This window comes from Oncorhynchus gorbuscha, linkage group LG26, assembly GCF_021184085.1.
Source record: "Oncorhynchus gorbuscha isolate QuinsamMale2020 ecotype Even-year linkage group LG26, OgorEven_v1.0, whole genome shotgun sequence".
Lineage (NCBI taxonomy): Eukaryota > Metazoa > Chordata > Actinopteri > Salmoniformes > Salmonidae > Oncorhynchus > Oncorhynchus gorbuscha.
In genome coordinates this window covers 30,200,510-30,272,598 of record NC_060198.1, presented here as the reverse complement: position 1 = coordinate 30,272,598, position 72,089 = coordinate 30,200,510, and the positions used below count along the sequence as shown (strand labels likewise).

General features: G+C 41.8%; 1 protein-coding gene and 1 non-coding gene across 6 annotated transcripts; one reads left to right on the top strand and one right to left on the bottom strand.

The window, feature by feature from the left end:
- Positions 1-19,449: 19,449 nt before the first annotated feature.
- trnat-cgu lies at positions 19,450-19,521 on the bottom strand. Its single transcript has one exon. It is a non-coding gene; the product is annotated as a tRNA-Thr (tRNA).
- Positions 19,522-33,408: 13,887 nt separating this feature from the next.
- On the top strand, positions 33,409-66,395 carry LOC124015509 (axin-1-like). 5 transcript variants are annotated; one of them, XM_046330761.1, is made up of 11 exons: positions 33,409-33,547; positions 33,925-34,122; positions 43,999-44,973; positions 52,202-52,348; positions 53,658-53,754; positions 57,406-57,543; positions 60,004-60,560; positions 60,725-60,883; positions 61,028-61,279; positions 63,202-63,351; positions 63,611-66,395. In XM_046330761.1, exons 3-11 carry the CDS (start codon positions 44,078-44,080, stop codon positions 63,729-63,731), a joined length of 2,517 nt encoding a protein of 838 aa, XP_046186717.1. In that variant the 5' UTR covers positions 33,409-33,547; positions 33,925-34,122; positions 43,999-44,077; the 3' UTR covers positions 63,732-66,395. The 5 variants fall into 5 exon arrangements, with proteins under 5 accessions (XP_046186717.1, XP_046186718.1, XP_046186714.1 ...); XM_046330762.1 differs by lacking the exons at positions 33,409-33,547; positions 33,925-34,122 and adding an exon at positions 40,736-40,912 and having other exon boundaries at positions 60,728-60,883; XM_046330758.1 differs by lacking the exons at positions 33,409-33,547; positions 33,925-34,122 and adding an exon at positions 40,736-40,912.
- The last annotated feature ends 5,694 nt before the right edge of the window (positions 66,396-72,089 follow it).

Below are 72,089 nucleotides of genomic sequence, written 5' to 3'. Positions count from 1 at the left end.
GAGGAACTTACTATATATTTTTGGGGGAGAGATAGGAAAATATGTTTTTTTATGAAGTTGAACATGTGCTTTGTATTAAATAATTTTAATTCAGTGAAATCCTACATTTTTTTACACACCATCACAATTTAAATGATATCACTGCCAAAGTTTTGGCTTGGTGGCCCATTAAAAAATCAGGAACCACTTTGGCCATCCTTATGACTAGATGTCATAGCCATGCATTTCTGGAATATTGTCAGGCATTACATGCATTTGAGCAAAGATGCAAATGTATCTATATGTATTTGAAATACATGCATTTTGCATGACATTAAATATATTAAAATGTATTTGTTTCCTGGGTATGGGTCATCATGTAAAGCCCCTTGCAGCCTGCAGACAGTGTGTCCAGTGGCGAATTGGCCTGAAATGGTAGTGGATGCTTCTCCACAGTGGCCAGATAGAGCTGAGGACTGGGAGAACCAAGTATCTAGGGCATGACCCAAACAACACTCACTCAATTGTGTCCAGCCCTTCACTGGGTAATGAGCGATGAAGTTATGGAAGTCATATGCTGTGGTCGTCACATGGCAAGGCAGGATGAGAGGGTGCTTTTAATTCCTAATTTTCATGTTGGCCTTACTTACTGACTTTATTGTCCCCGTGGGGAAATTTTGTTGCAGTGTCATTTACACATTTAAAGTGGCATTTAAATACAAAACAAAATTGACAATACAACTTTCATAAAGTTACGCACCAATAAAAATAATAATAGTAAAGAAATAAGAAATAAAACAGTAAATCAAAAAGAAGAAAAGACTAGCCTGCTGGCCTTATGGAGTCAATGGGAACAGTCGCACAGAGTTATTTAGGAGAGATATCACACCTGGCACAAATTATTGTCTCGTTCTGTTTTTCCTGCTGAGGGGTGCCCTATACCTGTGCCCAGAGGTGAGTAATTCAAAGTCCAGGTACAGGGGCCTGTTAACTTCCTTTTAGAAGCTACTCACTTTAATTTGACTAAGAGGACATAATCTGGTGCATCATTTAACTCTATCTTTTTGCTTTGCAACCCAAATGTTGAGTTTACTGCTACAATTTCTCCATTACATTATACAATATGTATATTCATATTACTGTCACAACCGTTGACAGAGGACCAAGGCGCAGCGTGGTTAGTGTACATTCTTTTTACTAGGAAAAAGACACCGAACAAAACAATAAACACTACCAAACAAACCGTGAAACTAAAAGCTATGTGCCATAAACAAAGTCACCTTCCCACAAAGACAGATGGGAAAAAGGGCTACTTAAGTATGGTTCTCAATCAGAGACAACGATAGACAGCTGTACCTGATTGAGAACCCTACCAAAACATAGAAATACAAATAATAGAACATAGAATACCCACACCAAATCACACCCTGACTAAACCAAATAGAGACATAGAAAGGATCTCTAAGGTCAGGGCGTGACAATTACATACAATATGTCAAATAACATTATTAGCTATAAAATCTCTCTTACCTGTAATTCAAGGTGGCACTGGTTCGTAAGACATTTTAACAAGACAAGAGCAAGTATGAGGAACCACAAGAAGTTAAAATCTACTAGATTTTCAAAGAGTCGGCTGCTGCCTTGTGGGCCTCCTGTTCTACCATTTCCCACCTCACAGGCCAAGCCAAGAAAAGAGCCTCGGACTGCCAAGGAGTTCATTTCTTGGAGCGGAGCAGCCCTTTGTGGGAAATGTGGTGTTGCATCACAACACCTATTGTCACATGACCAAAGACAGGCTGAACTGGAAAACATTTCTCATGTGCTTCCATGTTTTGAATATTACTGTAGCTGTTTGGCAGGCTCTGCTGTTTCTCATAAAAGTGAACACAACAATGTTTCACTGTCTTGAAAAGCTGTTTACATCTGACATTTTTTTAAACGAACGCTTACCTTGACTTGGAAGAGTTCCAGTGTTGGATAGCCAGCTAGCTAACATAGCATTCCTCTCTGTCAATGTACCCAGAGGAAGACGGAAACTCAATATCCTCAGGCTACACCATGATGCTGCCCTACAGAGTGCTGTTGGGATTACTGTAGACCTTCATTGCAAAACAGTGTGTTTTAATCAATTATTTGGTGACATGAATATATTTAGTGTAGGTTTATCTAAAAACAATAACTTTTTTAATGTTTAACTATTTTTCATTTTTAAGGATGGTCCTCCCCTTTCTCCTTTGAGTAGACTCAACTGATGAGGAGGAGCAGCTGTGATCATTAATGCTACCATCACCCAACAAACCTACCACTCAGGTCCACTCAGCCTGCTGAGTCACCATGTTGACCATCATTCACATGGCAACTTACACCTGTAATCAACCGATGACTGGAGTGTGTGTAATCTGATAATGAAATTAGAGGGATCCGTCTCCTCTCTGTCATGACTTGGAGAGGAAGTAGCTCTCTTGTAGATACCTATACAATGATTATGAAAATCATTCAGTAAACTGTATTTCTAATCACCAGCGGGTCAAACCGAATGAGGGATATGAAGGACTTTTATCTTCACTTCTTTTCTGAGAAAAGACAAAGGAGAATGTGTGATGATTCACAAGGAAATGTCCTGACTTGCAGCAGAAGAAGGTGAAAACGCTTTGCAGCAACTGAGGGTTTTTCTATGTGCAGTGAAACATGTATTAACCTGTCTTGTGGGATATGACTTTAGCTAAATAGGAGCGAAATGTAAGTTCTTCTGATTAATTGAGGTTGGGTTAGAAGAGTATTTCTCATTAAAATACAGAGGGATGGAGCCATGCAATTCAGCTCAGTATAACCTGTATGTGGATACAGGGGCGTCGTGCACCCATTATTTTAGAGGGTTCACAAAGTACGTGATGATGGAGGGGGAGGGCATTGGGACCCTATCTAGTTGGCTAGTTAAAGCAGAGCTGTAGCTAAACTCAGCAAAAACAGAAACATCGCTTTTTCAGGACCCTGTCTTTCAAAGATAATTCGGGCAAAATCCAAATAACTTCACAGATCTTCATTGTAAAGGGTTTAAACGCTGTTTCCCATGCTTGTTCAATGAACCATAAACAATTAATGAACATGCAGCTGTGGAACTGTCGTTAAGACAGCTTACAGATGGTAGGCAATTAAGGTCACAGTTATGAAAACGTAGGACACTAAAGAGGCCTTTCTACTGACTCTGAAAAACACCAAAAGAAAGATGCCCAGGGTCCCTGTTCATCTGTGTAAACGTGCCTTAGGCATTCTGCAAGGAGACATGAGGACTGCAGAAGTGGCCAGGGCGCCTAAGACAGCGCTACAGGGAGACAGGACGGACAGCTCATCATTCTCACAGTGGCAGACCACGCGTAACAACACCTGCACAGGATCGGTACATCCGAACATCACACCTACGGAACAGGTACAGGATAGCAACAACAACTGCCCGAGTTACACCAGGAATGCACAATCATTCCATCAGTGCTCAGACTGTCCGAAATAGGCTGAGAGAGGCTGGACTGAGGGCTTGTAGGCCTGTTGTAAGGCAGGTCCTCACCAGACATCACCGGCAGCAACGTCGCCGGACCAGACAGGGCTGGCATAAAGTGCTCTTCACTGATGAATCGCGGTTTCGTCTCACCAGGGGTGATGGTCAAATTCACATTTATCGTCGAAGGAATGAGCGTTACACCGAGGCCTGTACTCTGTAGCGGGATCAATTTGGAGGTGGAGGGTCCGTCATGGTCTGGGGTGGTGTGTCACAGCATCATCGGACTTGGCTTGTTGTCATCAGCCCAGATCTCAATCCCATTGAGCATGTCTTGGACCTGTTGGATCGGAAGGTGAGGGCTAGGGCCATTCCCCCAGAAATGTTTGGGAACTTGCAGGTGCCTTGGTGGAAGAGTGGGGTAGCATCTCACAGCAAGAACTGGATAATCTGGTGCAGTCCATGAGGAGGAGATGCACTGCAGTACTTAATGCAGCTGGTGGCCACACCAGATGCTGACTGTTACTTTTCATTTTGACAGGGACACAGTATTCCATTTCTGTTAGTCACATGTCTGTGGAACTTGTTCAGTTTATGTCTCAGTTGTTGAATCATATGTTCATAGAAATATTTACATATGTTACGTTTGCTGTAAATAAATGCAGTTGACAGTGAGAGGACATTTCTTTTTTGCTTGAGTTTAGTATTACAGAGAGAGAAAAAAAGTGTCTCATGTATTCATCAAGAAGGAATCAAAAGGCTACAAAGCTTGTTCAATTTAATTTACAAACATACTAGCAAGTTCTGCTCATCACTAGCAGCGAAAATCGAATCAAATGCTGTGTGTCAATCAACACACTCTCTCCTCCTTCACTGGCGATACTGTCTGCACACACTAGAGTATCTAACGTCCTGCCTAGCATATCTTTGTTCATGATGCACCTTGGAAGGAATCACTTACTTGGGAGGATGTAGGAGTACTCTTTGCCTGGTCCAATCAGTGTGCCCGCTCTGCAAAATACTGCTGACAGGCCTTTTTAGAAATAATTCATGCATAATAATAATTATTTATTTGAACAAAAACAGGAAAAATATGAGGTCCCCTTGTGGCACCTATGGCCATGACACCCCTAAGTGGATATAGCATCCTTTTTTATCATGTGTTCACCATGAGAATGCATTTTGGCTCTATTTTATTGCACTTTAATTAGAGACACTATAGATGCAAACATAGACGGCCCAAACAGATTCTGCCAAACAAGAGGCCATGCAACAAAGTTGTTTGTCAAAAACATTTTATCTGTTCTGTCCCTGTCCTCTACTTGTCTCATAATAGACATTCATTCATTTGGTTTGGCTGCAAAAGGCCTGCATGTGCTTCTGGTTAGAGGCTGTGCGCACTGCATTAATCAGCAGAGGAGGTGTGGTTCAGCTCAGCCTATCTCCCCATCCCTCTTCCTTGACCCCATGACTCATGAAAATTAGGAGCATGGTTCTGTGTGGACTAGCAATGGTCTTCTCTCAGTCAGGCAATACTAAAACAAAGAATGCAGACGACTAGGTCGCCACGCAATTATCCTATAACAGAAAAAGAGGGAGCAAGAGAAAAAAAACACTTGGCTATGGTTCATGAAATGTCCCACTGGGCACAGATATCAATTCAAATCAAATGAAATTATATTTGTCACATACACATATTTAGCAGATGTTATTGCGGGTGTAATGAAATTCATGTGTTTCTAGAAAAAACAGTGCAGTAATATCTAACAATTCACAACAATACACACAAATCTAAATGAAAAGAATTGAGTTAAGAAATGTATAAATATTAGGATGAGCAATGTGTTACGGATACAGGTATCCTGTGTGTGTGTGTGTGTGTGTGTATGTATCCTGTGTCCTTTTCTCTCCTTCTCCCCTCACAGGTGAAAATCATCACTCCCCAATCAGTCACCAATCAATCATCAATCAGAAGACACACCTCCTCCTGTTTCCTACCCAATCACAGTTCCTTTCCCTTGGTTTAAAAACCCTGTCAGTTGTTTGCTCTAGAGCTCAATCTCTCTCTAAATGACATATGTCTGTAGATATCGCTGGTTCACTCGCTCCTACTATGTCTCTCTTTATGTATTGAGCTCTCTTTTGTTTGAGCACCTCCATGTCACTTTGTCCTCACCTGTGAGTATTGTTTTTGGTTATGGTGTTCACGCTTCTACCATCCAGATGGTGAGGTCAGTAGAGGTGCGTCAAAACTGGGACTGAGAGACCGAAGCTGTTTTTCAATCTCAAGGCCATCAGACTACTAAACAGCCATCACTAACTCAGAGGCTGCTGCCTACATTGAGACCAATCACTGGCCACTTATTACTCATATATGTATATACTGTATTTTATAACATTATTGCACTTTGCCTGTGCTGCTCATCCATATATTTGTATGTACATATTCTCATTCTCCCCTCTAGATGTGTGTGTATACGGTAGTTGTTGGGGAATTGTTAGATATTACTGCATTGTCAGAACTGGAAGCACAAGCATTTCGCTACACTCGCATTAACTCTCATAAACATGGCGGTGTTAGCCTTAGCAATCTCACTAGGATAAAGACCACCTCAATTCCTGCCATTATGGAAAGAGTTTGTGATACCTCACATCTCAAAGTAGGGCTACTTAATGTTGGATCCCTTACTTCAAAGGCAGTTAGTCAATGAACTGATCATAATCTTGATGTGATTGGCCTAACTGAAACACTGCTTAAGCCTGATGAATTTACTGTGTGAGGCCTCACCTCCTGGTTACACTAGTGACTATATCCCCTGTGCATCCCGCAAAGACTGGTTTAGATCTTATCTGTTGGAAAGATATCAGTTTGTCTCTGTGAATGGTTTGTCCTCTGACAAATCAACTGTATATTTCGGTGTTCCTCAAGGTTCTGTTTTAGGACCACTATTGTTTTCACTATATATTTCACCTCTTGGGGATGTCATTAAAAAACATAATGTTAACTTTCACTGCTATGCGGATGACACACAGCTGTACATTTCAATGAAACATGGTGAAGCCCCAAAATTGTCCTCACTAGAAGTCTGTGTTTCAGACATAAGGAAGTGGATGGGTGCAAACTTTCTACTTTTAAACTCGTACAAAACAGAGATGCTTGTTCTAGGTCCCAAGAAACAAAGAAATTCTGTTGAATCTGACAATCTTTGTGGTTGTACAGTCGTCTCAAATAAAACTTTGAAGGACCTCTGCTTTACTCTGGACCCTGATCTCTCTTTTGACGAACATATTAAGACTGTTTCAAGGACAGTTTTTTTTTCTTCCATCTACGTAACATTGCAATGCTCTATTTTCCGGCTACCCGGATAAAACACTAAATAAACTTCAGTTAGTGCTAAATACGGCTGCTAGAATCCTGACTAGAACCAATAAATAGGATCATATTACTCCAGTGCTAGCCTCCCTACACTGGCTTCCTGTTAAGGCAAGAGCTGAGATCAAGGTTTTACTGCTAACCTACAAAGCATTACATGTGCTTGCTCATACCTATCTCTCTGATTTGGTCCTGCCGTACATACCTACACGTACGCTATGGTCACAAGACGCAGGCCTCCTAATTGTCCCTAGAATTTCTAAGCAAACAGCTGGAGGCAGGGCTTTCTCCTATAGAGCTCAAATTTTATGGAATGGTCTGCCTACCCATGTGAGAGACGCAGACTCTGTGCCTCTAACCCTATTACAGGGGCTGAGTCACTGGCTTACTGGTGCTATTTCATGCCGTCCCTGGGAGGGGTGCGTCACTTGAGTGGGTTGAGTCACTGATGTGATCTTGTCTGGGTTGTGCTGTGGTGGAGATCTTTGTGGGCTATACTCAGCCTTGTCTCAGGATGGTAAGTTGGTGGTTGAAGATATCCCTCTAGTGGTGTGGGGGCTGTGCTTTGGCAAAGTGGGTGGGGTTATATCCTTCCTGTTTGGCCCTGCCCGGGGGTATCATCGGATGGGGCCACAGTGTCTCCTGACCCCTCCTCTCTCAGCCTCCATTATTTATGCTGCAGTAGTTTGTGTTGGGGGGGATAGGGTCAGTTTGTTATATCTGGAGTACTTCTCCGGTCTTATCCGGTGTCCTGTGTGAATTTAAGTATGCTCTCTCTTTCTTTCTCTCGGAGGACCTGAGGCCCAAGGACCATGCCTCAGGACTACCTGGCATGATGACTCCTTGCTGTCCCCAGTCCACCTGGCTGTGCTGCTGCTCCTGTTTCAACTGTTCAGCACCTGAGGTGCTGACTTGCTGCACCCTCGACAACTACTGTGATTATTATTATTTGACCATGCTGGTCATTTATGAACATTTGAACATCTTGGCCATGTTCTGTTATAATCTCCACCCGGCAAAGCCAGAAGAGGACTGGCCACCCCTCATAGCCTGGTTCCTCTCTAGGTCTCTTCCTAGGTTTTGGCCTTTCTAGGGAGTTTTTCCGAGCCACCGTGCTTCTACACCTGCATTGCTTGCTGTTTGGGTTTTTAGGCTGGGTTTCTGTACAGCACTTTGAGATATCAGCTGATGTACGAAGGGCTATATAAATCGATTTGATTTGAATTTGAAGCTTTCAATTGAACGTCTGTGCCACGTTGATTCAAAATAATTTAATTGAAATTATGTGGAAACAACGTTGATTCAACCAGTGTGTGCCCGCCCAGTGGAGTAGGTCTTGTACGATATTCTGTGTAAGTTGTGCCAGTCAGCATTTTAAATGCGATTTGATCTTTTCAACTGGGAGGAGAGAATGCACTCCATATGGTTTTATATTCAACTTACAGTAACATTTCCATTAGACAAAAGGTCTCACAAAGGTAAGAAACATGATCATTTGCAATGATGGATTTAACAAAGGGAGTTTGTCACCATTTGATGTAAGAAAAAAGTCAAATAAGCACCATTGTGCCGAGTTGGGGCTAGACGACAAAGCATAGATCCTGGTGAAAATGGAGCATGTCTGTCATGTGAATAGTCGTCCTTTTTCAGAACCCTGTCAATACAGCATCCTTGAAACACTGTTAAGGGGTTTGTTGACATTCTGCCAGAGGCCCGAATCATAGAGACCTATTACCTGCCTCTTTTCCACAATGTTGAGACTATGGTGGACTCATAATAGCTGGCAGTGCAGCTTGTCATTGACCCACAACCCCATGGCTACAACCCAAATTCATAACCCAACCAGCCAAAATATCTGAGTCATTTCTTAACCACTGAATCAACAGCAGGATCTTATTTTGCCTGTGTTTTTACCTGCCTATTTAAAGACAATAACACCACTACCTGCATTTATTTTCTGGCAGCTTTGCCTAATGTAGTTTTATCTTTAGGTACTGTACATGTCTATTGTGGTTGTTAATTAAGATGTTACTCCTGGGTCTGCATGCTAGAGAGCACTGGGCCAGAATGCAGTCAGCAGGGCCTGATACTGATTAATTTGGGTGCTTCTCTCCAAGGCCTGGCAGTCATATGAGGAAGCTGAGCTCTACTGCACAGAGCTGGTCTCCAGGGATGCCTGTCAAGAATTCTGGATTTAACAAGAATCATAGATTCAGTTCATGTAAATCCTACTTATTGCTCAGTGAGGAAAATGTGCTATGCTGTGAATTGGAACTTTTAAACCGCCCCCAGTTTTGTTTGGGAATTGTACATGCACTTAGATTTTTAATAACAATTGTCCAATTGTGTGGTTTGTCCATGCACTTGTGTGGTTAAAAACCGTGCTTAGCAGCATGACAGTGAAATAAAGCAGTCCACATCCCCATATGTCTAGTAATTGGTCCACTTTTGATGTGTTCACATCAGTCACAGGACAACGTTCAAGTATGGTTTATAGATGTGATTAGTACAATGAATGTAGTCCAAATCTGCTCAATGCTAAACACATTTTGCCTTCACAAAGCAGTCTTAGAAAACGAGACATGTGAGATGAGTCATATGATCCGCACTCCCCAAAGGCATATTCAGTGGTGTAAAGAACTTAAGTAAAGTTGTTTTTTGGGGGGTATCTGTACTTCACTTTACTATTTATATTTTTGACAACTTTTACACAGCCTTCACTACATTCCTGAGGAAAATGATGTACTTCTTACCCCATACAGTTTCCCTGACACCCAGACGTACTCGTTACATTTTGAATGTTTAGCAGGACAGAAAATGGTCCAATTCGCAGACTTATCAAGAGAACATCCCTGGTCATCCCCCTGGTCATCTCTACTGCATCTGATCTGGCGGACTCAATAAACACAAATGCTTTGTTTGTAAATTATCTCTAAGTATTGGAGTGTGACCCTGGCTATCTGTAAATAAATAAAAAATTGTGCTATCTGGTTTGCTTTATTTAAGTAATTTTCTATTATTCGTACTTTTACTTTTGATTCTTAAGTGTATTTGAAAACCAAATACTTGTAGACTTTTAATCAAGTATAATTTTACTGGGTGACTTTCACTTTTACTTGAGTCATTTTATATTAAGGTATCTTTATTTTTACTCAAGTATGAGAATTGAGTACTTTTTCTAACACTGGACATATTATAATATCTCATGATTCAAATGGGACCTTGGCACAGTAGTTACACAAATGTATATTGTTACAAACCCAATAACTAGCCTACTGAAGCTACTTGTTAGATATTACTGCATGGTTGGAACTAGAAGCACAAGCATTTCACTACACTCGCATTAACATCTGCTAACCATGTGTATGTGACCAATAACATTTGATTTGACTAATATTGTTTCACTTGCTTTATCTATGGGTTCTAGGCTTAGTTACATGGTCTGTAACCTGAATCAATGTGTGCATTTATGTGAGAAATCAGCGTTTGATGACCGTGTTGGATGCACATGTGCCCAGGAGACAGCTACTGACCGAGTTAAGGGCCAGCTCCATCTTGACATATTGGATGGCCATATATGAATTTTGTTTAAGTGAGAGCGACAACTTGGTCATATTTGGCTGGACACATTTCTATTGTCATTACAGCCTACATTCATTAATCTTACTGTGTTAATCATGTTTGGTGTCTGATTCGGGCATAAGAATCAAGAGAATCATCTAAATTCCTTCCCATTTAGCTTCAAATGCATCATGATGTCCTCTGTTCGCCATTTCTACTGAAGCTCTAAATATAACTGCTGAGGCAGAAAGGGTAAATGTATCCCCCTCGCTGTGTGAGGGTGGCTTGTCATGTGAGATTTTTCAATATACTTTACCCTGCAGAGTTCCCCTGCAAGGTCTCTGTGTGTCCCTCTCTGTCGAAGTAGTCCTGCTTCAAAATGGGACTTCAACAGTGTGTGCAGCTCAGTGTGAATGTCAAAGGAATCTGACATCAGCAACTGTAGAGCACTCAATATATCCATATCTACAATAGGATTAGATATGGGTGGGAGTCTTGGCTGTAAGGGTTTCATATCGTGCCTATTGCTTCACACATGTCTCGATTTTTTTGGACAAGGAAATATATATTTTTCCTCACTAACATTGTTATAATTCATTCCCAAATGGAACAATTTCAAACTTTTTTTTGTCATCAGACACTTAACATTGTAACAAGTGTTGGTATGACATTGTTCTTTCGCTGTATTTAGGGTCAGGATTACTGTAATTACAATACTGGTTGTATTACTTACACGTAAGATCAGCATCTGATGAATGCTGAAGGACTGAAACTAAATGTGTCATCCCATCTTGTGGTCCTGTCCAATGTATTATGTGCATTGACAAGAAAAGACACATTTCATCTTGTTATGCCACCTGGTATTCTGTTTAAAAGCTGTGTGTGTGTGTGTGTGTGTGTGTGTGTGTGTGTGTGTGTGTGTGTGTGTGTGTGTGTGTGTGTGTGTGTGTGTGTGTGTGTGTGTGTGTGTGTGTGTGTGTGTGTGTGTGTGTGTGTGTGCTCTTGGCCTGCTAACTCCCACACCCTCAGCTTGTTGTATCTGGCAGGCTGTCAGTGTGGAGACCTGCGAGCAGAGATTATTAAACAGTAAACTGGGGTTGTGTGTCCTGCTCTGCCTTGTCTGAAGACCACTAAATAACACTAGGAAGACTCATTGCCACCATCTTCTATTCACTCATACATACAGATCCATTCATCCCATGATGAGTAGAGGGAAGGTTCTTGACGACAGACACATACACTGAGTGTACAAAACATTAAGAACACCCTCTGAATGGCACACATACACAACCATGTCTCAAGGCTTAAAAATCTGTCTTTAACCTGTCTCCCCCCCCTTCATCTACACTGATTGAAGTGGCATCAATAAGGTATCATAGCTTTCACTTAGATTCACCTGGTCAGTCTATGTATGGAAAGAGCTGGCATTCTTAATGTTTTGTATACTCAGTGTAGTAGAGTACTATACGTTGATGTAGAAGAAGCCTCTAATAGAGGAAGGTTATACAATCAGAAACACAACAGTCTAAGGACTGCAAGGACCAGGAAATATTGGCCACATCTGGAATCTTAAAGGTGGTTGTGACAATCCAAACCATTTTGTAGGTCATTGTGAATGTACAAAAAAAAATGATGTTCTCCAGTGCATTCCTCTCCTCTGACATCAGCTTGTCATAGCAAGAGGCTTTTGGGGATTCATTTTTGCAAAGTTTCCTAGTTTATCACAGAATCTAATCAACATAGTTTTGGTTTATGCACAGCAATGCGTCAGAAAACATTCTCCGTTGTTAGGATTTGATGGATCATTTAATAGAGATTACTCAAAGGATTGCATCCATTGGAAAAAGTCAAACACGCTTATGCTATGATCTCATAATATTGAACATCAAATGTCTCAGATGAATATATTGCAGTCCCTTTTAAAGATATCTCTATTAGAGGTCTACCGATTAATCGGAATGGCCGATTAATTAGGGCCGGTTTCAAGTTTTCATAACAATCGGAAATCTGTATTATTGGGCGCCGATTTTGCAGATGCCACCCGTTAGATAAAATACCGAATGATTCCGTATTCGAAATTATAGTTTCTGGATTCGACCATATTAATGATCAAAGGCTCGTATTTCTGTGTATTATTATGTTATAATTAAGTCTATGATTTGATAGAGCAGTCTGACTGAGCAATGGTAGGTAGCAGCAGGCTCGTAAGCATTAATTCAAACAGCACTTTCGTGCGTTTTGCCAGCAGCTCTTCGCAAGCACAGCGCTGTTTATGACTTCAAGCCTACCAGCCTAATGGCTGGTGTAACCGATGTGAAATGGCTAGCTAGTTATAGCGTTTCAAACGTCACTCGCTCTGAGACTTGGAGTAGTTGTTCCCCTTGCTCTGCATGGGTAACGCTGCTTCGAGGGTGGCTGTTGTCGATGTGCTCCTGGTTCGAGCCCAGGTAGGGGCGAGGAGAGGGACGGAAGCTATACTGTTACACTGGCAATACTATAGTGCCTATAAGAAAATCCAATAGTCAAAGGTATATGAAATACAAATGGTATAGAGAGAAATAGTCATATAAATACTATATTAACTACAACCTAAAACCTCTTACCTTGGAATATTGAAGTCTCATGTTAAAAGGAACCACCAACTTTCATATGTTCTCATGTTGTGAGCAAGGAACTCAAACTTGAGCTTTTTTTACATGGCACATATTGCACTTTTACCTCTCCAACACTTTGTTTTTGCATGATTTAAACCAAATTGAACATGTTTCATTATTTATTTGAGGCTAAATGGATTTTTATTGATGTATTATATTAAGTTAAAATAAGTGTTCATTCAGTATTGTTGTAATTGTTATTATTACAAATCAATTTTTAAAAATCATCCGATTAATCGGTATCTGCTTTTTTTTTTGGTCCTCCAATAATCGGTATCGGTATTGAAAAATCATAATTCGGCCGACCTCTAATCTCAACTATGACAGTCATTCACTTCATCATCTACTTTCTGAGGCACCAGGCACCACATGATTCAGAAATTATACCAACAATTAGAGTTTCTACTATCATTATTAATCAGTCTGTTAATAGTCTAATAATAGTTTATCTGTTGTTTTCTCGTCTTGTCATTCACAGTTTAATATTTTAAATACTCATATTGCAATATTCATATTTCAATATTATTACCATAAGCATTCGCTGTGATGTTTTATTTAAAATCAATGAAGCCACAGATCCTTTCTGCCATGTCATTTAGACTGGAACGTTCCGTTGAAGGTATAGGGTGTCAATAATGACTTCCCCAGCTGTAACTGCCTCCCTCACGATAAGCAAAGACAAACCTGTCTGGAAAGCCAGCAAATGCTCTGTGATTCAACACAGCCTGACCATATTCTTCACACACAGCGCCTTCACAGCAAGGGAAGGTGTTTACGACTCCACCATCACATCTCACGATGCAAATTATTACAGTTTTGATTCCATATGTCCATGGCTAGGATATGTTTACAATGATATAGATGTGTTTATGCGCTGAAATTTTGAGAGATTATTTAGATGGGCTTAGTTGAAGAGGGTTCACCTCCACTGATATTATTCTATGAATGCAAATACAACAATGAAATCCCAAATACTTTTTTTTCATTAACCATTCTGTCAAGATCATTCTGATTCCGTCATCAATTACAAGGTAAAGATGAAGAGAGCTAAATATATATTCTGCTCACTCACAGTATATCCCACATAGAAGGAAGTGCTCTCCTGATAGCAGTAGCTACAGGCTTGTGGACATACAGAGAGCTTGATGTGTGTGAATGACCACTAATCACCTGTTTTATGCCTTAGCCCGCTTGCTGTGCAGCATATTTCATGAAGATGAGCAGAATTGCAAATGGCCTACTGGAAGTGTTCTTTTAATCAAAATTCCTTTGTCTTCATCTGTTCACCCTCATCTAATTTGCAAATCGATTTTGATAATCGAACTAAACCCTCGGTTTGGTATTTCAATTAGTTGATCATGAATCCACAGCTGCTGTGACTGCACTACACTGTAAAAAAAAATATTCAGGGGCTTAGTAAATACTATCCCCAAAAATATATGATTTTCACATACAAATTCAGGTTTCAGGTTTTACTTCAATATTTGTAATACCTTACTTCATTTGTATGTTTTCAAAAAGCATTACATTTGAAAATGTCAATTCAATTTAATATACAGTGTATAATTTACTATATTTTCATAATATTTACTCAGCTTAATATATATATTTTTCAACAACTTGCCATGTGGCCTCATTTTTAGAGGATTGTGGGTAATTCAAAATGGTTTGACTTTATGATACTTTTACACAACTTTATATGCATGTTTCTGTATCAGTATTAAGCCGATTGTTGTGCTATGAGTTATAATGGATAATGATGAACTGATATGAAAAGCATCGGGCAAATTGACGTTCAACGATGAGATTCCCACCATCAACAAGGTTACACAACCCTTAATGCTAGAGGCACATGCAGCATCTTACAATGCCTGCAGTTCTACGTCCACTGACTGCTAGTGGAATGCACACTGTGTTCAGCAATGGGTTAAAATGGCAAATAATCAAAGACATAAAAAAATATTTGACACGATCACTGAAAGTAACTGATCCAAAAGATGAAGTAGATCTAACTGTTTTGGAATTGTATATTATATATAGTAATACCTCATGTTGGAAATACTCAAAAAACTGAGGCAAACAGTTCATTTTTAAAAAGTAGAACCAAGCACATTTTGTTTTGTTTTTACAGTGTATAGTAATTCAGTGATCCCAGTCAGCTGGAATTTAACAGGAAAGTGATACACACACAGGGGTTGTGAGCGGATCTTGGTGCAAAACAACTTAATTGTGCACTCAAGGCCATCTGTGAGAAGCACAAATTGTAGGCATGACATTATGTGAACTCCCTACCAAAGGGCTTGTTCAAGCCAAGGGAGATACATTGGCAATGTTAACACAAACAAATATTGAGCAGTGGCTTGTGTTTGTGTCACATGCTCTGAGCACTGAAAGAGTGTGTTCTGGCCTTTGCCTCAGGACTAGGATCTGGGCTTTGAAAGAAGACACGGCTCCTTTCTTTACAGGGAAATTCTAAGAAGTCCCCTGCGTTAATATTTTGAGGAACATGAACGCCTCCTTACGTGTTGTAATTGACGCAAACCTCTCACAATTGACATAAAGCCAATAACCATACTGAATTATGATTTATGCAATGCAATCATTATTTATTCATCATTAGAAGTGAGATAACAATCTATAAAAGTATAAATTGTCTCCTACCTACAGTACATGTAATACTATTTACAAACATTACACCGTGGACCTATTTGCATATATGACCAATAAACAAAATACAGGTATAACCTTTTCTTTATCCTTAGACATGAAATTAACAATTTGACAGAGATGTACACTACCATTCAATAGTTTGGGGTCACTTAGAAATTTCATTGATTTTTAAAGAAAAGCACATTTTTTGTCCATTAAAATAACATCAAATTGATCAGAAATACAGTCTAGACATTGTTAATGTTGTAAATTACAATTGTAGCTGGAAAAGGCTGATTTTTAATAGAATGTCTACATAGGAGTACAGAGGCCCATTATCAGCAACCCACGTTTATCATTTTAAAAGGCTAATTGATCATTAGAAAACCATTTTGCAATTATGTTAGCACAGCTGAAAACTGTTGTTCTGTTTAAAGAAGCAATAAAACAGGCCTTCTTTAGACTAGTTGAGCATCTGGAGCATCAGCATTTGTGGGTTTGATTAGAGCCTCAAAATTGCCAGAAACAAAGAACTTTCTTCTGAAACTCATCGGTCTATTCTTGTTCTAAGAAATTATGCCTACTCCATGCGAGAAATAGTCAAGAAACTGAAGATCTCATACAACGCTGTGTACTACTCCCTTCACAGAACAGCTCAAACTGGCTCTAACCAGAATAGAAAGAGGAGTGGTAACCGGTGCACAACTGAGCAAGAGGACAAGTACATTAGAGCGTCTAGTTTGAGACACAGAAGCCTCACAAGTCCTCAACTGGCAGCTTCATTAAATAGTACCCGCAAAACACCAGTCTCAACATCAACAGTGAAGAGGCAACTCCGGGATGCTGGCCTTCTAGGCGGAGTTCCTCTGTCCAGTGTCTGTGTTCTTTTACCCATCTTAATGTTTTATTTTTATTGGCCAGTCTGAGATATGGCTTTTTCTTTGTAACTCTGCCTAGAAGGCCAGCATCCCGGAGTTGCTTTTCTTTCAAAATCAAGGACATTTCTAAGTGACCCCAAACTTTTTGAACGGTGGTCTACATTAGTTCATGTTTCAACTCTATTTGTCCCAGAAGGCAATTGGTTTTGCAGCAAGGAGCACATAAGATGTAGAAACATTTAAAAAAAACACATATGAATCACAAAGATACTGAATGCAAAGGTAGTACATACAATGCTAGTGCATTAGTCATGGGTGGGCAGCCATTAATATAAATATATCAATATTAATGATCAACATTAGCACCACTAATAGTACAAAGTAAAACCTAGATAGAAGTTAAGTACCTTATCAAATACATCAAGTCAACATCATCATCATCATCAAAAATCATCACCATCAACATCAGCCCATGTAATGGAATCCAATACAATAAAGCTAGTTAGGACATGAATCAAAGGGCACTCTGAAATGTATAGAGGGGAAAGAGTTGGATTAGTTTAATCTGATATATATATGAGTTTAATCTGATATGTGTTTTAGTTTAATCTGATATGTATTTTATACACCCCCATAAACACAGCGATAGGAGATCAGTGCAAGAGCAATAAGGATTTTTAGGGGCATTATGATGGTGAAACTGAAACACAAGTGCCCCCAAAAGCCCCTCATTCTCCCTGCGGCATTAGATTTGAACTTCACTGGGCATCCCCGCCTGCCACTAGTTTGACTATTTATTCAGTCCCAACATAACCACAGTATCACACAAACAGTTGGGCTAATTGGTTAAGATGAGAGGGTGAGTCACAGAAGCGGGACTTTGCGGGCCAGTTGGATTCGAATCAAACTCATCTCGCCCACAAGATCCCGTGACTGAGACCACACGAAGGCCACCTGACATTCTCATACACATTACAATTACTTATGGATACAATATTACATCATCCTCAGCTTTTTATCCTCAATTTATTTTCAAAGAGTGCAGTTTGTGTGTAGGCTATTGTATAACTGACATTGGGTTATGGTCTTGGTAGGGGTTTTGTCTGGCTATAAAATAGATAACACACTTCCACTCACTGTTATTGAGAATGTGTCAGTGTCAGCCTGCTATAATAATGAGTTAATCTAGCTACATCCTACATGACCTACAATAAGGCTGGTTTCATAAGAACAACGGCTTTACAGTAGCCTGTGTATTTTATACAAATGATGTGATTACTGATTATGCAATCCTCATGATTTGAATCACTGTGCAATCCTTGAACATTTCCTTTCATAAACTACACACTTGATTAGCATCAAGCTGACATTTTCTTGTACAACAACTGGATTATAACATGCACATTAATATCATATTGCTGCAATATGTCCCTCTGTATTGAATGTAAAACAACAGGTTTTAATATACAGCTCTTGTGTGCATTTAGTGAATTCAGTGGGCGTTAGTTGAGTCCCAGACATTGTCTGGTGGTCCCTAGAGAGTTCAGGTACTCTCAGACACAATCTGTCTGCTACTCTGAGAGACCACCCCGTGAAAAAAAACAGCACATTTAATACGACAACTAATCATGCATACCTAATGTCAAAACAATAGCATTATCTAAACATTCACTGACAAGTGTAGCGTTCATTGTGCTATTCAAAATGATCAATAACATAGGCCTATAATTATTAGATAATCGGAGTGACAGCAATAAGAATCCCCCTCACACCCGCTGGCCCTCCCAGCCCTAGTAGACAGACGACATGACAGCCGCTCCGAACTCTCAAGCAAAACATCTTCCGTGTATCATGGATATAACGTCGCTTTAAACTTACCATGACAATATCAGACCAGTCAGCAGGATAGGAAGGAACGACTGTCTGATTTTATGTGTTGTTGTTTCTTTAAGTATCCGTGCTCCTAGTGGTGAGCTCAGCAGTGTCTGGCGGATTTGACTCAATGCATTAAAATAAAATCTCGATACATTGCTTCATGGTCACGCCACGAGGTAAGAGAGGCCGTGAATGGGGTGATGCAGTCTCAAAAACAGACAACAGCAATATGGCATTTATCCAAATAAATGTGTTTTTGTTGTTAATTATAGGCTGTTGAAATTCAGAGAATCATTCTAGGGGTGTCGTATCAGAGTCAGATATGGCGTTGTCCTGCATTGTTTTCTGCAGCTATTGGGGGGAAAGTTTGGCATATGCTAGGCCTACTGTAAATGAAAGTATGAGTTTTATTTTTCTAGAAGTATTATACAAATATTGAAACTGGGAAATGGATTCATCGAAATCCATGGAGCGTCACACTGTTTTGTGCGTTTATGGTGCCCAGAACAGGGTTCCGCGCGCGCCAAAAGGAATTCACAATAAGACTTGGTTAAAGGGTTTGAAAATGCAGATGAAATGGGATGTAAGAAAAACAAAAACATTGCGTTTTTATGTAAAAATTATTACAAAAGTCCCCGTGTCTCTTTTAAAATATGAATATATTGCGCAATTTAGCACAATAATTTAGTCAGTTGTTGCCTATATGTCAAGTGTCACTCTAAGGTAGCTACAATGTTATGTACTCATTCATTGTAATGGAAAGATTGTATGGACGCATTAAAAACATTAGTGTTTGCTGCCCCCTATTGATGCTAAAGTAGTCCCACACAATGTTTTAAAAGTCAGATATTCAGTCGAAGTGAAATTCAACACAAATATGACTGTTGTTGTGGCTGATCACGCTTACTATTATAAATTATATTTTGAGTACGGAAATGGTAAATTTGATTTTTGATTTAGCAGAAATGCTATTGATAATCTCGTAAAAGGCACGGACGGGGTTCGAACCCGCGATCTTCGGTTTACGAGACCGACGCCTTACCACTTGGCCACCGCGCCTGCGCTGGCTAGCGCATGAAAAAGTGTTCCATATTTCATGTAGACGAAGTAGTAATATGCGTTACACAGCTATCTCGTGGCGGCCCTATATGCAGTTAAAATGACCCTGAAATGTTTTTATTTTATTTTTATGGCTTATGCCGTGTGCATGTATATAAATTGGAAATAGGTGATGTTTTGTTTAAGACATAAGTAACACCATTTCAGTTGAAAGGGAGTAGCTAGTAGGGACCCCACCAATGCATGTAAAATATAATGTATTTTAGCATAGGCCTATTTAAATGAACTGTCACTTTGGAAGTGACATTTGGTGTGAGTAATAAAAAAATAATGAGAAAAATAAAATGTTTTGCATGAACCACAGGGGGAGGCTATTACACTGCACTGTCTTTCAAAACTTCACAAGACGAGCTAGTACACACACGCACACACACACAATTTATGCAATATACAGAACAATTACAATTATTATTCAAACAGCTTTTTACATTTAAATGACCCTTCAAAAATGTGAGGTTTTCATTGTTGCAGACATTGTCACAACATTTTAAGAATGACCAAGCTAGTAATGTAAAATGAATGTAATTGCGAATGGCCAACCATTTATATATTTTTTAGGTGCAGTGAAATATGTTGTTTTACAAGGTCAGACATAGTATTACGGCGCCCTTGAATTTCTTGTTCAAGGGCACATTGACAGATGTTTCACCTCGTCGGCTCAGGTATTCAAACCAGCGACCTTCCGGGTTACTGGCCCAACGTTAACACGTCTGTAATTTTCGTCCATCCAAACTGTGCTCAAAATTATTATTGAGGCCAAAACAGGATTGCAGAAACCTCAAGACGCCAAATCAGAAATGCAATATAATCTGTGAAGAAAATGTTTTGTTAACGGGATCTGTGGGGGGGGGGGATGATTTGTTAACGGCAGTGTGTTCTATGTTGTTTCCGATGTGTTCTTAGAGGCACCGATGGTTTGGTCAGCAGAGTTACACCAGTTGTACTGGGTCCTTTATTCGTCTCTGTCGGTGGTTTCTTTGACAGTGGGAGTGGGCTTCAGTCCTACAGCGTGGAGGGGGGAATAAACCAACACCTTTGGGAGAGAGGAGAGAGGAGAGAGAGAGAAAGAGAGAGAGAAAGGAGACAGACTGCTAGTGATGGGGGAGGGGAGAGAGGAGAGTCATGAGACAGGAAATGTAAGCCTGAGATGTGTCCTTTTTTTCAGACTGTTAATTGCAGAAAACTGGGAACAGAAGGACTAACATTCAAATGGAATTGCCTTTTCTAGGTGGGGGAATGTTACATTGTTACTGAGGGTGTATGGTTCTAGAAGTACAAATCTGTATTTTATAATACTGCAGATATATTTATGTTTTTTTCTGAGTCTACTGGGAAAATGCACCCCAGAAAAGGAAACTGGAGTTGAACTGCTCTACGGTATTGATATGGATAGTCAGTACATTTGTATTGCCTCTACATTTTGTGATACAATATGCATGAGTCTGGTGGAGTTCTCACTATCTTCTTCTTCCCCAAAACCTCAGAGAGAAATGCTTGCCTTGGGGCTTTCATTTGATCAGATATCCTCGGGGTTGTTTCAAAGGCTTTCCAAAATGAACAAGACTCATTACCATTGGGAATGAGTCAGTGTTGAAAACCAACAGATGTTGTGGATGAAACCTTGACCTGCTTATCCCTAATAATCAGTACCCAGAGACGAACAAAAGCTTGCTCTGTTTTATGTTAAACTATTCTTGAGGTTTGCTGGTGCTAACAATGTCTTTATTAAACTAGTGTTACCTTTTATGCTTTGTAAGTATAGCAAGCGACTATACTGAGCCATATTTAAAACAAACATTTTAAAATTCAAATCAAAAATGTAAATCTAAAAGCACTCAATGAAAAAGATGAGTTGTGTTTAGTTTGTCTTTGCTTGCTACATCACGGCACAGGCATGGCCAACATAAATGGAACAGCCATTACAGCTAATGAAGTCCCAAATAGTTGTAATTGTTTCGGAAGTAACATGAGCAGAGAGATTTGAGAAAGACAATGGAAATGCAATATGTCATGATGTAATGTTCAGGACACAAATGGTTTGAATGAGCTCTGCTCCTGCCGTAGTGTCTTTTGACATACAGAATGTGTCAGTCAAGATTAGTTGTGGAGGGTGTATATTGTTTTTTTCCGTGCTCATTGTTTTGTTTGTGACTGAATTGTAGGTTGAGATTTAAAAGTGACTGCAGCTGCTGGCTGCTACTTTGTCCTCTGTCGATCATTGGTGGAATTTCATTGTGTGCGGTTTATCTCAGGGTTCCATGTTCTGTAGTCTGGGGATGCTGATAGGTGCAGGGCTGCCCAGTTAGTGAAATGAGGTGAAAACAACACCAATAGTAGGAGATTATTTGTTGGTTCACAGAATTATGAAATCCATAAATACAGGGTATACAGTGAAGCGTGGAAAGTTATGGAATTTGTGGATTACAATATTCATCAACCACAACCCAAAGCATTTCTATGAGGCCTAAATGATGCTCCTTGAGCTAAAAAGAATATATTGTTAAAACAATTAAAATTGGTAACAAATATGTAGCTCACTAAGCAAATTCCGTATAAGAAAGTCACTAGGATGGATATTACTGTATTCAGTAGTGACTACCCACAGACGTCAATATATTTGAGTCATTCTTATCCAGAGTGACTGCACACATTTTTGTACTGGTCCCCTATGGGAATCAAACCCACAACCCAGGCCTTACAAGCGCTGTGCCCTACCAACTGAGCCACACAGGGCCCTCAGTCAACATCTATTCCATGTGGGTTCAACGTAATTTCATTGAAATGACACGGAAACTACGTTGATTATACCAGTGTGTGCCCAGAAGCTAGAATCAACAAACACAGCAACACCCAAGTTGGGTTATTCTTACTTTTCTGCTCTGCCAGGCCCGTATTATAAATGCCAAGCACATACACCTGCCTATAACATCCATAATATATCACACTCTCCAGTAGCCAGAGCTCAAGGTTCTGTCCAGAGCTCAGTTGGTACAGAAAATGAGGCTTTGGCCTTGGACATCCTGATCCACACATGAGGACATTCATCCTAGCAGTCAGTACCAGCCATATCCATCTAGGCACTTCTGTTGTTAGGATTTTGTTCAGTGACTTTAACTAGGCTTTACAGCACATTATGGATAAAGAACAAAGGCCGCAGAACATCTAGGCTTTATAGTAAAGAACAGGTATCTGAGGCATGGAGAATGAAGGAGAACATTTGAAATGAGACTGAAACAATGGTGTCTGCTCCCGTGTTTGAATCTATGAAAAGAAATTGTATCCCTGAAACTAAAATAGTATGGAGTTTGTAATGTCATACAGCATTGATTTTGTGCTCAGAACAACTCCCGCAAATCCGTAAACAGAATCGTAAATCAATTCAGTTGTAAACCCTGAGAGCTATTTCTTAGCCTGAAATTACATCATTATGAGGCATTTCTATTCATGTGGTGAAACACCAAGAAACTCACTTTCTCCCTCCGAGAATAAGACAACTATTTAATGTAGCTATCTTTTTAATAATGCATTGCTCCTTGTTATAGACACACTGGCCAAACTTCTCTTTTATAAGCAGCGCTTGTTTTTCCATTCATGAGGGGAAATATGGGAGTGAGTGTGTCCATGAAAAGACAGTCGGCTTCAAATGAGAAATCCACCACTATGGAATATTACCTGATACACGCACAGAGTACAATATAAAACACTTGTGTGGCCAGAGGTCTTAGTACTTGTAGTTTATTTTGGCCAAACGGAGGTCTTTGAGTGTTTGTCTCTGTGGTCAGACAATGTCGATGTCTTCATTTGCGTACCTGGCGGGGTAAGGTTTGCTTTTAATTTTTGCCGTAGTGGATCTGTTTGACGAGTCTCTCTGATGTAGTGAGGACGTCATAGTCAGAGAATGTGCAGGGAATGCTGGGAGGTGGCATTACGAACAAAATCGAACACAATATAGAGAGGACAATATGTTCCTAACACACCCATGCACACACAGACTATTTTGTAAAAATGTGCATCTACTATAATGGTCACTTCCACCAAATGAAAGGTTTGTAGACTGTACTTTGCCTCTAGATTTATTTTCTTCTCTAATCCATCTGTTCAGGTAAAAATACAAAAAAATGTCAGGCGAAACTTTCGATCAATTTTCCTCTCTGTAGGTCTGCGTTCCCCTGGGGGAGCGTCAGAGAGAATCTGCAGGATGAGAAAAAAATAAGACAAAATCCTTGTGTCCATGACAACTTACAACTCATCTTCAATGAAGAGCGAGGTAAATAAAATCTTTCTCCCCAAACCAGGACTTGACTGCTCCAACATTTCCCCCCTCCCGAACATTAATCCTGGCTCTCCTTGATACCACTGGCCAGCTGTTTGTCCTGTGATGCTCTCTTCTTTTTAAGAGTTACATGTCTTTGAGTGTTGTAGCTTCTCTTGTTTCTATTACAGATGCTGGCCAATGTGCCCGAAGAAGCGAAAAGAGAACCACTGAAATCAAGCGAAAATCTGAAAGTAAAATTTGTGTTACTGTGGCGCAATCAAGGCAAATGCAAGTGGCAGGCGACACCATGGATGTGCGTTGGGGTAGTGTGAATGGACAATCGGTCATTGTGGGAAGGGTTTGCTAAATCTGACCCTGGCTGCTACAAGACAAGCAAGTGTGAAATTCATATGAAAGGTAAGCAGCTGATAACGCTATACAACAAAGGCAATGATCATCTCTCCCCCTTTTCCCCAATGTTCTTTTCACTACTCTCATCTGCTTATACCTCTTCTCAGTGGCTGTTGTGTGTTTTGTGGCATTTCGCAATCTTCACTATCCATTAAACACATGCTAGCTTTGATCTAAAAAGAACCAAACTTCAAGTTTTTATAACAAAGCACAGCTATTTCCACCACTCTCCATGACTAGAGAGTTTATTTTTTAACCAGACTGGATAAAACCAGACTGGATTGCGGAAGAGGACTCCGTACAGCTTTGTTTGTTCAAAGCCACTTTCATTTTTGTAATTGTCACCCCTAAGTCTCGTCACAAACTGTGATCATATCCGCTAATAGTAAGTGGGCTATTTCTAATGTTTACCCAGCAATTAGGAGCAAGTCACTCATGCCTGCGGGGTCTGTTGCTATAGTTACAATAGGATTCTGCAGACTATCATCTGGTCCTCGCATCCTCCAATGGGGTTGCAGTGAAGAAGCTGCAACATGAAGTAAAGATGCACATCTTTCAGCAATCCACTAGTAAGAAACAGAAACAGGTTCATGAGTATAAGAAAGTAATCTAGAGTGGCAAGCATGCGACTGCGCCCAGTCATGGCGGACCAGAGAAATCAGAACCGACGACACACTCAGCAGGAGAGCCAGGTGAGAGCATCGACCATTTTGAGTCTTAACTGGTTATTTCACGAAAAAAAGTACTTTACGGAACAAACAAAGAACTGTGACAGTAAACAAGATTAGCCTTAAAATCGAGTCTCCGACCATAAAAGGGGGAAACGAGTCATGTCAGTGGGGTGTCAGAATGGATGAAGAGCATCGTCGGGATGAAAGCAACAAAAACGTAGTCAAAGGCCTCTCAGAATTGTTTTGGTTTCAAATGGCGCGATCATAGAACTCCAGCTGAGCCCTTGTTTACTTACGATATGTTTTTTTGCTCTCGATTTTTGTACATCGGAAGAACGGAAGAACAACAAAGTCGGATTGGTTGGATCAAGTGTTTGTGTCTCTAATACCTTTGTTATCCGTAAAATATGTGACTGAGACAGTACGGGTGACAACAAATTGGCCTAGATCAATCAAAGTCCTCTAAATCTCATTACTCGGAACATCTGACAGAAAGATGTATTCAATAGACTCTATTGAGGAGCTTTGAATTTGGCCTTCCACACATCAAAGGCCTCAGTGCTGAGATTAATTATTGTTTGGAATCGCTATTTTTTGGAGAAAAACTAGAAATGTGGTCAGTGAATGTGTGGCGAGGTAAAGGAGAGCGGCCAATGCTGCTTGTTTTGAGCTGCCCCCCTACCAGGCGGCACATGAGCCTGTCGATATGGCGGTTTGATGTCAGTCAGAAAAGAAGAACCCCCACAACAATCGCAGAGGGGGCCGGGTCGGAGAGACAAGAACAGAGTAAGAGAGGGGAGAAAGGAAAGAACCATCGACAGATGAACTCAGTTGTGATTAAAGATGGCGGCTCTGCATACCGCAGACTGCGCAACGCGGGACGTGATCCACAGCAAGACAATCGGAGCCGTCGGCATTTCAGCAGAACAAAAACAAGCATCGCGTAACAAGGTAAATTCAAATGGAAGTGGTAGTTATGCTGTCTGCACAGCGTTGAACCTTTGAGAGCGATGGTTGCTTTTGCATTGTTTATCGGTCCATTTCTTTGTCATTTCGAAACCGTTTCCGTTTTTTTCTTTCCCAGATGATCTCACTACTGTCACGGGCCTCCTTGTTTGCCAAGGCAGAGCACATCAATTGTTTTGACTGCTTGAAGTGCATCTCAAGCCCAAAATACTGGGCATAATGACAAGCTTTCATGCCTAATTTCATGTGCATTTGTCCAACCCAACAGATCTTCTATGATCAGAGGACTTTCGCCATTGGGTGCACGGCCACCGCTGCATGTCTCTTCAGGGTTCCATTCCATAACAAACAAAAAGCAGCCTGAATATGTAGTTATATTATATGCCTGTTTCGAAGAGTAGAAACTATAAGTAGTAATATAAACTCAAGGCGGCAAATGGTTTAATCCTATGTGCCTAATCCACTCTTGGGTTTGTTAGTCACGATATATTCAGCAATGACAAAGAACATCAGCAGGACTCCAGAATACATTTTCGGACAGTCTTTTGGGGTATTGCTCTTTTAAGACATTCAAACACTAAAAAGAGCAGCATATCAATACACCAAAGAGACACTCTTTCTTTCAAGTCCCTTCTATTCAAGTAACTTAATTATTCTTAACCAAAGCTTGACCAAAGCTTGCACTGTGGTTCACAGTATCCTCAGCTGAAGAAAAAAAAACTCAGCCGCTGAAAACATTTGTGCGTGTTTTATTTCATTGAGTCTTGTTCTATACTTTTTTTAAATGAGAACCTTGAGACGTACATATTTTATTTATCGCTTTTGTTCTTATGCCAACTTCATTTTTTTGTGAGTGACATGAAAACGACTGGTTTTGAAACATGATTCCGCCTTGTGTGTGTAAAAAAAGAAATAGAGCGTTCATTTTAATGTATAGATGGGCTATTGTCAAGTGAAGAGGCCTCTCCAGAGATAAGCCTATTTCAAGCAAGGCCTACAAAGGGAGTGAAAATCCACATTGGCAGCTGGAACAAAAGGAAATAGAAAAGAAGAACCCGGGGATGTATTAAGTTGTTAAGATTATTCTATGAAAGGAAGCTTGCATCATTCAATTAGATGATTTCTGTTGTTGTTGATTGCCATCATCTTTTATCCTGTCACGAAGGAGAGGAAACACAAACCATTCTGATTCAGGTGATTTTTAATTCTTCGTCATTCGTTTTCATTGTCTGTATTTTAACCTCAAAACCCCATCATTTATCTTGGTCATCCTGATTCAGTCCGGTGATAATGCAAACAAATTAATAACGTCAAGTGACAAATGTGAAATTAAGGATTTGTTCATGTTTATTAAGAAAAAATGACTGTGTATCCATTGTATGTATGCTTCGTCCATCCGTCGCTGCATCTTAAAACTGTTCCTAGTGCAGCTAGAATGGTGGCAATTACTATGGTACAGTAGTATTGAGTCGATGCCTATTTCGAAAGATCTCTCTTACAGCCAACAGTGGTTCTCCAGTGCAGTGTGAAAGGAAGTCAAAGGAACATCTGCAGGTCGCATTCTGTTCCCTCTCAATCTCAATCGGCCGTTATGGCTGTCAATGCCTGTTTATTGAAAGCTTGAGCTGCATATTATTCAGTCACAGCCACTGAAATAGTCGGAACAGAACTTGAGCATTTTGAACGGGTACATGAATTCGTGACATACAGCTGAGAGATCAGAATGTCATTTGTCTTCGTTCCTGCTGATTAGGATGTAGGAGTGATTGTCCAGCATGTCCACAACGGAAGCAAGAAACTCCGAAATAAAAAGCAATGAATCAAGCAAAGTAGGCATAAGTGTAAAGCACATGTGCACAGTATCGTCGTAAATGCCATACACAAAATAGGAGTTTATGTGTCTGGACCTTTGGCAAAGTGGTATATAGCATGTTGGGTTGGCAAGCATCATGTAAGTTCAGATCCTATTCTCAGTAGTATCCACGTTTCTACAGCAGTGAATAATGTGTGACATGCTGAAGTCATTTAGAGAAATAACTCTGCAGTCAGTAAATTATCCCAAAAGGGAGTGAAATTGCAAAAGAAAGGCATGCCCATTGTTGCTTCATTACATTTCATGGGCTGTTATTCTGGGATGTGACCTTTAACATAGTCACTGTCAAACTTGCACATTGGTCGTTTTTCCCCTCACCAAGGAGACTTTACTGTCTTTAAGCAAACACAGCTCTCAGATGTGCAAATTAGATAAAATGGGCAGGACCGGGGGGAGAGCCCTGAGATTTATTTTGGATTTACAGGAAATGTGTCTGGAAAATGAGAAGCTAAGCAATCTTAAGGAGAGGAGGTGAGGAGGAGGAGACGAAATTGAAATACCACTTGCTATGCAGAAAGCTCATTTAATTTAATCACAGTCTAAGACAGTGCATGAATTCCCTGCGTGGCCCAGGCTCCATTCTTGTGTGATATAACTCACTGGAGGGATCCATGTAGAAGCATTTTCATCTGCTGTAGGTGAGCAGATGGCTGGGTCACAGACAATGGAGAACGTGAAAGACACCTAGAGGCTTGGTTTAGGTTACCTTATCATCTTCGGCAGCTGTGAATTGCAGCACAGGAAATCAAGTGCGCCATAGCCCATAGGTGGCAAATGTTTAAGCTGCTGTTAATTCAGATACGAACATTTTGACTCCTGGTTGGTGAGACATAAATAAAGATGGAGTATTCCATTGTGTGTGCCTGTTCGTTCTATTCACTTGTAACAATGGATCTTAGTTCAGTGAATATCTGACAATGGGCTCAATTCAATCAAGCTCACATTGCAGTAGCTAAAAGGCCCCCATGTTAAATTATAACTCAATTCATAACACGTACTATGTTGACGGTAAAGCAGTAGGATGATTATTTGACCATCAATATTCTCTTGCAATAAAGCAGTATGGTGTTTTGCACGCACAGCACAGCAACTTTGTAAACCTCGCACTTTCCACACCGCATGCATACAATATGTTGATAGTAACCTACAGATAATACATATTACTTGGACCGTTACAATGGATTGAAGGAATCATTCATGCGTATAATATAAACATTGCATTATTGTACCCAAGGGTTTGTCTCCTGATAATTCAGAGAGGAAGACAAATTAAAGCATAGCTGAAACCAAGATATATTCCTCTGTATTGCATCACTTTGCATTGTTTCACGTGTACAGAAAAACCGTCAACATTTGAGACATCATTGAACAAAGGCATTCAAAAGGAAATCCTTCTCATGTACAGTACATGTCCCTGTTTCAGGAGCTAACTACCACCACGATGTAATGATGTCAGGTTAATGTGTAACGTAGAGGGTATGATAGGGTTGGGATTTACCACCCTGAACATTGTATCTGATGTCCTGACCTCCTTACTCATGATATGCTCTAGCTCTGCTACATGCAATGATAGGATATTTGACGATTTAACTTGTTTGTTGATCTTAAAGTGATTATATTACAAGCACCAAAAGGATAACTTTTTCCAATTATACTTATGTATAATAACGTGTAATATTGTTATGTGAAGTTATGTGAATACTTAGAAAGGAAGTGACATCATTAGTTACAAGTGGAGATAGTTGGATGGCATGGTGTCAATAAGAAAGAGAGAGCAAGTGCTTGGTTAATTAATATTTTTTTAGGGTTAGATAATAATACACTGCAGTGGATGACATCATTGTACACGATGGGATCTATTTTGACGAAGTAACCTCTAACATAAATCTAAGCGCACTCAAGTTGTGTGTGTGTCAGAAATATTTTTGATATTTTGACAGTGGGAATTATGGGCGCATGTTGTAGGTGTTATGAGGGCTTGACCACTCACTGGCCAATGAAAAACTGCTCCAAAGCCTTTTGTTCTTGCTTTAAGTTGTGTATTTACGGTGTTTGGTGTTCCGTTGTCATAAACTCCGGCGGAAGAAAATGGATGTTCGTCCTATCCGTGAAAGATAGCGCTACTAGTTTATTAAATAGCATAGAGTATAAATAACATACAGTAGTAACCCTATAATAGTCACAGTTATAACACATGTTTATGTATCCAAATTTTCATATGCCTTTTAAAAAAGGTAATATCCTTCAACGTAGATTCAAATTTCCCGCATTCAAATTTCGGTAGCCTATAGCCCAAATTGCATTGCATATCCGAACACGAGACATTGACTACCAAATGTTATAATAAGATTAGCCTACCTTCGTAGTGATATGGCCTGTATGGTGACTTTGCCATGTGAAGAATTTTACAGTTAAACAAACAGTCAAATATTAGCCTCCCTATAGGCCGCGGGGTGGGGTTGCCTCCCACAATGTAACCACCTAGGGTCGGGGTTACCAAACTATGCTAATATTAACACAATAGCGGATTCAGCAACACGGACAACATTCAGAAATCCTGCGATTTGACATCAGCAGAGGACAGTGGAAGATTCATTTGTCAACAAAATGATAAACGAGAATCAAGCAGACTTAACTACTTGATGTTTCTAAATAGTCTTCCTACACATAACTTGATGTTTCTAAATAGGCTTACTGACATCTTTCATTCAATGGGCATCGCAGGTGTCTAAAGTTTTTTTTACAGGAGCTGGACATAAATATTATGGAAAAACTGCTCCCAAAAGTGATATTTTAATATACCATTGGCGATATCCCATTCTATTGATTAGAATAAAACCAGTTTTTGGTCTGTCTCTAATATCACCTCAGCGTAAGCGAGCTGATATAAGACAGGTAAATTACCGACCCTGGCGCAATGCTTTGAAAAGAGCAGAGTGCCTGCTTTAAGAGCTTGAAATGGCAAAATATTGTGCATTTGAGAATTGCGCTGGGTTAACTGCAGCCGAAAATAGAGCCCTACACCATTACGAGGCTGTCATCGTGACGTGCTGTGTCACGTACCATTCTGTTCCTTAGCTGAGTTTATGGTCAGGGATGCCCTTGAAAGCTAGTTAATACCACTTGAGACAGATAGACTGTGACATGGTGTCATGATTTTAAAGGTCAAGGAGAGACCTTTAAACTCCCTAAGTACAGTGGGGAGGACAAGTATTGCATACACTGCCGATTTAGCAGGGTTTCCTACTTACAAAGCATGTAGAGGTCTATAATTTTTATCATAGGTACACTTCAACTGTGAGAGACGGAATCTAAAACAAAAATCCAGAAAATAACATTGTATGATTTTTAAGTAATTCATTTTATTGCACGACATAAGTATTTGATACATCAGAAATGCAGAACTTAATATTTGGTACAGAAACCTTTGTTTGTTTGCAATTACAGAGATCATGTGTTTCATGTAGTTCTTGACCAGGTTGGCACACACTGCAGCAGGGATTTTGGCCCACTCCTCCATACAGACCTTCTACAGATCCTTCAGGTTTCGGGGCTGTCACTGGGCAATACGGACTTTCAGCTCCCTCCAAATATTTTCTATTGGGTTCAGGTCTGGAGACTGGCTAGGCCATTCCAGGACCTTGAGATGCTTCTTACGGAGCCACTCCTTAGTTGCCCTGGCTGTGTGTTTCGGGTCAATGTCATGCTGGAAGACCCAGCCACGACCCATCTTCAATGCACTTACTAAGGGAAGGAGGTTGTTGGCCAAGATATCGCGATACATGGCCCCATCCATCCTCCCCTCAATACGGTGCAGTCGTCCTGTCCCCTTTGCAGAAAAGCATCCCCAAAGAATGATGTTTCCACCTCCATGCTTCATGGTTGGGATGGTGTTCTTGGGGTTGTACTCATCCTTCTTCTTCCTCCAAACACGGCGAGTGGAGTTGAGACAAAAATAGAGCTTTTTGGTCTAATCAGACCACATGACCTTCTCCCATTCCTCCTCTGGATCATCCAGATGGTCATTGGCAAACTTCAGACGGGCCTGGACATGCGCTGGCTTGAGCAAGGGGACCTTGCATGCGCTGCAGGATTTTAATCCATGACGGCATAGTGTGTTACTAATGGTTTTCTTTGAGACTGTGGTCCCAGCTCTCTTCAGGTCATTGACCAGGTCCTGCCGTGTAGTTCTGGGCTGATCCCTCACCTTCCTCATGATCATTGATGCCCCACGAGGTGAGATCTTGCATGGAGCCCCAGACCGAGGGTGATTGACCGTCATCTTCAACTTCTTCCATTTTCTAATAATTGCGCCAACAGTTGTTGCCTTCTCACCAAGCTACTTGTCTATTGTCCTGTAGCCCATCTCAGCCTTGTGCAGGTCTACTTTTTTTCCTGATGTCCTTACACAGTTCTCTGGTCTTGGCCATTGTGGAGAGGTTGGAGTCTGTTTGATTGAGTGTGTGGACAGGTGTCTTTTATACAGGTAATGAGTGGAGAACAGGAGGGCTTCTTTAAAAAAACTAACAGGTCTGTGAGAGCCGGAATTCTTACTGGTTGGTAGGTGATCAAATACTTATGTCATGCAATAAAATGTAAATTCATTACTTAAAAAACATACAATGTGATTTTCTGGATTTTTGTTTTAGATTCCGTCTCTCACAGTTGAAGTGTACCTATGATAGAAAATTACAGACCTCTACATGCTTTGTAAGTAGGAAAACCTGCAAAATCGGCAGTGTATCAAATACTTGTTCTCCCCACTGTACATGGTAATGGTGGTACGTAAAAATCTTTGCCACCCCAAACTTCATGTGTACCCCATCTTTATTTTTGTTACTGCACTGTGCTTTCCCTTGCATATGAACTGTGTATTCCAACCAAACCTTGTAAGGCAGATGACAAGATTTGCCATACCTGCAAAGCAAATGAGATTTCGTATAACACAATGGTTTGTTGGACCTTCACTGTACCTTTGCTGCTGAGGAATTGGCATTGGTCAGAAAAGTTAGACTGATGCCGGTTACACTTGTGATTACACACTCAGTAGAGTTTTCCTTATTCAAACTTTTTCTGAGGGCAGCTCTGCCTTGAGGGCGGGACAGAAGACAGCCCTTACTGTCAATAACACACCCACCCCTCACTAGCTTGTCAGCTGCCTTGTAGAGGGGGCAGGTACTAGCAGCCTGCACCTGTCATGTCATTTGTCAATCAGTCCCAAGGCCAATCAACAGGTAGCTGATTGGCATCTACAGCTGCTAGTCGCAATCCCTACACATCATAGTAGAGGAAAACTGCCAAACACAGCTGTCAAATGATTCTAATAGTTTGCTCTATGGGGGGAACATGATGTCCATACGTTATGTGCAGACATCGATATAATGTCAAATGAACGTGGCCACAAGCCAAATAAAATTCATGTAAGGGTTAACGATTATCCGAAGGCAGCTTCAATGGCTTTATGTAATACTTTATACAAGACTGAGCAGAATTGCAAAGGTAGTTCCTCAATCTGTGGAAATCGTATCCATTCACTTGGCACTACGCCCAAACTTCTCCGTTTTTTTTCTCTTGCTGGTGAGCTGGTGTTGAGCTGAATTGGTATTCCCTGGAATCCCGGAGGCCTGGGGTTTGTTCGCCGTGGGGGGCCCAGCGATCAAAGCCAGGGCCCAGGAAGGCCAGGGAGAGGGCTGTATATGCAGCTGCTGGTGGCATCTGATGGGAGATCTGCTCTGCCGTTTCCATTCAATTGGGGAACACTGCTACAGACCTTGTGTTATTATTCACCAGGTAATGTTGAAATAGCTCCTTATCTGGATGACAGTGCTACATGGCTGAGAAATATTGAAATAAACACAGTCTTGAGTTTTTTTTTAAAGGGTAGGGGGCTTCTGCACAGCAGTTCGTCTCCTTCAAGGTGCTGTTTCTGGCAGGTTTTAGATATTATTTTCAGATGCTGGTTTATTCTCTAAATAATGGCATAAATGTATGTGATGTTTATGCATTTCTTCAATTTCTATTTGAGTGAGGTGTCAAAACTTTGAAAAATAAAAGCACAAGTAAAATTTTACTTGGCATTTCACATCCTCAGAGCATTGTTGACAAATTGAAAATATTTTATATTTGGTGATAATGCAACCAAATGTTTTCTTGTTCCTCTGTTTCAGAACCGAATGGATAAAAAATACATCCTGGTATGGCAAGATTCTCCATGGGAAGGCACCTTCATTTTGCTAGTATTGAGAGAGATGTTGTCTTTACTGGCACCTGATTTATCCAATGAGATTGCAATGGGAGCCTCAGCAAATGGGTGTCAAATTGGAGGAGAGAAATCCATTCAACAATGGAGTAACATTTTACTGAAGGTAAGGCATGTTGCTTTACATAATTAAGACATATATTTTCTTATTTTATTTCAGAACGTGTGGCATTTTTCAATATCGAGCCTATTCATCATGTTATGTCTTCAGTCACATGGGCCTGCAGCCTAAGACTTGAGCTCTTATTTATAATGAGACACAGATGTCAGGCAGATACAGTATATCTGTGAGCAGTGCTGCATGTCCTCCTGTCTATAGAATAGCCCATGGTTTAGGTGTGGTCTTTCAAATGGTTTTCTTCACCGAGAGAATAGAGCATTCTATTACTAGCACACCACTCTGCTGCTGCTCCTGTATCTCTTCTGAACATATTTCTTGGAAATGTTACACACACCGCACACTGCTTGCTGTGCAGTCATGTGTAGACAATCCATGTAGACAATCCATGTAGACACTCCATGTAGACACTCCATGTAGATTCTCCAGATAATAACTGTTTATACCATGGCAATGTTTGAATACTCGTTTCTGATTGGCTTGCAGGGCATTCCAGAGTATGCATTATTTCCCTATGGCGCGCGGTAGAATTTTGAAAACAAAAGTGAATTGAAAACATGAATGGCATTGTTGAATTTGATTTTCATAATAGAAAGCTAGGATCGATGGTTTGGTTAGCCAAACTACGAATACTGTTTGGTTACCATCTAGTAGACTTGCTAGCTACTTCTGTGGATGTTAAACACATTTCTAGCAGCAAATGAACACGTCTAGCGGCAAATGTCTTAAATTACAGCCAGGTTATAGAAGGGACAATCAACACATTGCTCTATGCGTTCTCTGGAAAATAATGCAACTCCGTGGAAGGTCAGTTCCACTCCGCCAGTGTGTCGTTCATTCGTTTCCATAGAGTGCATAGCCTCCTATCCCTTATATAATGAATACATGTACATGTGTCATAGAGGAGGTGTGATTAGCGCAGGGGCACTGCACTCCAAGTCACTCTATGTTGACAGACAATTCCTCTAGTCAGACATTCTGTGTCATTTGAGACCTCTGGCATGCTGTGTGCCCTTGTGGCTACAACAGTTGAATAATAGTGCACTTGAGTGAAACTGCAAGGGCTTCGTCAGGAAATGTTCACAGAGGCAATTCTCTATAGGAGGAGAGAGAAAGTTCTGACTTGAAGAAATGTATGTCACTGTAGTTTACAACTTGTCCTCATTGTTCATGGCTGGTTCCAGCATGATGGAAATTACATTTGCATGAAAAATCAATAACTTTAATGTCTCACAGAAGGGACAAACAAAATATAAATTAAACTTTTCATGTGTGTGTGTATAGTACCCCTTGGGGTGAGCGTACATCCTCTAAAAGTGGACTTCTAAATATTGGCATGTTGGAGAAATAAAGATAATAAGAAGTGTTATGGATGTTAAATGAAATGGACACACTTTTTGGGGAGACTGATGCTGCGCATCCGGAGTGCCACAGCGGTCTAAGGCACTGCATCGCAGTGCTAGCTGTGTCACTACAGATCCTGGCTCGATCCCAGGCTGTCACAGCCGGTTGCGACATATACAGCTTTCCTCCAGTGTTAGTTATGAAGATGAGATGTTAATGAAGCAATACAGACCCGTTGAATGTCGACACAAATATGAGATGTTTTTGTATATAAAAAAAAGAAAGAAATATTGTAACAAAGAAGAACAAGCAGACAAAATGTGGTGGATTCACAAGCTTCTGAAGCTAAGGCTGTGAACATCAATATCTATCCCATCCACAACCGTTATTGATGTTAAGGATATCATTGCGCTGAAAAAGGATACTCCTAATGAAATGTAAGAACCCAATTATAGACCATATGAATCCTTGTTGAAAGTTGGCTTTAACAGAGGAATTTTCAAGATGATCCAATGTATGGTGCATGTTTTACAACAACAACAAAAATCCTGGATGGATGTTACATTGCCTGTCCCAGTCACCCCACTATCTTTATAAGATAGTAGAACATAAAATAAAACTTTGGTTTGTATTGCTGCATTAACATCTTCATAACTAACACTGGAGGACAGCTGTGAGTGGAACAAAAATATGCTCTGTGAGAGCTGAAAAGCCTTTTTTGAGACTTGGCAGCCTACTCTGTAATGGTCCAAATTTTGGCAATTTTTCCTTCATAAACTGGTCAAATAAAGCTTGAACTCCAACATATAGAATAATTATCAACGTGGTTTCATTTGGAAATGACTAACTTTATTTGTACACGCTCAGGTTGACCTTCCCATAGAATCACCCTTATCTTATTTGTCTTGCACAGTGGTGTGTTTTGAAGCACACCATTGTTCCATAAAATCTACATTTCAAAGACAAGACTCAAAAGAATATAACAAGAATTGAACCTTCATACAACTTATTTCTCAGAGTCTTTCTTATTTGTCCATCTTACTTTTTTTTTAAACAATAAAAAATGAATTGACCTGATAAGAGGAGTGAAAAAAAAAGGATGAGGTCACTGAATTCTCAGAAGAAGATGGCTCAAGGCCAATCATATAAAGTAGATCATTTACAGTACATGACCCACACCTTACTGTTACATTGTTTTTGCCATTGGAGGTGAAAGAGTTTAAGAACAAGAAAAGATCACTTGAGAAATACCAGCAAATAGCTTGAGCAAGGTCAAAGCATGTTTGTATTTTGTAAGTGCACACAAAATTCAGCCCGATGAGAAATTATTTTGAAACATTATTTTTTTCAAAATAATTATTTTTGGTTGACAAATGTGTCATTAATTGAATAGAATGACAGTTGAATTCGGACGTTTACACACACTTAGTTTGGAATCCTTGTTTTTCAACCACTCCACAAATTTCTCGTTAACAAACTATAGTTTTGGCAAGTCGGTTAGGACATCTATTTTGTGTATGACACAAATCATTTTCCCAACAATTGTTTACAGACAGATTATTTCACTTATAATTCACTGTATCACAATTCCAGTGGGTCAGAAGTTTACATACACTAAGTTGACTGTGCCTTTAAAAAGCTTGTAAAATTCAGAAGATAAAATAAAGTGGTGATCCTAACTGATCTAAGACAGGGAATTTTTACTAGGATTAAATGTCAGGAATTGTTAAAAACTGAGTTTAAATTTATTTGGCTAAGGTGTAAATGTATTTGGCTAAAGTGAACTTCCGACTTCAACTGTACACCTTAGCCAAATATATTTAAACACAGTTTTTCACAATTACGGACATTTAATCCGAGTAAAAATTCCCTGTATTAGGTCAGTTAGGATCACCACTTTATTTTAATAATGTGAAATGTCAGAATAATAGTAGAGAATGAATTATTTCAGCTTTTATTTATCTCATCACATTCCCAGTGGGTCAGAAGTTTACATACACAATTAGTATTTGGTAGCAATGCCTTTAAATTGTTTAACATGGGTTAAACGTTTTGGGTAGCTTTCCACAAGTGTCACACAATAAGTTGGGTGTATTCTGGCCCATTCCTCCTGACAGAGCTGGTGTAACTGAGTCAGGTTTGTAAGGCCTCCTTGCTCGGACACACTTTTTCAGTTCTGCCCACACATATTCTGTAAGATTGAGGTCAGGGCTTTGTGATGGCCACTCCAATACCTTGACTGTGTTGTCCTTAAGCCATTTTGCCACAACTTTGGAAGTATGCATGGGGTCATTGTCCATTTATAAGATTCATTTGTGACCAAGCTTTAACTCGATGACATTTACATTTACATTTAAGTCATTTAGCAGACGCTCTTATCCAGAGCGACTTACAAATTGGACTGATGTCTTGAGATGTTGCTTCAATACATCCACATAATTTTCCTACCTCATGATGCCATCTATTTTGTGCACCAGTCCCTCCTGCAGCAAAGCACCCCCACAACATGATGCTTCCACCCCCGTACTTCACGGTTGGGATGGTGTTCTTTGACTTGCAAGCCTCCCCCTTTTTCCTCCAAACATAACGATGGTCATTATGGCCATAGTTCTATTTTTGTTTCATCAGACAAGAGGACATTTTTCCAAAAAGTACAATCTTTGTCCCCATGTGCAGTTGCAAACTGTAGTCTGACTTTTTGATGGCGGTTTTGGAGCAGTTGCTTCTTCCTCGCTGAGCGGCCTTTCAGGTTATATCGACATAGGACTCGTTTTACTGTGGATACAGATACTTTTGTACCTGTTTCCTCCAGCATCTTCACAAGGTCCTTTGCTGTTGTTCTGGGATTGATTTGCACTTTTCACACCAAAGTACTTTCATCTCTAGGAGACAGGACACGTCTCCTTCCTGAGCGGTATGGCGGCTGCATAGTCCCATGGTGTTTATACTTGTGTACTATTGTTTGCACAGATGAGTGTAGAACCTTTTGGCGTTTGGAAATTGCTCCCAAGGGCGAGCCAGACTTGTGGAGGTCTACAATTAATTTTTCTGAGGTATTGGCTGATTTATTTAGATTTTCCCATGATGTCAAGCAAAGAGGCACTGAGTTTGAAGGTAGGCCTTGAAATACATCCACAGGCACACCTCCAATTGACTCAAATGATGTCAATTAGCCTATCAGAAGCTTCTAAAGCCATGACATCCTTTTCTGGAATTTTCCAAGTTATTTAAAGGCACAGTCAACTTAGACTTCTGACCCACTGGAATTTGTGATACAGTGAATTATAAGTGAAATAATCTGTCTGTAAACAAATGTTGGAAAAATTACTTGTGTCATGCACAAAGTAGATGTCCTAACCGAGCTGCCAAAACTATAGTTTGTTAACAAGAAATGTGTGGAGTGGTTGAAAAACGAGTTTTAATGACTCCAACCTGAGTGCATGTAAACTTCTGACTTCAACTGCACATTTCCCTCCACGTGGGCCAGCCCACTACCAATTGGAGTTCTAGCCAATGAGCTATAGCCCCTTGCATTTGAGTGACAGCTAGGAAGAGGCCTGCCCAGCATTACCCAATGAGATTGCAGGGAATGCCCAACGGCTCAGTGGACACAGGAGAGAGAGAGAGAGCAATTACTTGGTGCACATATCTGCACATATGTGACGTAGTACGCAATTTTCGGGGACCACTTTTGGCTCCTGAGTGATACTTTCAGAACTACTGTCTAAAAAGTATACAAAAGTACACAGAGAATCTCCTTAATAAAATGTTTCTTGAAGCACATACAGTCATATCTAACCTCAACCAGGTTACAACAACACTGGGTGTAACTAAGTATACCTCAAGATGTTGTTTACTCTGATCATTTTACACAACACCAGGACCTCCAAATCTTGAAGGGCTGCACATATGCCAGATTTGTGTTGGCTCATTCTGTTGCAGTGCAGGTGTCAAATCTCCCCTAAAATATAATGTAGTTGAAAAAATATGTACAGTCATTCTCTGTACTTTTTGAACGATCTAATCTAATCAAACCATCAAGACCAGTAATGGCTTTCTGCATTCCAATGGCCTTTGATCTCAGTACAGTAAAGCCTTGAGATTACAGACCTGATTGTTTGCAGGAATGTGCAGCTAGTTTGCAGGTCTAGATCAACACACCGCGTGTGCTACACAGTCAAAACACACATTGCCCTTGCAAATATACATTCCAGTAAAAATACATGTTAATTCTTACTCCCTTGTGCATTTCTTAAAGGGGGCTAAAGATTTGAATAGCAAGTTGAAAGGCACCTGCATGAACTTTTGTCTAAGCATTTCTCTCCTTTGGTTCAGGTGGAGGAATACAATCACAGGCATAGCTTTGATCTTTATCTCTTTACAAGCTGTGAGAAGGGAGCTGGAAGAGTTAAAGAGTGCCATCATACCACCCTGCATTTCTCTTTGGTAAACTCCGACAGAGCTGATAGAATTAAATGATAAGATACAATAATTCATTGGCTGTTGTAATGTAGTGGACATATGGTGATAATAGACCTCTCTCTGGCTCTCTTCTTGTCTGACATTCAAGGTAGATAAGCTGCACTCCATGTTCATATTCCCCGTGTGTTGATATTGATGTTTGACGGACATTTTCAACGTGAACTAACCACAGTACAGTGGCAGCAGGCAAACACAATAACTCCATTCTTCATTATTCTGTGCCAGTCGTATACATAAAAGAACAGGGGCAAAGGACAACCACATTAAATTATTACTTGCCTTTTTGAATCTACATTCTCAAAACAGTTCCTTGGCAACAGTTCTTGTGAAAATATTGTAAATAGCATTCGTATAGAGACAGGTGGTTGACTGCCTCTTATTGCCACATCATCTGCTTTTACATGCGGCATTGTTCCTCTCCTCACAAATGTTCTGTTTATCTCTGTAAGAATATCGCTTATACATCCCCCCCCCGATACGAGCGTTTTCATTCGACCCTTTTCTGCCAAAGGATTTCCAAATAACGGTATAGATGTAGCATTATCATTCTAGGCTATTGATTTGTTTAGGTGGTTTGATCAGGTTGTCTTTATTATCATCAACACGTGTGATAAAATATAGTGTCGTCTGGGTAGAGAAAGCCTAGCTACACTATAGAATATTTGAAGAGAATGCACATCATCCCTCTCCCTCCAGTTCAGGTCCCCCCAGTTCAGCCCCCCCCCCATTTCTTCTACACCGCGGCAGTATGTTTTTTGAACGCTCGTGGCGCTGTACATCTTCTGAACCACCACACAGACAGGAGTGAGAGACAGCCATGGAGAGGTGGAGAGCGGACTGTTTTCTTTGTTATTTTTAAACTCTTCCCATTCGCATCTATGACACGATTCACAGTGAGCTGTACAAGCAAAGATTTCCGATGCACTCGAAAACGGCAAGTAGGTTTTCACAGGTGAAGTACAGAGTACTTTTTTTCAGCTCATGGTTTGGGATTGCGGTAGCCGGAGATGATATGTGCCATCGCTTTGCTGTGTGTGTGTGTGCGCTAGTCAATTCCGATATCGAGTGTTCTATCTCTGATGCGTCTTTTATCGATTCTGAATGATGGTGGGGTGTTGGTCGTGAACAACTCTGAACATTCATTACCTAAGATACTTTCATTTTAGTAGGCAAATAGTGTTGCAAAGTTGTGTACTAGTCGGTCGGCTGCGGAAGGGCCTGGCTGTGTGTACGGAGTTTGTTTCTGCCTCCCCTCCCCCATCTGTTTCTGCTGCTGTGCTGCTCATACTCAGAGGCCAAGACATGAATGCAATGAATGTGGTGATCACTTCAAAGCATTAGGGATGGTGGGGAATGGGTGTAGTAATACAGTTATAGTAGCGACAGATTACACTCTTTGAAAATGTACGTGCATATTACGAAACTGAAGACCGCAACACAGTATTTGTGAATGTGCGCATGATAATACTTGCACGGTCTACGTGTTCACGGTTGGAATCCTATCACAGCCTGTTCTTGATAACGTGATCTTGCTATTTTGGTAAATGTGCTACTACGTAGGCTACATTGTGGTTTAATAGAATTTCAGCATCAATATTGTTACTTTTATTTTGTTCCAGTATAACGTCAGCTTCCTAACGTGTTTGTTACGTTGTTGCTGGAAGGCTATGTTGCTAAGTTAATTGATTCCAACGGTGTTGTTTTGGTATTGTACACAGTGAAAGTTGAGAATGGAAAAACGAATCCCACAACGAATTCACACCTAAGCTTTTCCCCCTGAATTTTAAATTGAGCCGTTTAATTGATGCAGTAAAGAGGGGAACTTAGATTTAGGGTTTGATATTGACATGACCAATTGCTTATAATGATTGCACAAATCATTCTGAGCAGCCTGAACTAATGCCCAGTGGTCAAAGCAGTTGCTATTAGCTAACGTCCACACCTACTGTGTCTATAAAGATCAAATTCTTACTTTACAATGAGACCTCTCAGGTAGCAGGCGCAGCACGTATAACACACAAATAGGTGAAACAATATCATAGATGCAATAGTCAAAAGTACACACAATGCCCAGTCAGCAAGAGATTGAGTAATGTGCAGCATTTAATTAAGAGGCACTGGGAAAAGTTAAAATCTCAGACAGTCTGTTTTTAAAAGTACCAGTTGGCTCAAAATAGCATAGCTTTAGTGTTTTTTTTTGTAGCATGGTCCAGTCTCTAGCAGCAGGTAATTGAACAGCATTTTCACCAAAGATACTGAGTGTCTTGGGGATTGCCAGGTTGATGTAATTGCTGGATCTCAGGTTGTTGTTGGTGGTGTGGAGTCTTAGTATAGTGAGCTGAGATAAAGGGAGGTCTTGCCGAGGAGGGATTTGTATATCAATGTGAGCCAGTGGGTTTTATGTCATACATGTAGTTAATGAATGACTATAAGTCACAGTGATGGGTTTGGAATGGGGCACTAGTGACAAAGCTTATGGCAAAGTGGTCAAGTACATCCAGTTTATCGAGGGTGGACTTTGGGGCCATATTGTAGATGACATCACCACTATCCAGGATGGGAGTATTGTCAGTTATTAGCACTGTGTGTGAATTAAGATTTGTTCTGGTAGAGAAAGCCCAGTCTGGACTTGACCTTTGCTTGAAGATTATTGATTTGTGTGTGGAACGATAATGCACAGATACCCAGGTATTTATATGAGCTGACATTCTAGGTCAGTTGGTGTCTAGATATTGAGATCCTTGGAATGTAACATTTAAAGAGAAGTACTACTCCTGCTACTAGAATTGAGCATATCACATTTTTGTGTAGATTCATCATCTCTGTCAATGTGAAAAGGAGAGATTGAGTATAGTTAGTGTTTCCTTGCACTGTGATGTGTAAAAGACCCTGTCTGTCCACTCCATAGTTCCCGGACAGCCACAGGGGAGGGCCACTTCCTCCAGGTCTCAGCAGGGACTGAAAATATTTGACTCAAGGTCGTCCTCTGATATGATCAGTCGGAGTGCCTGCCTGGCTGCATTCACCACACACAGCAGCCATGGTCACAGTCATGGCAGATTGGGCTCTGCCTGCACCCCGCAGTTCCTCTTTTAACCTCCAGAACGCTCTGCCCTTGTCGCTCTATTTCATGCTCAGGGTCGGCCCCTGTAGTACACTGCTCGGATCTGTGTCTGTCATCAGTGGCCTCAAGTGGAGTTTTTGTTCTCTGTGTCCTTCACATGACACATGTCAAACATGCACGTTTATTTTCTATAGTGAAGAGGGGTCGATGTACACATCTGTCTCTACTTCCAGGAAAAAACAGCAAAATAAGAACCTGACAGTTTTAAAGAATGGAAGGAAGAGGCACCCTACTACTCGGTGTCCATAACCCTTTTCCGTTCAGTTATTTTCAGCCAACCATTCCAAGTTAGAAATACATTCAATAGGATTGTGATGAAGCAGTTAGGCTATATCTGAAATTAGTGTTCTTTATTTTCGCTACCGCTGTATTTTATAGAATAGATTTAATCCACACTAACATATAGCCTAGCTGCAGTTCAGAAACCCAACAATAAAAATATATTCTAGAATCTTCTGATGTTAAGGTATTGCTGTAGGGAGTCATTAATGGAAGGTGCTAATCTGTGTGAACACATGACACACAGATCACTTTTTTTTGTGAGTATCGATTTCTTCAATGCCCTTTGCTTTAGGGGATATTGAATTTTATTTCTTAGTAGTCAAAATATTTTTTCAACCTTTTAAATGGGTGCTATCGATGTGAGCAATGAAATAATTTATGGCATCTCTGTTTTGGCAGGATTTCTTTTTGAAATATTAGACTTGTGTGAATTCTATGCTTAGACATAGATATTCAGTCTGCATTTATTTTCTCAGTATTGAATGGATTTCCAATTGGTCTCAAACGTTTGTTCTTTTTTACTAAGTTGTCAAAATGAGATAATAAACGTCTGAGTCATTGCCTGTGAATACGTTTAAACGTGTGTTTAAAGCTTCCACTCATTGTTGTTTATTTTTGTATTTTTCTTACAGGAGAAATTCTTTCACGGTGGCATAAGTAGAGGGGTGGATCTGATAGTTCTGCACGGTGGGCTGTACCGGGACGGGGTGTATGGACGCTGTGAACATGAGCGTGGGCGACAAGTTGGGGGGTTACCTGGTGGATCTGGGGGGCAGCTTCACTGAGGATGCCCCCAGACCCCCGGTCCCTGGGGAGGAAGGAGAGCTGGTGTCCAGCGATGGACGGCCCTACAGCCACGGCTTCTATTCTCTCAAGAGCCTCAAGAACGAGGCCTCCACGGCCACGCCAAGACGACCTGACCTGGACCTGGGCTATGAGCCGGAGGGCAGCGCCTCCCCCACGCCGCCCTACCTTAAGTGGGCAGAGTCCCTGCACTCTCTCCTGGACGACCAGGATGGTATCCACCTGTTCAGGACGTTCCTCAAGCAGGAGGAATGTGCCGACATGTTGGACTTCTGGTTCGCCTGCACTGGCTTCCGGAAGCTCGAGGCCAACGAGGGCCAGGGCGGGGAGAAGAAGCTGAAACTGGCGAAAGCCATTTATAAAAAGTACATCCTGGACAACAATGGAATAGTCTCGAGACAGATCAAACCGGCCACCAAGAGCTTCATCAAGGACTGTGTGATGAGGCTGCACATTGACCCGGCCATGTTTGACCAGGCTCAGACTGAGATTCAAACTATGATGGAGGAGAACACCTACCCTCTGTTCCTCAAGTCAGATATCTATCTGGAATACACCAGGACTGGGGGGGAGAGCCCTAAGCTCTACAGCGACCGGAGCTCTGTCTCTGGGGGTGGGAAGGTTTTACCAGGGTATTTGCCCACGCTGAACGAGGATGAGGAGTGGAGATGTGACCACGAGTTGGAGGAGCAGCAGGAGAGTGATCCCACTCCCAGCAACCGGCTCACTCAGAAGCTGCTTCAGGAGACAGCTTCCCAACGCGTCACCAGCACCAAGAGATTCCAGGACAGTCACGAGTACAGGTAAATCCTCTCTCTCTCTCTCCAGTCTCTACAACTATCTAGCTTCTCTGTGCAAGTGCTGAATTAGAAATAAACTTGTCCTCCCCCCTCTGTCCGAGTGCTGCCTGAAGTTGGACATGAAAAGTGGCTCTGAGTTTAGCACAGCGGACAGCTTAAGGTGAGAGGAATGCAGTGCAGGCAGAGGCCTTTAAGTACCTGTGATGGCGAGGCAGGGGTCAAAGGGAGAGCATTTGCTGGTTGTTAGAAGGTGGAGGCAGACGCTCTTTGTGTTCCCCACGCAGGTGTCCCGTGAATGGCAGGCTTTTCTAGTGGAAGAAAGGTTCTCTCAGAGAAAAGCTCAACATGATTTCTCTTTTGACTGTGGAAAATGGAGAAGTCTGGTTTAACTGCAGTCGAAAGTCAAAGGAAGCACTCCCGATATTTCTCTTCTGGATGACTAAAATAGGACTGTAAAAGTACGGTCTTGTTTATCTGTCTTCCATTCTTTAATCAATAGTAATATGATGCTTATGTTATATTTGACAGAAACCTTTGTGTCACAGCCTTGTGTCATTTCATTTGCGCAGAATGGGATTGTGCGATGTGACTGACTACTTAAAACTCTAATCCTCGTCCTGTTGGAACAGAAACAGCGCCTCTGGGCTTTTTAGTCCACTATGCAAAGGATTAGGCCTCCAAATGTTCCTGCCAAAGTCTGCGAATTAAATATCAATCTTTTTTATCAAAGACATATTCACACATCTCTGAATTTGTTCCATATTGGTCACTAAGCAAAGCTGCTATCATCACCAGTTGTGAGAAGGATACGGCGGAGGGATTTTGCAGATTTATTTAGCCTTGCTCTGAAATATGTAAGAACACAGCATTTTTACTTTTCAGATGGGCTTAAGGATATTCACCGTTGGCATTGTCTGGTGCAGAGATTGCAGAATTCTATCCCTAGAAGTTGACCCACTTTTCTATCAACAGTCTTCGACAAACCTTGACATATGCAGAAGATTCAGTAGCACTCTGTGCAGAGAATGTGTTGAAGAGTTGTGGTTGCAGGGCTGAAGGACTTGAAATCCGTCTTCAATTAGCCTGACTAAAAAAGTAACGTTTCCAAGTCTTTGTTTTAGTTTAGGACTAGTGTTGTGATTTTGGAAGTAGGTCTACTCAGAAATAGCACATTGCTTAGACTATTGGCCTATGCTAAGGAATATTGTTTTGTCTGACTTCAGTCTATTTGGATGCTCCGAACAGTGTTTTTAGTATAGTTATAGTGTATAGGCCTTTATGTTGCCTTTTCTCATTTCCAGCTGGCCTATAAATGTGACAAAATGAAAGACTAGGCTATTTTAAAACCACAAACACTCCCCACTCCACCCTGCTTCTGATTGTGTATTCTATGGCCCCTGGATATGATTTGCTTTAATTAGTGAGAGCAGTGCATTTTTTTGAGGTTGTTTTCAAATGACTATTTCATTAGGTCTAGTATTTGGCGGAAATTACAGAAATATTACCCTCCATTTTTAAATAGCCTTTTAGCATCACCCTTCGGGGTTTTGTGCAACTAAATTTTGCAGCAGTCAGATGTCTTTTAATGTGTGAAGACCAGAAGCCAGGGAATTAAAAGGGAGCAGCTCTGTAGTGAAGATGAATATGGAGAAAAACATATTTTTTTTTCGCAGTTGTGTAGTAACGCACAAAAAAAATGTGGCGGGATATTTGTGCGTTGTTCTCAGACGAGCAGGTAATGGCCTCATCCAGTCACTGTTCTTGTAGAGACAAAGCTCTCTGAATATGTGTACGTGCTATGACGAGCATGAATACACATTTTATATGAACCTGTTCATTCTGAAAGACTCATTTCAACCTGTCTGTCAACTCGTTCAATTCACCCCTGACTCATTTCCCACCGGGAACCTTTCTCCTGGTGCCCCTCCTCTCTCCAGGTCTCCCTCGGAAAGTAGTTTAGATGGTTTACCTCAATGACAATTTCTGGTATGAACAGGTTAGATATATAACCTCCATTTTTATGTAACCATATCATCTTCAGAGTAACTGTAGAGAGAATGTAATGAGTAACTTAGCTGTTAGCAGGTCTGATTCCTTCACCTACAGTCAGAAGTTTACATACACCTTAGCCAAATACATTTAAACTCAGTTTTTCACAATTCCTGACATTTAGTCCGAGTAAAAAAATCCCTGTTTTAGGTTAGTAAGGATCACCACTTTATTTTAAGAATGTTAAATGTCAGAATAATAGTAGAGTGATTATTTTCAGCTTTTATTTATTTTATCACATTCCCAGTGGGTCAGAAGTTTACATACACTCAATTAGTATTTGGTAGCATTGCCTTTTAAATGTTTTAACTTAGGTCAAACGTTTCGGGTAGCCTTCCACAAGCTTCCCACAATAAGTTGGATGAATTTTGTCCCATTCCTCCTGACAGAGCTGGTGTAACTGAGTCAGGTTTGTAGGCCTCCTTGCTCGCACACACTTTTTCAGTTCTACCCACAAATGTTCTATAGGATTGAGGTCAGGGCTTTGTGATGGCCACTCCAATACCCTGACTTTGTTGTCCATTTTGCCACAACTTTGGAAGTATGCTTGGGGTCATGTCCATTTGGAAGACCCATTTGTGACCAAGCTTTAACTTCCTGACTGATGTCTTGAGATGTTGCTTCAATATATCCACATCATTTTCCTGATGCCATCTATTTTGTGTAGTAATAATAATAACACCATTCCCTCCTGCAGCAAAGCAACGCCACAACATGATGCTGCCACCCCCGTGCTTCACGGATGGGATGGTATTCTTCAGCTTGCAAGCCTCCCCCTTTTTCCTCCAAACATGACAATGGTCATTATGGCCAAACTGTTCTGTTTTTGTTTCATTAGACCAGAGGACATTTCTCCAAAAAGTACGATCTTTGTCCCCATGTGCAGTTCCAAACCGTAGTCTGGCTTTTTGATGGCGGTTTTGGAGCAGTTGCTTCTTCCCTGCTGAGCAGCCTTTGAAGTTATGTCGATATAGGACTCGTTTTACTGTGGATATATATATACTTTTGTACCTGTTTCCTCCAGCTTCTTCACAGGGTTCTTTGCTGTTGTTCTGGGATTGATTTGCACTCTTCGCACCAAAGTACGTTCATCTCTAGGAGACAGAGCGCGTCTTCTTCCTGAGCGCTATGACGGCTGCGTGGTCCCATGGTGTTTATACTTGTGTACTATTATTTGTACAGATGAACATGGTACCTTCAGGCATTTGGAAATTGCTCCCAAGGATGAGCCAGACTTATGGAGGTCTACAAATTATTTTTCTGAGATCTTGCCTGATTTCTTTTGATTTTCCCATGATGTCAAGCAAAGAGGCACTGAGTTTGAAGGATTGCCTTGAAATACATCCACAGGTACACCTCCTATGGACTCAAGTAATGTCAATTAGCCTATCAGAAGGTTCTAAAGCCATGACATAATTTTCTGGAAATTTCCAAGCTGTTTAAAGGTACAGTCAACTGAATTATAAGTGAAATAATCTGTCTGTAAACAATTGTTGAAAAAATTACTTGTCATGCTCAAAGTAGATGTCCTAACCTACTTGCCAAAACCTATAGTTTGTTAACAAGAAATTTGTGGAGTGGTTGAAAAACAAGTTTTAATGACTCAATCCTAAGTGTATGTAAACTTCCGACTTCAACTGTATGTTGCTGTGTATGGGCAGGGCTTTGATAAACCAATCGGTGGTGATCCAGGGGTGGCTGCACTCCAATGTAAAGGGGAGTGACAAAGGACCAGTAATTCTTCTCTCGGTCCAAAGAAATGCCCAAGTCATTGGAACAACAAAAGGCCCTAGATCTAATGATTTGGCATTGAGCTTCGATCACTGTGCATCAGGAGGACAATTTCATTAAGTTTTTCAGGACACAGGTATTCAAAGGTACGGATGATGTCTTGATGGGCTTTCTGAGAGGTATGAGTAATGTTTTGGCCAGTGCTGCTTTGCACTCGGGTATTTCCTCATGTTCATCGAAAGCCATCTGGCCAACTCGTCGGCCGTAAGAAACGTGATGAAATGTCATCCATTTACAGCGGTGCACCCACACTGTCATAGCTAAACAGCAGGAAAAAATCAACCATGATGAAACCAGTGTTGGTTTGAAAGCACCTCTCCCCTCCGGCTCCATCTCTTTGCTCTCTCTCTGTGAGTCTGTGAACATTGACATCATGGCTGCTGCTTCAATCATGAGAAGATTCTAGATCATGGGCTTGAGTGCTGCCTGGGAATAATCATCAGAGGCTGCAGTAATCCGAGAGCTGCTCGGCTTATAAACGGATGCCTCCCTACCAGTCAGTAGGATGGATGGCCATGGTTCAGGTTCTGGTAGGAGGCTGCCATTTTCCCTGTGGTGCCCTGAAGAGAGAACACAGACAGGGTTTTTAGAATTGGAAGCCCTGGTTTCTAGGAGGCAGCAGGGGAAGCAGGCTTCCAGGTCAAGGGGAAACCCTGGTAGAAAGGAGGCTTCCTGCTCGGCGCTCGCTCCCGTGCCGTGCACACTCCTTAAAACACTGTGGCCTCCTGCAGCTGCCCCTTTCAGTTGCATTTCCTCTCGTAACGGTCCTTCCTGTAAATGAATCCCACTCATTTGAAACCTTGGCCATATAACGTTGTCGTTATCCACAACCACGTTGCACCGCAGCCACAAAATGTACATTTCTATGCGTTTGACGGCTCGTATTGGTTGGACTTGTTTTTGTTTGATAAATGTAGCATGAGGGATGCCGTCATGGTGTGGGTTTTGTTCCTCAAAGCAGTTTTTTTTAGAGCATCCGGAGCAAAGAAGTGTTCTCCTCAGAGTCTCTGTTTTGAGAAGTGAATTGATTTTTTTTTTTACTACTCAACTTTTTTATTTAACTTTTTATATTGAGTCATTTTTGACTTCAATGGAAACTCACTTTTTTTTCGCAAAATTGCTGACTATTCCAAATGAAGTACTTATCTGAGCTTTTTCCCTTCTTTTCTTAGTTGTTCACGTTATGACATTTCATGTTTTTGTTAGATTTGGGTTGTAAGCTGAAAGCAAATGTCATGCGTGTTCGCCATGGGTAATTCAGTAGACTTCCTTTTGAAGGGCAGATTATGTAATGGCTTACTGCTGACGGTGCTTATGGACCGAAAATGTAAAAAGGCCATAAGCATCATTTAATGACTAGAGTGCTTTAGTATTCAACTGTAATCTCTTTTCCAGTGATAAAAGCGGATAGGACTTATGGTTGATGGACAGGACTCTGTTCAGAAAGCATGACTATACACCTGTTCTTTACGAAGATTAGACCTGTATTTATTTCCATGTTATGTTGAATAGGAAGTGAGGCACGTTTCTGTCTTGTTTTTTTTTTCTCTGGGGGAAATTTGCCTCCGGGATTGTCGAGGAATAGTCTCTCACTTTTATTGCTCTTTGCCGAATAGTTGAACATCGCCTTGATATGATCCTGTCTGAATGTGACGGCAGTACCACTAGCCTCGGTCCTGTCATTTATAGCCAATAACCACGTTTCCATCCATACATTGTATGTGAGTAAAGTCATACAGTATAAAAAAAAATCAAATAACAGCTGTGATGGAAACAGGAAGTTTCAGTACAATTTTCTAAACGCTGACAGATACGTTGTTAGTTTGACATGGTGGGATCTTTTTGTTTCGGTAAAATGTTATTATGTGAGAAATGGTGGTGGAAATGCCTTTATGTGCAAATATGTAATAGCCATCATATCGAAGTAAACTTGGAGTCACTCGTTCACATGGTGTGTGTGTGTGTGTGTGTGTGTTCCTCCCGCTACGACTCAGGAGACAACACACTTTTTATTAGGCTACAAAGGAAATAAGTTACGATGAACTTCACAGGGCGGTGAAAGTGCACGGTGATCTTGATGCTCCTTTCCAATAAATGTCGAGGGTCTTATTCTGGTGACTTTGATCGATGCTTTGACTGCCGTTTTGACAAAATAAAAAAGCTGTTCTCTGTGATATCATCATGTAGACTAGCCTACCGCAGAGCCTACTCGATGTTGGCTAAAGCATCAAGACCAGACTAGTCACATTTAGCTATTTAACGCAAAACGTTTTTGTGGCGAAACTGTCGGTAGAGTTGAAAATGCGACGGGAATCACGTTAAACATTGACATTTTATTCGGGAAGCTGAAAATTGCGTTTTTTTTGTGTGCACTACGTCATCATGCGCTGATTTTTAAAATGACATATCCGTGACTATTCAGCTTGGTGGAAACACCACTGGTGGGAAAATGCGCGTGTTCACTTTGTGGATTTAGGAATATCCGCATGGAAATCTAGTTTATATCGTCATTTTATTCGATAGATTGGCAGTCTAGTTATGACACACATGCCATCTTCCGTTACGACTGCCATTGCTTCTCAAAGAGAACCAATTGTAATTTGTCATCTCTAGACATATTAGAATCTCATCCCTTTACGTACAGAATGTAGAACGAAAAGACATTCTTCAACCACTCTCCATTCTTCTCTTAATCCCAAACTGATTTACCACTTCGCAAAAGATTTTCTTTCTCTTTGTTTGGGCTAGAATATGGGCTGACTGATAGCCAGTCAGAAGTAGCCTGGGTTTTGGTTTGGTCTCTGGTAAGACTGAGAGCTTCAGAGTTCCCAGGGAAGGGACCACGCACGGACCACTTTAGGGATCTTTTTCAGTTTAAAGATGAAGAGAACAGAGGCCTACCCAGATCTATAATGCACGTGAAGGGAGCAGTTGAGGGAGGTTGAGTCAACGATGGAGGCTGTGGTGATGCGAGGCCTCCAATAAGAGTTAAATCAGCATCTCTACTGTACCTACCCTTAGAAACCCCCTGAAGGATATTCAGTATGTCAATGTGGGTGGTTTGGTGTGAAAGGCGTGTATTACTACAGAGATACTACACAGTAGTCTTATTTGGAAATGTTCCTTTTGTTTTAAATCTAAATGACATGTACATTGTCACTCAGTTCTTATCGGCTCTTATCCAGAGCAACTAACAACGTCCTTCCCTTTTAATGCTATGATAATACAGGGCAATACTCTTCGTGAAATGTACTTGCGTGTGTCTCATGTGAACCTGACTCTATTGTTTAATGGTGCTAATACACATCGTTGATTGTGTTATATCACGTGCTATGTATTGCCAATGACTTTGCCTTAATGCTGTCTCTCTGAATGTTGGCATTTCTTCCAGACGCGTGCCGTGGCGGGAGCCTGTCAACCCGTACTATGTCAACACGGGCTACGCCATGGCCCCTGCCACCAGCGCCAACGACAGCGAGCAGCAGAGCATGTCCAGTGCCAGCGATGTAGACACACTCTCCCTGACCGACAGCAGTGTGTACGTACTCGCACAGCCTCCGCGTCACCTCCCACTCACACGCGTGCACACACACACACACACACACACACACACAATCGGTCAAACTGTAATAGTACATACCAGAAGTAAGGGCAGATATCCTTCGAGAATGAAGGTTAGCTTCCCTGTTCCTTGCTATTCAGCATGAGGACCTTCACAAACAATTTTATGACATGTGAGTGTGTGGGTATAGAAAACAATAGTGAGAGTGTGTTATTTTCAATTTCACCCATCAGTATATCTGAGCTCTCCCTGGGTCGTATTCATTAGGGCACACAGTAGCAAAATGTTTTGCCACAGAAAACAGAAACGGGTTTCTCATTGAACAAGTTCAGGTAGTCCCTCTTTTTGAGTATGTTTTCTTCCGTTTGGTGCCGAATGAATAGGGCCCTAGTCTGACTGTAGTGCCTCCTGCTGCACGCAGACTGGTGCCATGGTGCCATTTCCGCATGTCTGTCTGTCTGTGTGTCACTGGGAGCAGCAACACATCTCTCTCTGCTCCTCTCCTCAGAGAACAGCCGTCTGTTCATTACCCACGCGAATGATCGCTGCTAAATGTCATTACTTATGCTAATTATAGAGCTATAAACTGGGAGGTACGACAGGGCCAAAGTATGTCATTTGAAGGCATGGACCTGTTACCCTTTTTAAATCAAGTTTCCCGGAATTCTGAGGAAATGGTGGAGAATTGACGGGAAAAGGTTGAGTAGATTTTGACAGGCTCTCATAATTGTGTTAAAGGAGTCGGCCCACAATGAATAAAAAAAATCAAATGTTATAGCCTACGTCTTATATGACATACCCACATTGCCTGACAACGGTTTGTTTCAGGGTAAATGTATAAGCAGCACCTTTGGAGGATCCCATTTTGGACACAAGCTGTTATTTAGCGCAGCAATCCCCTTTCTTCCGCCTTAGCGGGAAGCAGACTTGTTTCCTTTTAGAGTAAATCGAGCTAGGATGTGTTGGCAGAGGGAAGCCAGAGAAGACCGGAACAGGTGCTGTAAGTTCGGAGATGGCACGGGGGAACGCATGTTAAAGAATCATCAAAGGCTGCTCAGCAGGACAAAAAACGTGTGTCTGAAGCAGGTTAGATTAGAGGCCATCATTATCTGCTGTTTGTTCCACAGCTCCTGGCACAGACGAGGCAAACCCAGCAGGGCCACTGAGACTTGGGATAAAACAGTTCTTCGTGTTGGTGTCAGCGACCACACCAGCTTCAAAGTAACCTATGAGTTTTCTTGTTTTGAATATGTGTGTAAAATTGTCCTTTTTGTTTTTGTTCCAGAGATGGGGTACCACCATACAAATATCGCAAACAGCATCGACGAGAGATGCACGAAAGTGCCAAAGCAAATGGCCGTGTGCCACTACCTCATATTCCTGTAAGTGAACCTTGGTTTACCTGCACACACACATACACCCCCCTACACAAACAAGTACGTACACATACCTGCAAGAACCCCCCTCGCTCATCAAAGACTGCTGACATGGCTGTAACCTGGTATTCTAGAACCATCAGTCTCTCTCAAATGTTCCCATCTCTCCACCTTCCTGCGTTTGTAAGATGCCTGACTGCATCTCTCTCTGGGCCCGTGTAGGTTGTGTGAATAGCTCATAGTGAGGCTTGTGCTTTCTAAACTGTGCCTGGTGCTGTCCCCCGCCCTCAGCTGTCTGTCTGTGTTGAAGCCCATCAGACGGCAGTGTTTCTCCACTGTGGCAGTCCCGCCTCCCTGCATGCCTCTGCAGCTCCCTACAGGAGAACTCCCATCCTAATTGGGCCTCGGAGTCAAGAGTCCTGTTTAACAAGACTCTCTCCCTCACATTAGGATGCATTTATGTTTTTGTGTAGAATATAAATATTTTTTTCATCGACTTCTGTTTTTCGGTACACAGAATACAGAATAATAAAGAAACGAGCTATGCATCGCAGAATAATGGAAACGCTGTCTGTCTCGTCCTCGATTGTTCCATTTTTGTATAATGGATTAGTCCCTGACACATACTGCAGTGGTAATGGAGAGACGTACAGTGCATTTGGAAAGTATTCAGACATTCCATGGATTAAATAAAACAATTATCCTCATCAATCTACATAATGATGACATTTTTGCAAATGTATTAAAAATTGAAATACTTTTATTTACATAAGTATTCAGGCCCTTTGCTATGGGATTTGAACTTGAGCTCAGGTGCATCCTGTTTCCATTGATCATCCTTGAGATGATTCTACAATTTGATTGGAGTCCACCTGTGGTAAATTCTATTGATTTGATATGGAAAGGCACACACCTGTCTATAGAAAGTCCCACAGTTGTGCATGTCAGAGTAAAAAACAAGCCATGAGGTCGAAGGAATTGTCCGTAAAGCTCCGAGACAGGATAGTGTCGAGGCACAGATCTGGGGAAGGGTACCAAAAAATGTTGGTAGAATAGAAGATCCCCAAGAACACAGTGGCCTCCATTCTAAAATGGAAGAATTTTGGAACCACCAAGACTCTTCCGAGAGCTGGCGACCTGGCCAAACTGAGCAATTGGGGGAGAAGGGACTTGGTCAGGGAGGTGACCAAGAACCCGATGGCCACTGACAGAGCTCCAGAGTTCCTCTGGAGATGGGAGAACCTTCCAGAAGGACAACCATCCCTGCAGCACTCCACTAATCAGGCCTTATGGTACAGTGGCCAGACGGAAGCCACTCCTCAGTAAAAGGCATATGACGGCCTTCTTGGAGTTTGCCAAAAGGCACCTAAAGGACGCTCAGACCATGATAAACAGCATTCTCTGGACTGATGAAACCAAGATTGAACTCTTTGGCCTGAATGCCAATCGTCACATCTGGAGGAAACCTGGCACCATCCTTACTGTGAATCATGGTGGTTGCAGCATCATGTGGGGATGTTTTTCAGCGGCAGGGACTGGGAAACCAGTCAGGAATGAGGGAAAGATGAACGGAGCAAAGTACAGAGAGATCCTTGATGAAAACCTGCTCCAGAGCGTTCAGGACCTCAGACTTGGATGAAGGTTCACCTTCCAACAGGACAATGACCCTAAGCACACCGCCAAGATAACGCCGGAGTGGCTTTGGGACAAGTCTCTGAATGTCCTTGAGTGGCCCAGCCAGAGCCTGACTTGAACCCGATCGAACATCTGGAGAGACCTGAAATAGCTGTGCAGCGACATTTCCCATCCAACCTGGCAGAGCTTGAGAGGATATGCAGAGAAGAATGGGAGAAACTCCCCAAATACAGGTGTGCCAAGCTTGTAGCGTCATACCCAAGAAGACTCGAGGCTGTAATCTCTGCCAAAGGTGCTTCAACATAGTACTGAGTAAAGGGTCTGTTTACTTATGTAACTGTGACATTTCAGTTTTTAAAATAAATAAAAAATAAAAATCTGAAAAACTGTTTTTGCTTTGTCATTATGGGGTATTGTGAGTAGATTGATGAGAAAAATTTAATACATTTTATAACAACTCTAACGTATCAAAATGTGGAGAAAGTAAGGGGTCTGAATACTTTCTGAATGCACTGCATACACTGAGTGTACAAAACATTAGAAATACCTTCTCTTTCCATGACAGAATGACCAGGTGAATCCAGGTGAAAGCGATCAACCCTTGTTGAGGTCATTGTTAAACCCACTTCAATCAGTGTAGATGAAGGTGACTATAGATTATGTGGATTGTGTATATGTGCCACTTCAGAAGGTGACTGGGCAAGACAAATATTGAATTGCCTTTGAACAGGGTACGGTCGTAGGTGCCAGGCACACCAGTTTGGGTCAGGAACTGCAACCCTGCTGGGTTTTTCACGCTTAACAGTTTCCTCTGTGTATCAAGAATGGTCCTCCACCCAAAGGACATCCAGCCAACTTGACACAACTGTGTGAAGCATTGGGGTCAAAATGGGCCAGCATCCCTGTGGATCTCTTTGACACCTTGTAGTCAATGCCCTGATGAATTGAGGCTGTTCTGAGGGCAAAAGGGGGTGCAACTCAATATTAGGACGGTAATTCCTAATGTTTTGTACGCTCTGTGTACACTCATCGCTAATAGAGGGTAATAGCCACAGTAGAGAAATAATTTCTACAGCCAGGTCTTCTAACAGCCATAAAGCTACTCTGGGCTGTTTGTGTGTAAAACTTTGTCTGTGTTGGGTAAAATGAATATGAATCCAACTGAAACCAAATTCCAAGAGAAAATAGCAGTCAGAGCTGGAGAAATCTCCGGCTTTGTAATCAGCATGTGGACATATCCTGTGTGCTTCAGTGGGGCCCTGAGTAAAACGTCCCTCTACAATATTTAGGCTATACCCAGAATGTACTTTAATCTCTGTTTGCTGGATTACTACAACAATGCACCTTACAGGCTTGAGTTGTGTTGGGAATACCAGCTAAGAGCTGCATATTCCCAGCATCTTCCTTTTGATGAAAATGTACTTCACTCTGCTGCCTGTGATTAAACATGAAATGATGGGGATTATTTTGAATGGACAATCACCTTTTTAGAGATGAAGTCTGGTCTGTGGTGTACCAGTGGGCTTTCGCTGTGTTTTTCCAGACGTGGCGTGTAGCTCAGACGCTGTTAACCTTTATTTATCTAGGCAAGTGGGGCACGGTGTCACGCTGCGACATGTACCCTATGTTGAATGCCTGCGTCTCGCATCATACATCCTGCGTAAGCAGCCTATATCCGCCTATTCAAAGCCTCAAACCATGTCGACTCAGACCTTGTAGGTACCACATTAGCTGCTAAGCAGTAGTCTTCTTGACTTTGGTTTGAGGTTGTTGTTTTGGCACGTTCATTTCCATGACAGGTCCCCTGTTAGCGTTTCCCTGATAAACTGTAGACGTGTTTGATAAGTCTTTCCTCCCGTTTTTTTTTTCATTTTCTCCCTTCTGTTCTATCAACAGAACAGCGTCGTGGCAACGGGGTTTATCCCCCCCCCCCCCGGAGAAAACGGCAACGATGTTATCGGCAAATGGCTACCGGTACAATTTGAAATGAACTGGATATTGTGTGTTTCCCCCCTCTGTTAGCGCACCAACCGGATACCAAAGGACATTCACGTGGAGCCGGAGAAGTTTGCGGCGGATCTGATCAGCCGGCTGGAGGCGGTGCTGAGGGAGAGGGAGGCCCAGGAGAAACTGGAGGAGCGGCTGAAGAGAGTCCGACTGGTACGTTGTTGTCCGCAGAAGTACCGCCGTGCTTGTCGGTGTGATCCCTCTCCCTGGTGGGGCGCTATACTACTATGTACGCCCCCCTCCCCCCCCCCCATCATCCTCTTAACAACCTCTTACCATGTTCTCCACGGCCGTTTTGTCTGGTTGTCTATCATAAGGTGCACTGTAATACCTCTGTTGTTTGAAAGGACCGGGTCGATTCATTCAAAGGAAACCGACATTATTCCACCATGAATCATTGATAGAAGTGTGGCTCTGTTATCCTGGATCCCTTTTTGTCTCTGGCATCCGACGGAACACCTGTAGACAGCCTGAGCCCCTTTTGAGCCTGGCGCACTGTAATGACTTTGTTTGAAGCCAGTTGGAGCGTGGAGAAATGCCTGCGCTCACCGCAAATGGAATCTCTTTCGCTACACAGAGCCAGGTCTTAAGTCTCAAGGCAGATATTTTATGTCGTTTGGCCCATATGTAAGAGGAGCCGCCATCATGGAACAGTAGGTTTCTCTTTATTAAGAGCTGGTGGCAGACGGGAGTGTCAAATAGTGACTCTATTAACTGATATTCTTACCTAAATCAAAGATAAGCTAGTACCCCCCCCCCCTTCCATTCCTCTCCACTGCTCTCTGACCTGGTGTTCATCCACAGACTTACACCCTGATCTCTCTGAATGTGGCCTCAATCCAATGTTGATTGATGGAGAGGTCACATGCGGTCTAGGCATACTCCCTCAGTAGTGTCTGAAAGGAACGGGTCAATAGAGCAGGATAGCCTGTCATATTGCTGTTGACTGATGAAATAATTAGTCGTAAATTATACAGAACCTTTAGGATCAATGCATTGTTGCCACGGAGAGAGATAACTTAATAGGCGTTTTTCACTTGACTTTTCAACGCTCTGAATATTGGCCCACCTAATGTATAATTTACATGTTCAATAGCAGCAGTACGTTCCACTTCCCTGAGGTGAGAGTGAGTGAGAGGGACTCAGTACATCACATTCATTAGTAGATGCCTTTTAGCAGGATGGGCTCAGCAGGTCTGGATCTGGCCTCATTTTGGCACGAACAGGGTAACTGAGAGTGCAGAGCAATGGCCTGCACAGCTGCTCTGAGCCAGAGACCGAGAGCCAGGCCAGTATCTGCTCGCGCCAGTCAGACCCTCGTCAAAAAGTCCTTCGCTCCCGCCCAGGATTCCTCTACCTGGAGTGAGCATCAAAGCCTCCACCACATAAATTGCCCACTGTTATTTGCCACTGATTCCCATGTTGAAATGCCATCAAAGGTGTGTGAGAAGGGTGAGGCGGTGAGGAGCCAATGGGGGCTGATGTGTTTTAGTTAGGGGAGTGGAAGACCGAGTCCACAAATCCTTAGCAGTTCAGTTTGTTATAGAGACAGACCTGGTGAAATGGCTGTAGGTGTCATACAGTTAGTTACTAAGGCTGTGCGCGCCATACAGTTAGTTACTATGGCTGTGCGCGCCATACAGTTAGTTACTATGGCTGTACGCATCATACAGTTAGTTACTATGGCTGTGCGCGCCATACAGTTAGTTACTATGGCTGTACGCATCATACAGTTAGTTACTATGGCTGTACTTGTCACACAGTTAGTTACTATGGCTGTACGCATCATACAGTTAGTTACTATGGCTGTGCATGCCAAACAGTTAGTTACTATGGCTGTACTTGTCACACAGTTAGTTACTATGGCTGTGCGTGCCATACAGTTAGTTACTATGGCTGTATGCATCAAACAGTTAGTTACTATGGCTGTACTTGTCACACAGTTAGTTACTATGGCTGTGCGTGCCATACAGTTAGTTACTATGGCTGTATGCATCATACAGTTAGTTACTATGGCTGTATGCATCATACAGTTAGTTACTATGGCTGTACGCATCATACAGTTAGTTACTATGGCTGACTGCACCTTTGTCTAGGAACTAGTACATAGCAATATAATAGCTTGAAATATATCGAGCTATTTAATTGTAGTAAAAATCAAGGGTCTATTGAGCGGTAAGATTATGCTGGCAGACATGATGTAGAGCGAAATAGCTTTGCACCACAGAGGAAGAACATTGCCTCTGCAGCAGAGCCGTGATAATGCCACGGCACGTGTTAACACATGGTCTCGTGGAAGTGTGCCATCTGCTGGTGTGACTGATTGGAACAAATTGCCTTTTGCCTTTTGAAATGACTTTAGCAGTTGTTCTTTCATAATGTGGTGAGTTGGGGCTCCATTTATTTTCTTGGGAAATGACCAGACACTGAAGCTCATACATGTGGGTTGTAATTGCGATATGTCTCGATGTACAGCACAAATTAATGTGTAGGATATATTTGTGTATTATATACTGACGTGATCTCTGATATGTCAACTTGTAGTATTGCTGTTGAGTTGGGTAGTAACCATCTGCAGTATATTTAATGATCATTTATTTTTCTTTCTGGAAGGAGGAAGAGGGTGAGGATGCAGACATCTCCACGTCCACCTCGTTTTCCAGTCACAGACTGCCCCCTGGTGCCCACCCACAGCACTACAACAACCCCCGCTACTCTGACATTGGCTACAACGGCCTGGCGCTGCGTCCTGACGCCCACGAGGAGAACCCCGAGAGCATCCTGGACGACCACGTCCAGCGAGTCATGAAGACCCCCGGCTGCCAGTCCCCGGGCACCGGCCGCCACTCTCCCAAGTCCCGCTCACCCGACGGCTTCCCTGCAGGTGGCAAGGTGCCCGGACCTGGGATGCCACTGCCCACAGGCCCGGGCAAACACCCAGCTCGGCAGGGGCCCAAGGGGGAAGCTGCCAGCCAGCAATACCACCACAAACACGTGCACCACATCCACCACCCGGCCGGAGGGAAGCCCAAAGAGCAGGTGGAGGCTGACGCAGCCACGAGGGTCAATGGTAACTTCCACTGGGGGATGGAGCAGCACAACTATGGGTCCAAGTCTCGCAACTATGCTGACGGCATGGGCCCCAGCCCGATTGATCCTATGGGCTACAGGTACACACAGAGACACACAGCCCTTCATGTCTCTTTGAATTATGTTTTTAGTTCTTCCATGTCTCCGATGTTTTTTATTATACTTTTTTTATATATTTTTTTATTATTATTTTTTTACACTTGCCATTAACGTCATTCTCATTTTTATCACGCAATTTCCGTAGTAGCAAAGGTAGCACGCTATCGAAGCGGCCGTTTAAGAAGGCTGAGGAGGTGCGGACCTTTGAGGTGCCCGTGCCTCCGGAGGACGTGGAGAGGAACCAGAAGATTCTCCAGTGGATGATGGAGGGAGAGGCGGTCCGTAACAAGAAGAGCCCCTACGGGTGAGTTCCGGCTTTATGGGTCTTCCCCGCGCAGGGAATCGGTAACGTACAACCACAGTGATGCAAGTCATTTGAATTACCACTGATCTGTATTATGGGGGTACGTGTACATTTGGGTCAAACAATGACAAGGATGTCTCCCAGGAGCACCACAGGGTCCAAGAAGACCCCGTCGAGCCACGAAGTGTCGCGGCCCAGCTCTGTGGAGCGTCCCGGGGCAGTGCATCCGTGGGTCAGCGCCCAGCTGCGGAACAATGTGCAGCCGTCACACCCCTTCATCCAGGACCCCACCATGCCCCCCAACCCGGCCCCCAATCCCCTCACCCAGCTGGAGGAGGCTAGGAGGAGACTGGAGGAGGAGAAGAAGAAGACTGGGACCTTACAGACCAAACAGAGGTGAGTCGGCGTTACCTGGGGAGGAAGGGAGATGTTTCTGTCACAGCCTGGTTCTTCAGGTCATGTCTAGCCATCCGTTGTATTGTTGTAGTGATTGTGGCAGCCATGTGACTGGATCACCAAACTCATCCTTTTGGTAATACAGGAAAAAAGGAATAATGTTATCGAAAAGTAATGTTTGTGCTGAAACAGCAAATGTTGGGGTGAGCTGAGGCACGACGGGGTCTCAGACCTCTAAAGAATGAAATATTACCCCCCCCCCCCTTCACATTTCTCACTGATCAAACCCCGAGTAGCGTGATGCACTGACCGACCTGGTTTGCCGTTTTCATTGCACATCTGTGCATGATCCCTGGTGTGTGTATCCTGGTTGGTGTGGCCCTGTGGCTGGTCCGTGTCTAACTCCCAGGGTTGTTGGGTCCTTCAGGTATGTGATGGAAGTGACCCAGCGGGGGGCGCGCTGCCGCCAGGCCCGCCCTGTTCCCGCCGCTCGGCGTGGTGCCTGCCGTCTCTGACACGGAGCTGTCCGAGTACGTCCACTCTGGTGTACCCCAGTAGCCCTTAACAGCCAACCCATTGGTCACAGCAGCACCCCACCTCCTTCCATGTCTATCACCAGCAGCATCCAGACCTGACTGCTCTGTATCTGCACAGCCAAGCAGAGGCCTGTCTGTATGACTAGACTCCATAGAGCTTAACAGAGGCATATATGTTTGATGACTGGCATTAATACTTGTATCCCCATAATCTAGTAGTAGTTTCCTGTACAATAACATATGTGTGTAGTTTAGTTTTTTGTCAATTAGAAATTCATCTTTGATCTGATTATTTGCTTACGTATATAGGTGGGGATGAGAAAAGTCAGTCTCGCCTCTTTAACCATTTCTTAGTCAGACTGTAATCCATAGCTGCAGGGTGAGGGCGAAAACAGTGGATGACCGTGAGAATGATCAAACCTTTCGGCTTCACACTGGTGGGACGAGAGGGGTTAGAATGACATTAAGTGGAGAGAGATAGGGAAGATAGAACTGGAAGACAGGGAGGGAGGTAGTAGGAGGCAGCAGCTAGGGAGAGGCGTGTACTGTAAGCTGCGTGGGGCGAGAACGCAGAGCTTTGATGTTCTCTGTGTGAAGCTGCTGTTTGTTTGATGTCCCGTAGTTTTTAGTGATGTAGGGGGACAGGATAGGCTGCAGTAAGGAGCAGATGAAAGCTGGGCTATCCTGGCATAGCCCCTGGGCCTCTACAACCCCATCCTATCACTGGGCCTCCACCACCTCACCCCACACCATCAAACCCAACAACAGGCCCAGGGGCATGCAGTTGGAACACTACTTACTGTAGTAGCCTGCTCCCTGCTGGTAGCATTTCGGCATAACACCTCTTCATCACAATCTCATTTAAACTTGTGAGCATTTCCTTGCTGGAACAACATTACCCCCAATAACTCTGATTGATAAATGAATACTTTCCCTGGACAAGGTCCTTAGGGCAATATTACCTGTACCGGGAGTGCTCAATTTGATAGCATTTTAGAGGAAATCAATGCTGTAAAGTCTCACATTGTGGCTCATGAAGTATTCCAATCATGAAACCGATTTATTTTTTATTTGTTTGTCAAACAAATTTTTGAATTTATTGGTTGTCTCCTTTTTGGGCAGACCTCTGGAAATCAAACTAAGGCCCCCCACTAGGGGTTCCCGGCCCCCCTGGTTGATTATGCTTCGCCCCCTAAACAGTCATTCACTGCATAGCAACTCTGGTGGCTGTCACAGCCAAAACATTTCTACGTTGTAAAGAGGGAGGATGAGTGACTTGAAATCTTGTTTTCTTACATCAGATTCTGACTGAGAGGAAATTATACCTCTGGAAAGGAAAACTTGACCTGACAAATTGAATGAACCTCTTGCTTTGTTCGTTTGCAGACATAAAGTGACGAAGAAGCCCGTGTGTGAGAACATTACGGTGGCCTACTACTTCTGTGGGGAGCCCATCCCGTACAGGACGTCGGCCAAAGGTCGCATGGTCATGCTGGGCCAGTTCAAAGAGCTGCTGACTAAGAAAGGAAGCTACAGGTGAGGCCACTACTCTACCTGGTGAGGCACAGGGAACTAGATTTACAGCTTGATGTTATGTAACATTTTAGTCTATTGAACTCTGAAGTCCTTGAAATTGAATATCACATTTTTGTTGTGTTTCTGGTCATCTGGAAAAGGATGAACCACATTCCAAAGTCAATTTTTTTTGTCTTGTGTAAATTTGGTGCATAATAAATCACGCTTTTTCAATGAACTTGAACTAACAAGCAACTGTTCTCTATCCAACCGACTCTAGGTATTTTTTCAAGAAGGTAAGCAATGACTTTGGGGTGGTGTTCGAAGAGGTACGCGAAGATGACGCCGTCCTGCCCGTCTTTGAGGACAAGATCATTGGGAAAGTGGAAAAGATTGACTGACATGGAGGTGGAGAGGAAGGAGACGTACACAAAGTCGGCCTGCGATGGCGCTATCGACGGATGAGCTGTTCACTTGAGAGAGACGGAGAGAAAGTGTTTGATTAGAGGGAGGATTGGCAGGGGGAGAAAATGTACGGAGTAAGTCGCTACAGGAGGGAATGGATGAAGGGATGAGAGAATGAGGAGACGAGTGCGTAGTGGTCACTGTGGTAGACCCTTATGACTCCAAGGCTTTCATATCTGCTCAGTGCCACTGCATTGTGCAGGCAGAGTAGGAAAGCATTGGACAACAAACAAAAAAAAGCTGACATTCTCTCCTTCAGTGTCTTTCTGAGTGTAATGTAATGTAGCATTGTACAATTTGACTAGAAGAAAAATGCTATGGATCTGCTTACTAAAGCAGCATATTATTTTTGATATGACGTATCAGAAGGTATCCTTTCTAATATAAGCGTGTCATTTTTATATGTGTTGGTACCAGATGTGTACAGATTGTCTGTTTTTAAAACATAACGATAAAGTGTTATATTATCTATTTAAATATTTGAAAAAGCGGTCGTTTTAATCCTATTAAAGCGGTGGCGCTGTTCCAATTCGACGAGATCCAAGTGTTTTGACAGGGCTGTTTTTCAAGTATTGTAGGAACTATTACACAGCCCCCATGTTCTACCAAGTGCTTTTAATAGGAACACTCAACCTTGCCAGTCCTCTAAAGTTAAGTGGCATTGAGTTATCGTGCTGCACTTATCATTGTATTATGCATTAGTGTCAATGGCGCAAAATGAAAAAGGATTGCCTTCTTGAGGTTGCCCTTAACTGATTCTGCCTTCATGTTTTGCGTTTTTCAATTAGGAAGGGACATCCCCAGCAGTAGCTCGATCTGTGTCCAATGTACTGTACTCTTGAGGTCTATTAACTTTCCCCATAGTGTACGTATGTATGCACATTAAATACATTATTATTCCCATACCTGCAGACGTCTGCCAACTTAAATTGATCCCCACTATGTTCAGTAACTTATATTTTTGCTACATTTCGGCCTTAATCGTAGCAGATCAGGGCAGAAAATAACGTCTTTGATCAGAGATAATCACAACCATTTGTGTGTACATGCTGCTGACAGTTCAGATCCAGATTCTATTTACAGCCTAGAGCTTTTGTTAGACATTTAAGACCAGAGCCCATAGTAGAAGTCTCCTGAAGGTTCATACACGGGTGTCTGTGTCGAGAAAGGGTCTGTGTGCGGAAGTTTGTCACGAAAGTAACTACCGCGCTCAATAGTGTTGATCGTCTAATGTGTGTTCACATGCATCCAGAAAGGCTCCTGACCCCATGGTTTCACACTGGACAACGAAAGGACATAGTATATGTTTACCTAGTAAATATATCACAAATACAGCTGAATAATGACTTGTAGCCTTTCATAGCTCTATAGAGCTACATTTGGTGCCTGGCAGAAATTGTCTCTAGAAATAACTTTAGTATGGAATGATCTATTTTTTTTTTTTTTTTAATAGGTCACAATACACCAAAGAGAACAGTAGAAGTCGATGTGTTTGTCATCCCCTTATCTCTTCTTCATTTACCCTCATTCACATGGGTACTCTTTGATTATTCTCCAAATCCCTGTGTTGAAGTGGAATTCTCTTGTACAATTGTCTAGGGCAGGGCTCTCCAACCCTGTTCCTGGAGAGCTACCCTCCATGTAGGTTTCCCATCCAACCCCAGCTGTAACTAACCTGATTCAGCTCATCACTCAGCAAATGACTACAATCGTTTGCGCTAGATTAGGGTTGGAGGGAACCTGCAGGACGGTAGCTGTCCAGGAACGGGGTTGGAGAGCCCTGTTCCTGGGCGTTGTGCCGGGGGTCAGTGCAAGGCGGAATGTGCCAACAGTTGTGAATTAGGATGGTAAGGACCTTTTTCATCAGAGTGCTGTATTGCTGGGTGTTGTTCTGTATCAACACCACGTATAAGAGGACAATCTCCTTTTCTGAGATGCTGTTTTTGTATTTATTTAGTTGGATATTTTTTAAGAATCTGTATAAAGTTAACATACGTAGTGGACAACCCTCTATTGTTCCCGTTTAAAGATTTGAATAACCGTACTTTATGGTTTTATAGCGAGAGGCATTTACTCCATGATCTTTGACAATATTGGTACTCAGCCATCATCTGTCACGCTACAATGTAGAATTTGTCTCACTTGTTATAATTATTATTAGATGTTCACTGTCTGTATGTATTACCAATGGAGGGCAGTGATTCTTACTGTGAAAGCCCCAAAGTGAACTCCCCCCCCACTCATGGTCAATGAAATGTATATAAAGACCATCACAGAGTGCCTTTTATTGCCATCCTCTCATGTCATCCGCTATGTGATTCTCAAGTGTTACCAAGGCCTTGCTTTTATATTTTTATTTAGCGTCTTACAAACCATGTTCTGTTCAACTGTTTCCTATGTCACATCTCACTTTGGATAGAAACGTTTTGTGTAAATATGTAAAAAATATAATAATAATAATTTGTACATGTCATCAACCAGCAATTCACTTTAGGAGATATTCAATACCCCGGACCTGTTTCTTAGTGCTGAGTTGTGCGGTTATCATTTAAAGGTACTTCAACAATGAATACATGTAATAAACCTGAACTTCTCCATTACCTGTAGTCATTCAAATGTGTTAACTGATTTTAAAACTAACACTTTAACACTATAAACTAACAACACTTTATGAAATACTTAATATCCTATTAAACTATACTTCACTATAATGTGTTACCCACAAAGTAGAGTTACAATAAACAAAACATCTGCAGTGTTTGACTGGCACAGCTTCAACTGAAGGTGGCAGTCTTGATCCGCTGGCATTGTGAGCGTTGCTTGAAGTGGGCTGGTTCTCACCCGTACTGGTACCTGCACCTCAAGTGTTCTACTGCTTGACCACTGGGAACCTCTTATAGAATATTGGCTCTAGAATAGGACACCTAAATCAGGCCTGTAACCTACCTAGTACTGCAGTCCATGACCAGCAGAGTGAGAGAATCATTTGCTCGTGTGAGGAGTAGATTCTCAAACCTGGCTGAGATGACAGCAGTTTCAGACAAAGCCTTTGATAATGGTCCTGGAGGTGAACTTTGGAGAGTGTGGCTGTTGTCTGAATAACGGTTCAGGCTTCCAGATCGAGGTGATTAATTGGAACATTACTACAGAATCAAATCTTGAGAATCAGAATCAAACTCTTGATCGACTCTTGTTGTGGATTGTATTAGAACAGCTTTGCTTTTTTTTGTTAATGAGTTTGAATCAAGTTTGAAGTCTAACTACAAAGGAAGATTTTGCAGTTCACTCTTGTCAGTTAACAATCCTTAACTGTCTATTGACACCCGCGAGTCAATCTAAGTAACACCATTTAAAAAAAATCCCCATCCAAATCCGTAAAATTAAGCTCGAGGTAACAGTTTGCATGGGCTGAATCTCAATCCAATGATTGCGCCTGTGTCGGCCTTCCGCATCTGCGGTGGAATGCAGTTGAGCTACGGTTTGGCCTGCAAACTATGACCCCCCCACAAGTGTCACGGGACTAGTCTGAAGATAACCCATACAAATGAATGGAAGTATGGAGGTAGATTTGTGTCCCAAAAATATGGGGTTTAATTATGTGAGAAGAAAACAAATCCGGAGCTTTCTTATATCTCCTAGATATAGGACAGACACTTCAAAGCCTTATTCCTTATGATGACTTTTTTTTTGTACATTTATGATTGTGCCATTCAATGCATTTCTATAGGCTATAGTATATATTTTTGGGGGATACCGAAAGGGGTCGTAAAATTCCAAATCAAATAGCTAAATGATCTATGGTATGACCATCTAAAACAATTGCATATGTTAGCTTTGTACCCCAACGACCTTTTAGAGGTCAACCTGGCCCCTGCGCATACAGACACAAGTCAGACGTAAGCGCTAACATTTAACGAATGACAGACTTGATTGATTCACTTTGATGTAGACTTACGAAGGGATCACGTTGTGATAAGAGTCAGATTCAAGTACATGCAAGGTGGGTTTGTATGTGAATACATGTTATTAAGTTAAGATGGTTTGTGGAAATGCTGGACGTTTGTATAAAGCGGAAGCACCGTTACATTTAAAACAAGTGTTCTCAGAAATGACAGGGTTTTAAGATCGAAACTGATTAGTGCATTTCGTAGGACGTTCTCCATCAACCTTCAATGACACTCTTCAAGTCTCCCTGCCGTGTGGGTGATTAGGCATCGAGCAATCTCCTTATAAAGAGCTCTTCATGTATCTGCACATTAGCTACTGTTACTGCTCAGAAATATCTTCCTTTGTCTTCCAATCCCTAGTTTGAGGCTTAGTCCCAGACAAGGGTTAACAACACTGCTGCTAGCAGTCTGTCGGTTAATTGTGTTCTCACTCACTTCTTTCCAATCCAATAGCAGTACCATGAGGCCCCTGCTGTTTCATCCCAACAGGCCCCCAGCTCAAATAGACTTGTAATTAATTCTGGAACACAATGTTGGGCTCCGTTTAGAGAAGCAAGCAGCTTAATTGAAAAAGTCAGATCATTAGTGTGTTCTCCAACAGTGCCTAAAACTAGCCAGACCAAATCAAAAGAAATAGGCCTTCATTAGTGGTTGCCACGGCTCCAAGATATATATATAAATATACTGTTGTTTTTGCAAAAACTTTGCTCTTCGCACCCTTTTGCAATGAACATCAATTGGAGGTTGTCTGTAATGATCGGACGCGTGCATTTCTTCTCACTTCTGATGGAGACTCTGTGTACTTCCCAAGCCGGTTTGATCTCTCTTCACACCATCCCTGTTGATGACTCGCTTTGTATGATGCTGTTATGTCCTTTTCCAGCATCCTCGGTTCTTTACCATGGACTAGTGTAAGTCTACTGCGTTTTGTCAGACCATAGTGTTCTTCATTGTCTTGACACATGCACACAAGCGGCAGGATGCACCTGCTTAAAGCATGAACATGCACTGACATGCACTTCCTGTACCTAAAGAAAGGCCACACTGAAGCGTTGGCTAGGCTGGTGACTTCAGATACAGCTATATCAGTACGTCATTGTACACATTGTACATGCTGTGCTTAGTATGGAGACCTGCACTGGACTGTACATCAAAAGTCAGAAATGAATGTCAGCCTGTCAGGTCACTATTGTCCAATGTCCCAGGCTAGCGGAAGGTAAATGCCAGTCCAAGTCCTTTCATGCATAACCTTCCACACTGCCTCGTGTACTTTACAGGGTCATAGACCTATAAATGGAACATGTCCTTTGTGTGTAACACCCAAGTAGGCAATGTTCTGACGGAGAAACATGTATTGACTGGGAGCAGTGTGTGAGAAACAGACTGCATTTTAATTGCATGCAGTCCTTGTATTGCTGACTAATTTATACACGTTTTAGATTGCAGCACAGCAGTCAATAAATCCCACTGAACCTGAGTCTAAAATCCCCATGGTAACCAAATCTAAACACTCATATTTTATTTAATCACGATACATCCTTTAGAGGTAAACGTCAATATGGCCCCCATCAAGATACCAGGGTGAAGATGTGCTCCCCTCGAATCAATTATTGCTTTTCGTTAGACTGTGCCAGGACTCCCATTCTACATTCAGACAGTTATATAGTCGCCGTTGCTGTGTGTGGGGGTGTATCCAGTGTTGATAATCACTGGAGTCTAAAGCACATGTAAAAAAGCAGCTGGGCATGTTACTCCCACCCAACAGAAACAGTATGCCTAATTAGACTCAGTCAATTCATCGTGCATGGCCGAGAGGAATGCGCAGCCAGCAGCACATACAGGATGTCCCTCGTGTAGAAAATGCACCATTACAGTACTTGTTGTTTATGACATATTCTGCTTAAAGTTTGTGGGCAGCTAAATAGAACCAGGCCAATGATGTAGGTAGGATAATCATCATATAGGTGTCAGTAAAAAACTGTCTACGAACTGTGTTCCATGTACCATGGATATGACGACAGAGAAGTGGGCAAAGGAATGAAGAAATGTCAGTCAGGTTCTGTGCTGGTGTGAAAAACAGCGTTGATGAAACCACATTGTAAACGGGCAGACCGTGAGCCCACTTCCATGTGGTCAAACCAGTCAATAACACAATGGATGTGTCAAACGAATTGCAACATGCATCTTTTCTAACTAGGCCATAGTAACAGTAGGTTCAGTTGAGCTATTTTCTGCTGTATATTTTCCCACTGCATGGGGTTGTGTTAATTGTTGTGAGAAACGTCTTCATGTGACTCAGCTCAGCCCCTTCATTTCCTCCCCACTTACGAGACTTGTAACATGAATTGTTGTATTTGTGTTTATTGTGGATTCCTGGGCTCCAGCAACATTAAGGCAGTTATATACAATAACAAATATTACATAACACTTTTCACAATACATTAGGTGTGTTCCCTCAGGTGCGCCAAAACTAGGGCCTGTAGGACCTGCCTTGATGAAAAGGAATCCTAAATCAAATAGTATGAACTTGTTAAGCTTTTGTTGTATATTCATTCGACCAGAACACTCTCAGTTCAGGATACTATGTTCAAAGTGCAGCACACCGGCATATCACACATTTCTCACAGCTTGAGAAATGTCAAATCAATTAAAAACACCACTGGTGTCCTGGATACATCATGAGGGTAGGGGGCAGCATTTGGAATTTTGGATGAAAAGCGTGCCCAAATTAAACGGCCTTCTACTCAGGCCCAGAAGATAGGATATGCATATAATTAGATCTGGATAGAAAACACCCAGTTTCCAAAACTGTTAAAATAATGTCTGTGAGTATAACATAACTGATTTGGCAGGCCGAAAACCTGAGAAAAATCCATTCAGGAAGTAGGATTTTTTTGTTTGTTGTAGTTTTCTATTCAATGCCATTACAGTATCCATTGACTTAGGACTTAAATTGCATTTCCTATGCCTTCCACTAGATGTCAACAGTCTTTAGACTGGCTTGTATTCTGAAAAATGAGGGAGTAAGAGCAGTCTGAATGAGTGGACCCTGCCGTGTCACAGAGCTTTTTCATGCGCGCGGCCAAGAGAGTGCCTTTCTTGTTTACCTTTTATAGTGAAGACGTTATTGTCCGGTTTAAATATTATCGATTATTTAGGCTAAAAACAACTTAAGGATTGAATATAAACATCGTTTGACATGTTTCTAAAAACTTTACGGATGCCATTTGGATTTTTTGTCTGCCTGTTGTGACTGCGTTTGAGCCAGTGGATTACTAAAGAAAACGCGCAAACAAAACGGAGGTTTTCAGATATAAAGAGATACTTTATTGAAAAAAGGAACATTTATTGAATAAATGAATGTCTTCTGAGTGCAACCATATGAAGATCATCAAAGGTAAGTGATTAATTTGATCTCTATTTTTGACTTGTGTAACTCTTCTACTTGGCTGGTTACTGTTTGTAATGATTTGTCTGCTGGGCTATGTTCTCAAATAATTGTAAGGTATGCTTTCGCCGTAAAGCATTTTAAAAATCTGACACCGTGGTTGGATTCACAAGAAGTTAATTTTTAAACCTATGTAAAATAGTTGTATCTTTTCTGAATTTTTACAAGGAGTATTTCTGTATTTGAATTTGGCGCTCTGCAATCTCACTGGATGTTGGCCAGGTGGGACGCTAGCGTCCCACATACCCTAGAGAGGTTTTAATAAAGAAAGCAATTTGTGGAAGGTCTGTGACAGTGTTTCCCAACCCTGGTCATCGAGTACCCCCAGCAGTATACAGTTTTGTTGTAGCCCTTGGAAACACTGGTCTATGAAATCAGGTCCCTCGTAATATCGGGGATCGGATCGAAGTTGAGTCAGATATTCTCAGGGATCCATCGATTCTTAGAGAGGTCATGTAAAACATTTATAATTGTGTTATAAACCAACATATCACATCAAAAGGGCTTTAGTCACTGGATGTCATTAGTGATGGAAGTGATGGCTGTGACTGACATTTCACCTCCACTATGTTTTTCATACAGTGATGGCCATCACTTTGTTTCAGACTATTTGGTTTTCTGATCACTCCCGCAGTCCTAGCTGCTGCTGTATCAGTCTTAGCTGCTGCAGGCTATTGAAGCGATACAGAATCAAGACTACTCCTTTGCTTTCATCCAGACCTCAGCATCTAAACCACAGGTGTGTTTGAGTACTCGTCAAGGGTTGCGAGTGCTAAGAATTTTGCCCTCTTCGTTCCACATTATCTTTCGCACTGATGTTGCCATATTTGGATGTTTAGGGGTAATGTTTGTAATCTGATGAAGTGTCACATCCAGGCCTCTTACACCTTTTGCTTTGT

What these genes read in the sequence shown, in the direction of transcription:
- LOC124015509 (XM_046330761.1), top strand. Translation starts at nt 44,078, where the DNA reads ATGGACGCTGTGAACATGAGCGTGGGCGACAAGTTGGGGGGTTACCTG. An exon ending in AACAAGAAGAGCCCCTACGG is followed by an intron (nt 60,884 to 61,027) that starts GTGAGTTCCGGC and finishes GATGTCTCCCAG; the next exon opens with GAGCACCACAGGGTCCAAGA. An exon ending in ACTAAGAAAGGAAGCTACAG is followed by an intron (nt 63,352 to 63,610) that starts GTGAGGCCACTA and finishes AACCGACTCTAG; the next exon opens with GTATTTTTTCAAGAAGGTAA.